The 71,124-nt window shown below is 47.5% G+C and overlaps 4 protein-coding genes, 1 long non-coding RNA gene and 1 pseudogene across 7 annotated transcripts; 4 read left to right on the top strand and 2 right to left on the bottom strand.

Moving 5' to 3' along the window:
• Positions 1-15,922: 15,922 nt before the first annotated feature.
• LOC125510718 (uncharacterized) lies at positions 15,923-26,147 on the top strand (annotated as a pseudogene).
• Positions 16,630-17,750, top strand: LOC147973023 (uncharacterized). Its single transcript, XM_087521822.1, has one exon. It carries the CDS (start codon positions 16,638-16,640, stop codon positions 17,511-17,513), a length of 876 nt encoding a protein of 291 aa, XP_087377948.1. The 5' UTR covers positions 16,630-16,637; the 3' UTR covers positions 17,514-17,750.
• Positions 26,148-27,887: 1,740 nt separating the features above from the next.
• On the top strand, positions 27,888-31,487 carry LOC125510717 (uncharacterized). The gene is made up of 2 exons (XM_048675967.2): positions 27,888-29,486; positions 31,061-31,487. Exons 1-2 carry the CDS (start codon positions 28,064-28,066, stop codon positions 31,072-31,074), a joined length of 1,437 nt encoding a protein of 478 aa, XP_048531924.1. The 5' UTR covers positions 27,888-28,063; the 3' UTR covers positions 31,075-31,487.
• Positions 31,488-33,958: 2,471 nt separating this feature from the next.
• On the bottom strand, positions 33,959-36,181 carry LOC125510715 (cytochrome c oxidase-like protein). The gene is made up of 4 exons (XM_048675966.2): positions 35,973-36,181; positions 35,749-35,855; positions 35,627-35,669; positions 33,959-34,198 (listed from the first exon to the last, which is right to left on the bottom strand). The coding sequence occupies exons 1-4, from the start codon at positions 36,088-36,090 to the stop codon at positions 34,161-34,163; spliced, it is 306 nt and encodes a 101-aa protein (XP_048531923.1). The 5' UTR covers positions 36,091-36,181; the 3' UTR covers positions 33,959-34,160.
• A 70-nt stretch (positions 36,182-36,251) lies between these two features.
• On the top strand, positions 36,252-39,681 carry LOC125510714 (uncharacterized). 2 transcript variants are annotated; one of them, XR_007284725.2, is made up of 5 exons: positions 36,252-36,456; positions 36,530-36,598; positions 37,077-37,247; positions 37,668-37,766; positions 37,856-39,681. It is a non-coding gene; the product is annotated as an uncharacterized LOC125510714 (long non-coding RNA). The 2 variants fall into 2 exon arrangements; XR_007284726.2 differs by having other exon boundaries at positions 36,255-36,456; positions 37,154-37,247.
• A 154-nt stretch (positions 39,682-39,835) lies between these two features.
• Positions 39,836-44,126, bottom strand: LOC125506022 (MLO-like protein 9). Of its 2 annotated transcripts, XM_087521821.1 has the most exons (14): positions 43,696-44,126; positions 43,538-43,595; positions 43,108-43,451; positions 42,906-43,022; positions 42,723-42,783; positions 42,525-42,613; positions 42,358-42,432; positions 42,187-42,275; positions 41,129-41,178; positions 40,999-41,039; positions 40,765-40,866; positions 40,657-40,692; positions 40,497-40,564; positions 39,836-40,405 (listed from the first exon to the last, which is right to left on the bottom strand). In XM_087521821.1, exons 1-14 carry the CDS (start codon positions 43,825-43,827, stop codon positions 40,120-40,122), a joined length of 1,548 nt encoding a protein of 515 aa, XP_087377947.1. In that variant the 5' UTR covers positions 43,828-44,126; the 3' UTR covers positions 39,836-40,119. The 2 variants fall into 2 exon arrangements, with proteins under 2 accessions (XP_087377947.1, XP_048526864.1); XM_048670907.2 differs by having other exon boundaries at positions 40,657-40,866; positions 43,696-44,123.
• Positions 44,127-71,124: the final 26,998 nt, after the last annotated feature.

Raw genomic sequence — 71,124 nt, 5'->3', positions numbered from 1 at the left:
GACTAGTCCGTCTCACGTGATGATCGGACACGGCCTAGTCAACTCGAATCATGTTATACTTAGATGACTGGAGGGATGTCTATCTAAGTGGGAGTTCATTGAATAATTTGATTAGATGAACTTAATTATCATGAACTTAGTCTAAAATCTTTACAATATGTCTTGTAGATCAAATGGCCAACGTTGTCCTCAACTTGAACGCGTTCCTAGAGAAAACCAAGCTGAAAGACGATGGCAGCAACTATACGGACTGGGTCCGGAACCTGAGGATCATCCTCATAGCTGCCAAGAAAGATTATGTCCTAGAAGCACCGCTAGGTGACGCACCCGTCCCACAGAACCAAGATGTTATGAACGCTTGGCAGACACGTGCTGATGATTACTCCCTCGTTCAGTGCGGCATGCTTTACAGCTTAGAACCGGGGCTCCAAAAGCGTTTTGAGCGACACGGAGCATATGAGATGTTCGAAGAGCTGAAAATGGTTTTCCAAGCTCATGCCCGGGTCGAGAGATATGAAGTCTCCGACAAGTTCTTCAACTATAAGATGGAGGAAAATAGTTCTGTCAGTGAGCACATACTCACTATGTATGGGTTACATAACCGCTTGACTCAGCTGGGAGTTAATCTCCCGGATGATGCGGTCATTGACAGAATCCTCCAGTCGCTTCCACCAAGCTACAAGAGCTTTATGATGAACTTCAATATGCAGGAGATGGAAAAGACCATTCTTGAAGTATTTGCAATGCTGAAATCAGCAGAGGTAGAAGTCAAAAAGGACCATCAAGTGTTGATGGTGAATAAAACCACTAAGTTCAAGAAAGGCAAGGGTAAGAAGAACTTCAAAAAGGACGGCAAGGGAGTTGCCGCGCCCGGTAAGCAAGCTGTCGGGAAGAAGCCAAAGAATGGACCCAAGCCCGAGACTGAGTGTTTTTATTGCAAGGGAAGTGGTCACTGGAAGCGGAACTGCCCCAAATACTTAGCGGACAAGAAGGTCGGCAAAACGAAAGGTATATGTGATATACATGTAATTGATGTGTACCTTACCAATACTCGTAGTAGCTCCTGGGTATTTGATACCGGTGCAGTTGCTCACATTTGTAACTCAAAGCAGGAGCTGCGGAATAAGCGGAGATTGGCGAAGGACGAGGTGACGATGCGCGTCGGGAATGGTTCCAAGGTCGATGTGATCGCCGCCGGCACGCTACCTCTACATTTACCTACGGGATTAGTTTTGAACCTAAATAATTGTTATTTAGTGCCAAGTTTGAGCATGAACATTGTATCAGGATCTCGTTTAATACGAGATGGGTACTCATTTAAATCCGAGAATAATGGTTGTTCTATTTATATGAGAGATATGTTTTATGGTCATGCTCCTATGGTGAATGGTTTATTCTTAATGAATCTCGAGCGTAATGCTACACATATTCATAGTGTGAATGCCAAAATATGTAAGGTTGATAATGATAGTCCCACATACTTGTGGCACTGTCGCCTTGGTCACATAGGTGTCAAACGCATGAAGAAGCTCCATACAGATGGAATTTTAGAGTCTCTTGATTACGAATCATTTGACACATGCGAACCATGCCTCATGGGTAAGATGACCAAGACTCCGTTCTCAGGAACAATGGAGCGAGCAACTAACCTATTGGAAATCATACATACTGATGTGTGCGGTCCAATGAGTGTTGAGGCTCGTGGTGGCTATCGTTATGTTCTCACCCTCACTGATGACTTGAGTAGATATGGGTATATCTACTTAATGAAACACAAGTCTGAAACCTTTAAAAAGTTCAAGGAATTTTAGAGTGAGGTTGAGAATCAACGTGACAGAAAAATCAAGTTTTTGCGATCAGATCGTGAAGGAGAATACTTGAGTCACGAATTTGGTACACACTTAAGAAAATGTGGAATAGTTTCACAACTCACGCCGCCTGGAACACCTCGGCGTAATGGTGTATCCGAACGCCGTAATCGCACTCTATTAGATATGGTGCGATCTATGATGTCTCTTACCGATTTACCGCTGTCATTTTGGGGCTATGCTTTAGAGACTACCGCATTCACTTTAAATAGGGCTCCGTCGAAATCCATTGAGACGACACCGTATGAATTATGGTTTGGAAAGAAGCCTAAGCTGTCGTTTCTAAAAGTTTGGGGATGCGATGCTTATGTCAAGAAACTTCAACCTGAAAAGCTCGAACCCAAGTCGGAAAAATGCGTCTTCATAGGATACCCTAAAGAAACTATTGGGTATACCTTCTACCTCAGATCCGAAGGCAAGATCTTTGTTGCCAAGAATGGATCCTTTCCAGAGAAGGAGTTTCTCTCGAAAGAAGTAAGTGGGAGGAAAGTAGAACTTGATGAAGTATTGCCTCTTGAAACGGAAAGTGGCGCAACTCAGGAAGATGTTTCTGTGGTGCCTGCACCAATTAGAGAGGAAGTTAATGATGATGATCAAGATACTTATGATCAAGCTCCTACTGAACTTCGAAGGTCCACAAGGACACGTTCCGCACCAGAGTGGTACGGCAACCCTGTCTTGGAAATCATGTTGTTAGACAATGGTGAACCTTCAAACTATGAAGAAGCGATGGCGGGCCCGGATTCCGACAAATGGCTGGAAGCCATGAAATCCGAGATAGGATCCATGTATGAAAACGAAGTATGGACTTTGACTGACTTGCCCGTTGATCGGCGAGCCATAGAAAATAAATGGATCTTTAAGAACAAGACAAACGCGGATGGTAATGTGACCATCTATAAAGCACGGCTTGTCGCTAAGGGTTATCGACAAGTTCAAGGGGTTGACTACGATGAGACTTTCTCACCCGTAGCGAAGCTGAAGTCCGTCCGAATCATGTTAGAAATTGCCGCATTCTATGATTATGAAATATGGCAAATGGACGTCAAAACGGCATTCCTTAATGGTTTCCTTAAGGAAGAATTGTATATGATGCAACCGGAAGGTTTTGTCGATCCTAAGAATGCTGACAAGGTGTGCAAACTCCAACGCTCGATTTATGGGCTGGTGCAAGCATCTCGGAGTTGGAACATTCGCTTTGATGAGATGATCAAAGCGTTTGGGTTTATGCAGACTTATGGAGAAGACTGCATTTACAAGAAAGTGAGTGGGAGCTCTGTAGCATTTCTCATATTGTATGTGGATGACATATTGTTGATGGGAAATGATATAGAATTCTTGGAAAGCATAAAGGCCTATTTGAACAAGTGTTTTTCAATGAAGGACCTTGGAGAAGCTGCTTATATATTAGGCATCAAGATCTATAGAGATAGATCGAGACGCCTCATTGGTCTTTCACAGAGTACGTACCTTGACAAGATATTGAAGAAGTTCAAAATGGATCAGTCAAAGAAGGAGTTCTTGCCTGTATTGCAAGGTACGAGATTGAGCTTGGATCAATGCCCGACCACGGCAGAAGATAGAGAAAAGATGAGTGTCGTCCCCTATGCCTCGGCCATAGGGTCTATCATGTATGCTATGTTGTGTACCAGACCTGATGTAAACCTTGCCGTGAGTTTGGTAGGAAGGTACCAAAGTAATCCCGGCATGGAACACTGGACAGCGGTCAAAAATATCCTGAAGTACCTGAAAAGGACTAAGGAAATGTTTCTCGTTTATGGAGGTGACGAAGAGCTTGTCGTAAAGGGTTACGTCGATGCTAGCTTCGACACAGATCTGGATGACTCTAAGTCACAAACCGGATACGTGTATATTTTGAATGGTGGGGCAGTAAGCTGGTGCAGTTGCAAGCAAAGCGTTGTGGCGGGATCTACATGTGAAGCGGAGTACATGGCAGCCTCGGAGGCAGCACACGAAGCAGTCTGGGTGAAGGAGTTCATTACCGACCTAGGAGTCATACCCAATGCGTCGGGCCCGATGACTCTCTTCTGTGACAACACTAGAGCTATTGCCCTTGCCAAGGAGCCCAGGTTTCACAGGAAGACCAGGCATATCAAGCGTCGCTTCAACTCCATTCGTGAAAGTGTTCAAAATGGAGACATAGAGATTTGTAAAGTACATACGGACCTGAATGTAGCAGATCTGTTGACTAAACCTCTCCCTAGAGCAAAACATGATCAACACCAGAATTCCATGGGTGTTCGATTCATCACAATGTAACTAGATGATTGACTCTAGTGCAAGTGGGAGACTGTTGGAAATATGCCCTAGAGGCAATAATAAAATGATTATTATATTTCCTTGTTCATGATAATTGTCTATTATTCATGCTATAATTGTATTGTCCGGAAATCATAATACATGTGTGAATACATAGACCATAATGTGTCCCTAGTGAGCCTCTAGTTGACTAGCTCGTTGATCAACAGATAGTCATGGTTTCCTGGCTATGGACATGGGGATGTCATTGATAACGGGATCACATCATTAGGAGAATGATGTGATGGACAAGACCCAAACCTAAGCATAGCACAAAGATCGTGTAGTTCGTTTGCTGTAGCTTTTCTGGATGTCAAGTATCATTTCCTTAGACCATGAGATTGTGCAACTCCCGGATACCGTAGGAGTGCCTTGGGTGTGCCAAACGTCACAACATAACTGGGTGACTATAAAGGTACATTACAGGTATCTCCGAAAGTGTCTGTTGGGTTGGCACGAATCGAGACTGGGATTTTTCACTCCGTATGACGGAGAGGTATCTCTGGGCCCACTCGGTAATGCATCATCATAATGAGCTCAATGTGATCAAGTGGTTGATCATGGGATCATGCATTACGGCACGAGTAAAGTGACTTGCCGGTAACGAGACTGCACAAGGTATTGGGATATCGACGATCGAGTCTCGGGCAAGTAACGTACCGATTGACAAAGGGAATTGAGTACGGGATTGATTAGGTCCTCGACATCGTGGTTCATCCGATGAGATCATCGAGGAGCATGTGGGAGCCAACATGGGTATCCAGATCCCGCTGTTGGTTATTGACCAGAGAGTCGTCTCGGTCATGTGTGCTTGTCTCCCGAACCCGTAGGGTCTACACACTTAAGGTTCGGTGACACTAGGGTTGTATAGATATGAGTATGCAGTAATCCGAAAGTTGTTCGGAGTCCCGGATGAGATCCTGGACATCACGAGGAGTTCCGGAATAATCCGGAGGTAAAGAATTATATATGGGAAGTTGTCATACGGTCACCGGAAAGGTTCGGGGGCATGTCGGTATTGTACCGAGGCCACCGGAGGGGTTCCGGGGGTCCACCGGGAGGGGCCACCTCTCCCGGAGGGCCTTATGGGCTGTATGAGGAAGGGATCCAGCCCAAAGTGGGCTGGGGCGCCACTCCCCCTAGGGCCCATGCGCCTAGGGTTGGGGGAAACCCTAAGGGGGGGCGCTCCCTTGCTTGGGGGGCAAGCCCCCCTCCCCTTGGCCGCCGCCCCCCCTCTAGATCTCATCTAGAGGGGGCCGGCCCCCTTCCTCCTTCCCCTATAAATAGAGGGGTGAGGGGAGGGCTGCAAAGGACATCCAAGGCGCAGCCCCTCCCCTCCCCAACACATCTCCTCCTCCGTCACGAGCTTGGCGAAGCCCTGCTGGAGTACTGCTGCTCCACCACCACCACGCCGTCGTGCTGCTGCTGGAGCCATCTTCCTCAACCTCTCCTTCCCCCTTGCTGGATCAAGAAGGAGGAGACGTCACGCTGACCGTACGTGTGTTGAACGCGGAGGTGCCGTCCGTTCGGCGCTAGGATCTCCGGTGATTTGGATCACGTCGAGTACGACTTCCTCATCCCCGTTCTTTGAACGCTTCCGCGCGTGATCTACAAAGGTATGTAGATGCAATCTGATAACTCGTTGCTAGATGAACTCATAGATGGATCTTGGTGAAACCGTAGGAAATTTTTTGTTTACTGCAACGTTCCCCAACAACAAGCACCTACCAGCATCACTCGGGCCGCAGTGTTCGCTCGCATTCAGGAAGAAGAGTTGGAGAAGCAGCGCACAGCACGTCCGCGCATCACACCAGTGGGGCGACCACCACCAGCCGCCGCCGCTCCAGCTCGCGCCGCACCTGCACCACGGCAAGCGGGCGATGATTATGCACGGGAGCGCCAACTGCGCGAGTTCAGAAGAGCGAACGGCCTCTGTTTTCGCTGCGGGGACAAGTACACCAGAGAGCATCAGTGCAAATGCACCGGCCAGATCCTGATGATCGAGGTCGGCGACTTCGGCGAGATCCTTTTAGATGACACAGTCCACGCCCTGCAACTACTTGATGCACCGGCATTACAAGAACCCGAGTGCTGCTCATTATCCCAGCAAGCGCTCTCTGGGGAGGAAACACCATACACAATTCGTCTTTGAGCTCAAGCGGGTGATCAGATTATGTTGCTCTTGGTTGATTCTGGAAGCACGCACAGTTTCATCAGCGAAGCTTTCCTCTCTCGTCTGACAGTCCAGACAGAACAACTACCTCCAATTTCAGTTCGCGTGGCCAATGGGCAACGACTCCAGTGCACTCAAATCGTGCGAGGATTAGCTTGGGAAGTGCCTGGACACACATTTCACATGGATCTACGCGTCCTTCCACTTGATTCTTATGATGGAGTGTTGGGCATAGAGTGGTTATCGGCTCACAGTCCCATGAACTGTCACTGGCAACACAAAACCATCGACTTCGACACCCAGGGCAAGAGCGTACACTTACAAGGAGTGCGTACCTCAGCCTTGCCTCCAAAAACTTAGCTCGATGCGTATGAACTACACCGAATGGAAGTGGCTAATGATATCTGGACTGCAGCTTTGGTTACGGTGGAAACAATGGAAAAACCTAAACCTGAACCAGTTCCGGCCAATATTCAGAAACTCTTATCTGAATATAAGGACGTGTTCTCTGAACCCAAAACCCTTCCGCCTAAGAGGCAATACGATCATGCCATCAACTTGGAGCCCGACACTGCTCCAATTAACACAAGGCCATAACGCTATTCACCAGCTCAGAAAGACGAGATTGAGAAGCAGGTTCAAGAGATGTTGAAGTCCGGGGTGATAGCACACAGCCTAGGCCCGTACGCAGCGCCGGTGTTGTTGGTCAAGAAAAAGGACGTCAGCTGGCGTTTTTGCGTGGATTTCCGGCGTCTGAACACAGCGACAGTCAAGAACAAGTTTCCGCTTCCAGTGGTCGATGAACTGCTCGACGAACTGGGAGCAGCAGCCTATTTCTCCAAGATAGATCTCCGCGCTGGGTACCATCAGATTCGCATGCGCGAGGAGGACGAAGAGAAAACGACATTCAAAACACACCACGAGCATTATCACTTCAGAGTGATGCCGTTCGGCCTCTGCAAATGCGCCGGCTACATTTCAGTGCCTCATGAACTCGGTGTTCGGCCGCCATGTCTGTAAGTTTCTAATCATATTCCTCGATGACATACTGGTCTTTAGCTTTGATCTCCAGGAACACGAAGAACACCTGCGCATCGTCCTCGACCTGCTCCGCGAACACCAGCTGTATGCGAAGGCTTCCAAGTGCTCGTTCGCGCAACAGAAGATCGAGTACTTGGGGCACTTCATCTCCAAGGACGGCATGGCCACTGACGCGAGCAAGACCAGTGCCATGAGCGCCTGGCCCGTGCCCACCACGCCCACCGAGCTGCGCCGCTTCCTCGGCCTGACCGGCTACTATCGCAAGTTCGTGCCCCATTACGGCATCATCGCGAAGCCGCTCACGCGCCTCCTCACAAAAAAGGGATTTCTCTGGGACGACAAGGCGCAGGCCGCGTTCGATATGCTCAAGCAGGCCATGGTGAGCACGCCCGTGCTCGCTCTCCCTGACTTCAAGTGCCCGTTCGCCATCGAGACGGACGCGTGCGACCCCGGTGTGGGAGCCGTGCTGGTCCAAGATGGGCACCTCGTCGCGTACCTGAGCAAGGCCCTGGGCGTGCGCAACCAGAAGCTGCCAGCCTACGAAAAGGAGTTCCTGGCGGTCATGATGGCCATCGACAAGTGGCGACCGTACCTCCAGCGCGCCCCATTCGAGATCCTCACCGACCACAAGAGCTTGTGTTCGCTGGGAGACCAACAGCTTGTCACTGATCTCCAGCGCAAAGCCATGTCCAAGATGGTGGGATTGCAGTTCACGTTTCACTACAAGAAGGGAACGGACAATGGCACGGCCGATGCGCTCTCCAGGGTGTGGCATCTTCTGTCGCTGGACGCTCTGTCCGTGTGCCAACCTCAATGGCTGCAAGAGGTGGCAAATTCGTATGAAACAAACGCCGACGCGCAAGAACTGCTCACCAAGCTCGCGCTCTGCGACACCGACGACCAGGGCCGCACCCTGCAGCAAGGTGTGATCAGGCAACGGGGACGTCTATGGATCGGCGCCAACACCGCGCTTCAAACGAAGCTCATTGCTGTGCTGCATCACAGCGTCGTCGAGGGTCATTCCGGCGCCACCGCCACCTACCACCGGGTGCGCAAGCTGTTCGCCTGGACCAGCTTGAAACGCGCTGTCGAAGATTTCGTCAGGCAGTGTGGCATCTGCCAGCACGCGAAGCACGAGCAGACGCATCCGGCCGGCAAGCTGCAACCGCTCCCAATTCCACAAGAGCCCTGGCAGGAGATCACCATGGACTTTGTCGAGGGGCTGCCCAAGTCCAATGGCTACGATGCGATCATGGTCGTCGTCGACCGGCTCACCAAGTACGCCCACTTCGTCCCTCTCCGCCACCCCTTCAACGCTGCTCAAGTCGCCAGATCCTTCTGGGACAATGTCATTCGCCTCCACGGCGTGCCGCATTCCATCGTCTCCGACCGGGACAAGGTGTTCACCAGCGCGATGTGGCGCGAGATCCTCAGCGTCGTGGGCACCAAGCTCCTGTACTCCACGGCTTATCACCCCCAGACGGAGCGCGTCAACCAGTGATTGGAGATGTATTTGCGGTGCTCCGTCCACGACACACCCAAGCAATGGCGCCGGTGGCTCTCTGCAGCGGAGTTCTGGTACAACTCATCGCACCACGCCTCCCTCAACTACTCCCCGTTCAAGGCGCTGTACGACCGGGAGCCCAACCTCGGCGGCATGCCAGCGGTCAACTCCAACATGCCCGCGGATGCGCCGCCAGATGAGATCGACTGGGCAACGCACACGGAGCTGCTGCGCGCCCAGCTCGCGCGCACCCAGGCGCGTTTCAAGAAACAAGCAGATCGCCACCGCGCCGAGCGCACCTTCGACGTGGGCGAGCAAGTCCTCCTCAAGCTTCAACCGTACGCCCAGTCATCCGTCGCCAACCGCCCTTGTCGCAAGCTGGCGTACGAGTTCTTCGGACCCTTCACGGTGACGGAGCGCGTTGGCACGTTGGCATATCGCCTGAACTTGCCGGCGGATAGCCGTATCCACCCCGTCTTCCACGTCTCGCAACTCAAGCCATTCGTCCCTGACTACACTCCGGTCTTTGCGGAGCTGCTCAAGATACCGGACCTCACGGCCGCAGACCGCGCTCCGATTGCCATTCTGGACCGCCGCATGATGAAGAAGGGAGACACCCCAGTCATCCAAGTACAGGTGCAGTGGAGCACCATGCCGCCATCGTCTGCGACCTAGGAGGACTACTACGTGCTACGACAACGCTATCCGGACGCGCCCCTTTGGGCAGAGGAAAATCAAGCTGCTCAAGAGGGGGCAAATGTCACGCCTGCAGATCAACCTGCAGCGGACTAACCAATGCAAGTGCAGCTAGCCACTTGCAACGACCAGGTCACCATGGGGCCCGGCGGCCAAGTGTATGCGTGTGTGTTAAGCCAAGTGTTGGCGTGCGTGTGAAGCCAGCGGTGGCTTACTTGTAACCGAACAACTGGTTGGAGACGGCATCGAAACAGTGAATGAATCACTTTCCCCTCGTCTCATCTCTCTCGCTCTCACCTACTCCTCTGTTCTTCCTCACCCCGATCCCCTTCTCCTCTCTCCCCAAATCCTCTTGATCGGGGCGTGACATATTATTTATTGGGCAGGAGTAGGGTTGATCCCTTCCATCCATCGGAGATAGGACTACCTCGCCCTAGAACGTGGACGATGTAGTTTTTTTAGGGGTACGCGTTAAGCGTCAAGCAGTCGGTCTCCCGCACGGACGGGAGGAACCGCCTCGACTGGGCCGGCCCATGGCTTATTGTTGCAGCCAGCTGCTGGCTGTAATTGTCTAAAAAAAAGTTGTCTAAAAAAGCTGCTTGCTGTAGTTTGTCTCAAATAAAAAAAGTTGCTTGCTATTGTGTTTTTCAACAAAAAAACTGCTTGTTGTAGAGGCAGATTCTCAAACAAATAAACTGCTGCAGAGGCGTTTTTTTAGTTTGTTTTGTTGTCATTCAGTTTCGCAAGAAAACATGAAAATAATTTTTTAAGTGTTTTTGGTGATTTTTTTAAGAGAATCTGGAAATTCAACTTTTTAGAAATTTCGATTTTTTAAAAGGGAACATATTTTTGAAATTCCAAACACTTTTGGATAAATATGAAATTTTGAATTGTCTAACAAGTTTGAACATTTTGTGGAAAACACAAACGCATTTTTTAATTTTGAAATTGAGAAACATGATTTTTTTGGAATTCTAAACTATTTCGAAAAAGCAAATCTATTTTTCACAAATCTGGTTTTAACTTTTAGACAGAAAACCCGTAGAAGAGAAAAAAATGGAAAAGGACATGAAGAGAAACAAACGAGGAAGAAAGAAAAGGCAGACTGAAACCTTCAAGCTGTACAGGAAACCTTCCAGAAGGTTCTTAAAACCGGGATTGGTAGAAGCCTTTAATTAGTTGAATTGTCCGGACCAACTCTTCCGTTGTTGTTCCTTGTGCGAAGCTTCGACATTTCAAAGCAACGTGCATCACATAGAATGTGCGTGAAGAGGCGTCATCCACATGAGTCTCAGACTCCATGTGACGGCATGTCACAATTTCGAGCTGTTTTGCAACTGTCGCAATGCTGAGATCGAGAGTTTAGCCTCTTTCTGTTACCTAGAAAAATCATGAAGCTGTTTAGTAATATTAACCGAGACTCGGTATATACGAAGACGACTAGCATGCGGTCGACCACGCGCAGCCGGCTAACGGTGAACGCTATCACCAGCCGTTATGGCATGTACAACAGTTCAGACAACTGCTGTCCATAATATTACTCCATTTCACTAATAGACAAAACCACAAACATCTTCTACACCAGCGGCTCGACAAAAACACTAATGGTACATCAAGTTGCATAGGATGATCATTTCGGTGTGTAAAGTTGAAAAATACATGAAACTAATGCTGAAACATATCTCGCAATGCAAATACGGTGCAAAATTTGTTTGTAGATGAAGCCGGCACCTGGTCCATTGTGTACGACTAGATCATCGCATTTTTGTGAAACCACCCTGGAGTAATACTAAATTTGGTATAAAAAATTCCCAGAACACCATTATGCATCTCTATAACATGGGGTCCCACATGTCGGTAAATTTCTATGCTCCTGCCAACTGCGCTAGCCACTAGGCTAGAGAACATTTTGTGTTGAAACAATATAGAGCTTAATGTCATATATAATTGAACACCCTCGTGGGGCATAAATAGACATTAAAAATGTAAATTATTATCATAGTTCAAAAAAGTTTATGCATTATTTTATAAAATATTCATACCACTACAATAATACAAATGATTCGAGGAACTACTATCCTGTCACACAAGGCTCATACATATTTTTCCATGCAATTTTTTATATTTTTTTGTTTACACCAAAAATATTGTTTTAAAGCATCAACACATACTGTGCATAAATATATTTTAATGAAAACATGAGCATTTTTAAAATTATATGAACATTTATTGAAATATTAAAATTCAAATTTACATTAATATTTTTTTAGATAACTGAAAACTTTTTATACAAATATTTCTATAAATCATTATATTATATTATTTATATGAATATTTTAAAAATAGTACTACATGAATAGTTCCCGAAATTACGTGATCATTTTCTAAAGTAAGTTATTTCATTAGTAGGTATATTAAGTGTTACACACGGATATTATAACTTATTTATATTACTGTTATCACAACACCAACTCCAATGAGGCGACCCATTTCGTTCGCTCGCGTCTGTTTGGGTCGGCGCGGACAAAAGTGATGGCCCAACGCGCCGACCTAAACTCAAATCGTGTCCGTCTGGCGTCCGCGCCGATCCATTTCCGGCTCAAAATTGCGCCTGAAATATGTCATCGCGGACGCGAAGCGAACGCGCCGCGCATCTCCTTGCTGTCTGTCGCGTCCCCACCTGACGGCCACCCAACCGTCACCGGTCGTCTTATTTATGACGACCATCGACAGCGGGCCCACACGTCAGCCAGCGAAAGCGTCCTTTTTTAACCACACGTGTGGCGGGGTCGGCCTCATCCACTTCTCTCGTCCACATCTGGCCCCCCACCACTCCCTTTGCTTCCTCGCCGGCGACCGCAAACCCTAGCGCGCCCATGAGCCTCTTCGACAGCAGCAATGGCAAGGGCAAGGGCAAAGGCAACCCCGGCGCCTCGTCCTCCCGTGCTCCCCTTCCCCCTCCTCCTCCTCCGGCGGCGACGCGTTTCCGCCTTGGTCGCCGGCGGCTGCACATCCCGGTGCACCAAGCACGGTGGCGCTGGTAGTACAGGCGGCCATTGTCGTACCCCAATGTCACGTTGCTGCACCGTTGCCATCTAGATCCGCAGCGGATCCCGGTGCCGGAGCAGCGTCGGCTGCCAGAGTACGCCGCCGACTCCCCCAACTGGGAGGCGTGCTTCGCCCTCGAACACGAGGAGCAATGGCGCTCGGGTGTCGATGCCGTCCTGCCGCCCCCGCAGGTAGAGCCGGAGGACATGGAGGCGGAGGCGGAGTACCAAGCCACCCTCAAGGAGGCCCTGCAGCACGCGCTGAAGGCTAGCCGCCTCGAGGAGAACGCGCACTGGGATGGGCTGGAGCAAGCCCTTGCCCTGTCAGCGGCGGGGGACTCCGCCCACACCCCGCTCTTCGTGCCGCCACCGCCACCGTCGTCGCCCGTCCAGCCCAAGCTGGAGCCGGAGTCGGAGCTGACGCGTAAGCGCTCCCCGCCTCCACCCACTTGGCCGGAAGAGGCCTACTCGTGGACGAGCCAGTACCGCGAGTGGGTGAGCGCGCCTCCCGTCCACTTCGCTGCGACGCCGAAGGAGGAAGCGGCCCACCTCGAGCGATGGAAGGAGCACTGGTTTCACCAGGAGCACGCTGACGGAGAGGAGCATATGTGCTACGAGGCCATGCTCCAACGCGACATGGAGGCGCTCCGACTCGAGGAGGAGGAGGAGCGCGCGCGGCTTGCCGCAATGCCGCCGCCCCAGCAGACGCCGGAGGAGGCTGCCCTCGCAGCGTACCAGGCGGCGTTTGGGTGGGCTGGCCCTGCTTCGGTCTTCATCGACCTCACCGACGACGGCGGCGTCGACGGTAAGGGCAAGAGCAAGGCCGACGACGTCTAGGGCAGCGTGCGGGGCGGCAGCAGGCGGACGCAAACTTTTTTTATATTTTATTTAATGTTTATTTGATGTAGGTGGACTTTGGTTGGCGTTTGACCGGCCACTTTATGTTTATTTCGTGTAATTTGTTATTTTTTTTCACGGCGGCACATTTGGGTCGGCCTGCCGGTTGGGCGGTTAAGCCGACCCATTTTAAAATGCGGACGCGCACGTCCGCCTGACCTACCCAAGTGGACAAAAAAGGGACAAAGCGCGCGTCCGTTTGAGTTGCCCCGTTGGAGTTACTCTAATTTACATATTTTTTGGAACTAATTCGGGGGTTTCTTTCACAAAAATGCGATGCACCGGTCAGTGACAGTGGGCTGGCACGCCGCGTAGGTGCCGGCTACGTTTACAAACGGATTTTGCACGGTGTTTGCCTCCCAAGGCAAGTTTGAGCACTAGTTTTATGTATTTTTCAATTTTAAGCACCAAAGTGAACATCCTATGCAATTTGTTGTACCATCGGTGTATTTGACTTTAAAATAAGAAACACCCAGCGGCTACAAAATTACGTTACCCAACTCAAATCCCGTTGAACCAGCCACGAGGCCCACGACATGCGACGCTCTGGGAGAAAGATCGTCGGCAAGTAGCGATTTGCATGGCAACAGACCGTCGTTTTCCTTTTTGCAAGAAAATTTCTGATATTTTTATTTTCAATCATGGCGGACAACGAATATCAGAAATAATAAAAATTACGTTCAGATCCGTAGACCATTTAGCGACGACTACAAACACTGCAGATGCATTAGTTTGTTCTTCCTATTCTGTTTCTTCCACGTCGTTAATGTTCTTACGTTTCGTATGTTAGTTGACGAAACTTTTTCCGGTGATTACGGCATGCAGCCGGAGTAGATAAGAATTAGCTTCTCGGCATCACCTGTCCAGCAATCAGCTAGCTGGTGTTCGATTGTTGGGCGATTCAATCACGGAGAAAACGATGCAATGCAACACTGAAATTAAACCTGACGGGGGAGGAGGGGAAGCCTGATTGCTGCGTCAGCCAATATCCAAACGCCGCCACACATTGCGTACACGTGTAAGGCTGGTCATAGTGGAGAGTAACTTAGACTGGTGTCATATGCATGACACTAGTCTAAGTTACTATCTCCATAGTGTAAAGTATCTTAATAGTGGTGTTATAGTTTGTTTCATTTATTGTCTTATAGACTCATTTTACCTTGGAAAGCGTTATGTTACAGTAACATATTATGTTAATCCAAGCACCTCTTTCTTTATTAAATACTTGCCACATAAGCAAAATTGTCTTGGAATGTGTTAAGTTACTACCTAATTTACCCCACTATGGTTAGCCTAAGTCAAGAACAACTCACGTCTCTCTGTAATCAACAACTAACAGCCATGATCAACGGAGAAACGCACGTGACACACAGTCACACACACCGCGCGGAATTAGCGAGAAGCAAACGTCATCTCGGGAAATCCATTTCCCACGGGACGCTGGAGCCTGCACTGCCTGACGCCCGGGTCGGGGTGGTTAAAATGCGGTGACAGACTCGCGTCGTACAGTTTATCCATGGACATAAGGGCATTTACAACGCTGACTCTTAAACCGGATATTGCTCTACCCTTCCTCGCTGTGGCGGCGGGGCGCAGAGGAGCTAGCGACATCGTCCTCGATCTCCTTAATGGCGGCTTCTAATTCCGCCTGACGGACACGGCGCCGCCTGTGGTTGTGGCGAATTTCGCAAGCGGTGCGGAAGAATTGGAGCAATGCCTCCCGCTCGCCCACGTCCACATCCAACGTGATGCTCGTGTCGGCGTCTAGTTGTAGGCTTGGTCGGCCTGCACATGCCGCAATGCAATCCGTCGCTCTTCCAACACCATCCCTGTGCATTGAGCATGGGCCTTGCCCATGGTGATCGCAGCATCACCAGCAAGTGATGGTGGCGCCGACTCGTTGTCGATTGCCTCTTCCATTGGGGCATCCACAGTACTGGCCTCCGGTAAGCTCGTCCATCTGCCGGCCATAATGGCTACGATTTGCTTCTTTAGTTCGGACGAGAGGCTGTCCGAGGGGGCTTTGGAGCTCTTGGAGGTCATGGAGAGCGTGGTGCCGAGAGGAGATAAGGATCAGATGAGGTTGGATGCGGCTGTTGCCGGGCCTGGAGTTTATATAGCGGGTGGATGGCAGGGCAGGCGGCAAGGTGATTAACGGTGGGAAGCAGATGGATGAAGGAGTGGCGCCGGAGCAGGTTCCTCGGCAACCGCATATGTTTAATGTATGTAGACAGATGGATGGGCTGTCGTTTGAACGCGGAACAGTGGCCTGCACGTTGAAGCTACGCGGGAGGCGCTCTCGACCTACGTGCCGCTTCAATGTTGCACCGCCGCACCCCAAACCCTAGCACCCCAGCAAGCAAACCAGCGAGCAGCCATGGTGGCAGCGAAGATCTGGTGGGGTGAGCTCGACGAAGATGATTGGGGCGAGCTCAACTTCCTGCTCCTGCCGCGGGTGGTCATCGGGCCCAACGAGAACGGCTTCAAGAAGACGATAGAGTACCACTTCGATGGCGAGGACAACAAGGTCAAGGTCACCACCACCTCCCGCATCCGCAAGCTCGCCCTCGCGCGCCTCTCCAAGGTGGTCGTCGAGCGCCGATCCCATGCTAAGGATGGCAATGGGTAGGGTATGGGGTGAGTAGAACAATACCATACCCATACCCGTGTAGTCAATGGGTACATCATTTTACCCATATCCGTACCCACGGGTATGAAACTTTACCCGTACCCATACCCGGCGGGTACCCATACCCATTGGGTACCCAACAGGTAGATCAAATAGTACACAAGTTATTCAAAATTTCACATTCATGGATATCACATTTGACCCAAAAAATATTTATCTCAACTCAATAACAGATAGATGAGTACATAACAATTATCTCAATTCAAATTAATGATTGGTGACAACTTTAACATAGGTTCACAATCCCATAACACACTTCACAAGTAAGGTACACGTGTCAGTATAAACGGGTAGGGTATGGGTATATCCATGGGTACAAGACAATACCCGTGCTCTACCCATGACTTAACGGATAGGGTATGTGTACTACCCATGGGTATAAAATTATGCCCATGCGCTGCCCATGCGGGTACGGTATCCGCGGATACCGCCCGCCGCCGGCTTCGACTTCGCCTCTGCCCCGCCCTCTGATGACGACACCAACGCCGACTTCCCTGCGGGCACGGACGACGACCTCGCTCCTCCTCCACCCCCTGCCTCCCAAGATGATGGTGGTCGCGTTGCGGAGCTCCCCGGAGGGCTCACCATGTGGGCTTTCCCGGCACCGGCAGTCAAGGCCAAGCCGCTCCTGGAGAAGTCGACCAACGTCCTCATCTACATGCGGCCGGGCTTCTTCGACGTCGTCGTCGTCAGCTCCTCCGGTGATCGCGGCTTCTATCGCCTGCCCATGCAGGAGGTGGCTGCGGCGGCCGGCATGCTCGTCGCCAACTTCGCCACCGCGTCCATCGGTCACCTCACCAAGGTGGCCACAGTGGGGCCTTGTAGAACCCCCATCACCTCCGTGGACGTCATCTGCCGCGACTCTAGGGCTCTGCCGGGCCCTGTGGCCGCTGCGGCCGTCAGCGATCTCGACCTCTCCTGGCCCGCCACCCCTCTGGTGTTGGAGGAAGACAACGAGGTCCATGCTCCCATGGTGCCACTGCCTTCTCCTCCGCCCGCCGCCGACCCTCCGGTGGCCTCCCCCGCCCGCCGCCGGAGCACCTGCCTCGCCGGGATCGAGCCTCCGGAGTACGTCTCCATCATCCTGAAGGCCACTCAGTGCATGCGTGTCTTGAAGGAAGGAAAGATTTCTGCTGGTGGAAAGGCGCTCCTCCCAGTTCAGCTCATCGACATGGCGCCCGAGGTCTCCTCGCCCCTCCCTCGGCAGGACGTGCTGGAGCTTGCCGCTGCCTGTGACGTGCCCGCCTCGGCTCTCCCTGATGACACCGCATGTGTCTAATGTTGCGTCTTCAACTGTCAGCCCCGCATCCCCTCGCGGTCCTTCTCTGCCGTCGTGCTTCGGCTTGCATCAGTCTGTCATCTGTATCCTGTTTTAGTCCTAGCTTTGCTCCGACCATAGGTCTTAGCTCTTCTGAGCTTGGTCGCAACCTCTTCCGTTTGCTACTTTCATGTCTAGTTGCAGTTGTAGGTCTCAACCCGGCTGTACTTGGCCTAGACTTGCTCCATGTATTTGTTTGTAGGTGGCCCTGTCCGGCCATGTTTCGTTATGTTTTCGTTGCCCTTTATGGTTTCCATGAATCGTAAAACTCGTTTCATCTCTTGGAATGTTCGTGGTCTCGGTAGAAACAAAAAATGTACTGATGTCAAAGCTGCTCTCTTCGGCCTCGACCCCTCTTTTATTTGCTTGCAAGAAACAAAGCTTGATGATATCTCTACTTTCAAGGGCAGCTCCTTCTTACCCACTAGGTTGAAATCATTCCATTTCTTGCCTTCAAATGGTTCTGCTGGAGGAATCCTAACAGCCTGGAACGATCAAGACTACTCCTGCACTTCTGTCACTGCTCTTAAGTTCTCCTTAACCTTACACTTCTCGGCCAGAGCTAGCAACGATGATTTCTCGATCTCTAACATTTATGGTCCTTGCGCCAGCTTTGAGAAGCAAGCATTTGTTGACGAACTTCTTCTCTTAGGCTCCTCTGTAACCGGCCCCTGGGCTCTTTTAGGCGATTTCAACTTTACTCTAAAGCCCAACGAGCGCTCGAATGACAACTTTAACCATTCCGAAGCCTTGCTCTTCTCATCTACCTTAAACCGTCTTAATCTTCAGGAGCTTCCCCTTCTTGATAGGCTATTTACTTGGTCTAACAAACAAGACTGCCTGACTTTGGTGCGCTTGGATAGGGCTTTTGTCAACACAGCTTGGAATTTCCTCCTCTCGGACTCCACACTCACGTCCGCTTGCCGGTCAACTTTTGATCATGTGCCGCTTGTTCTCATTGCTGCGTCCAAAGTTCCCACGCCTTCGGTCTTCCGGTTCAACAACGGCCTTCTGCACTTACAACCTTCCATGAACATCATTTTGCAAAATTGGAATAGTGTTGTCCCTTCTACCCACTTGGGCCACTTATGTCTCAAACTTAAGAGAGTGCGCGCAGCTGCTAAGGCCTGGGCCTAGCAAGCTAGATCTCCTCTTGTGATCACTAAAAACTGCCACACGGTCATCACCTTCCTAGACAAAATAGAAGAATTCCGCTCGCTCTCCTCCTTAGAACGCTCTCTTCGCATGCAGGTTTCTCTGTCCCTTCATCGGCACAACGCCCTAGCTACTGTTTACTGGCGGCAACGGGCTAAAATCAAGGACTGTGTGCTCGGTGATGAGAACACGGACTACTTCCACCTTTGCTCTACGATCAGGCTGCGTAAAAACCAAATTAAATCCCTCAACATAGATGGTAGCGAGGTCTCTTCCCACTCTGGCAAGCATCGTGCTCTTCGTGACTACTTTAAACTTGTCATTGGTACCCCTATAGCCTGTTCTATTCCTTCGAATCTAAACGAGCTAGTATCCGGTTCTCGTCTAAGACCCTCTCAGTCTCTCGATTTGACTCGCCCCTTCTCTGTCGAGGAGATTAAAACGGCTCTCTTCCACATGAACGATAATGCTAGCCCCGAACCAGACGGTTTTGGGCCAGCTTTCTACAAGGCCAATTGGGACCTAGTTAAAAATGACCTTCTATCCCTTCTCAACAGTTTCCACTCCTGCTCTGCAGATCTTAGGCGTATCAACAAAGCTTACATTGTCCTCATCCCCAAAAAACCTGGCACAACTGACCCTGACCAGATGCGTCCGATTTCCCTTCAAAACTGCTCGGTCAAACTATGCTCCAAGTGCCTTTCTATTAGAGTTCAGCCGGTTATCCGTGATCTTGTCCATGCGGATCAATCCGGCTTTATCAAAGGCCGGTGTATCTCGGAGAACTTCATTCTCGCAGCTGATATTGTACAAGCTTGCCACAAAAGAAAATGCCCGGCCTTAGTCTTAAAATTGGATTTTAGGAAAGCCTTTGACTCTGTCTCTTGGGAGAGCCTTTATCGTATCCTTCAAGCCAAAGGCTTTTCAGAAACTTGGATTCGTTGGATTATGATGCTGAACGACTCTGGCCAATCGGCTATTCTTGTTAGCGGCGTTCTCGGGAACTGGATTTAATGTAAAAATGGTCTCAGACAAGGCGACCCCATTTCACCTTACCTCTTCATCATTATTGCCGATATCCTCCAACGCATGATCCTAGAGGCCTCAGCTCAGGGGCTGCTGCAGCACCCAATTGTTCCCAACTCGCCATGTCCCGTTCTTCAATACGCGGATGACACTCTAAATATCATAAACGCAGACGAAGATAACCTTGCCTCCCTAAAATCTATCCTGCTCAATTTCTCCCTCGCCACGGGTCTCCACATTAATTTTGCTAAGAGCACTTTTGCTACAATCCATGTTGACCCTTCTGTGGCCGCTCGCATGGCAAGTATGTTGGGTTGCTTGGTCACTACCTTCCCGCAGAACTATCTTGGTCTCCCTTTGTCTACCCACAAACTTCCTCTAATAGATTTCCACCCGTTAATTGCTAAGGTTGACAAAAGGTTAGTTGGTTGGCGAGGACACCTTCTCTCTGCGGCCGGTAGGGCAGTTCTTTTCAACTCTGTAATTCGAGCTCTTCCCACCTATGCGATGACCGTTATGCCGCTTCTTGTTGGTTCTATTCAGGAGATTGACAAGCGGTATCGTGCTTTCTTTTGGGCTGGCGATGACCACGTGAATGGGTGTCAATGCAAAGTTGCTTGGGCAGACGTCTGTGCCCCCACTAAGAAGGGCGTCCTGGGCTTTAGATGCCTTCGTACTCATAATACTAGATCATCGATGGCGCGCGTTGCTGCGCCCGTCTATTTGTAATATTTATTGCATGTTAGCTTGGCACAAATATGTGAAGGCATTATACATGAACAATAAAGCAGTAGTAACACATAAAGGCACCAGCACCATTGTTTCCAACATGACACATAAATAATTCTAAAAAACACGGCACACTATGTATGATAGCAGTAAGTATCAGTATTGCATATTACTGCATTCGTAAATATAAATAATTTTGTTGCCAGTTAGATTTCTGCGCCTTGTAGGTCCAACAAATACACACTTTTCTTCTCAACCCAGCCACTTGATGCTCCATTAATGTTGGATTAGATACTTCAAAGATCATATAGCAGTCGCTAAAAGAAAATCAGGGATAATAATACCAATGTAAGATCACATGTCAAACAGTAGCACATGCATTGTATTGTTACAATGCAGTACATGCTTCTAGATCATACAGCAACCACTATATTCCAACAAATGTGCTAACACTGTTAATGAACATTTACTTATTATTCCATTCTGGCATTTGTTGTCCATAATTTAGATAATTTTTATTACTGTTGTACAGTTGGCTTTTTTAGGACATGTTACAGTATTATCATACAAATTAGAAAACAAGTAGGCATCATCTTCTAGTGACAGAGCAACAAAATACCAATATACAATGATCGAGCCTCAAGATAAAGAGGGTCCTTGGAATTTAACAGGACAGTAAAACATATCGCAATGCATATATACCTTAGATTCTAGGTTTGTCAAGATTGTTGATTTAACTTATGCATTAACACGATCAAGTTGTCTTTGCTCAACTGCAACTAAACATTATGTTTTGGGCAAGTAAGTGAACCATAAACTGATTAGCAATGAAGCCATGGTTAGCAAACTTTCTTAAGGAAAAATACTGACATTAAAATTGTAATGAAAAATTAAGGAAGTGATGGGGGTGCCAGAATTGGGAGAAAGAAAACTTGTTGTCCCCATCTTGTTTATTTTCTGTAAAAAGAAACGTTACAGTTCATGAGTAAATGGCTACACTGAGCAGATACCATTGTAAGTAAAGCATATAATATGATTAGATATATTATCCTACATTTCCTCCAGCATCTGATTATGTAGATGTATACTAACCCTTTGTACACAGAAATGTGGACAGCTCATTCGGCCTGATATGACAAACCGAACTAACATAGAATAAATCAAGAAAAAATTGGGGGGAAGAAGTGTCATGTTGACTTGAGCATGGAGCAGAATTAGAGGCATGATACAATAGACTAAACCAACCTGTAACTCAGCATGTAATAACTTAAAAAGAAAATATGTCACGCTCGGAAGGAAATGGCAGTGTCGCTCACCTATAGAGAGGTGCCATGGCACTGTCGGGAAAAGGCATGTGCGCTGCCAGTCAGCATTCCTGTGAGAGTGGGGAGGGAAGGCAGACTGGGAACCTCGCAATGAGTAGTGGTATGAGAACCATGGCTGCTGGAAAGATGGCAGAGGAAGAAAGGGGAAGTAGCCATTACCCCTGTAGAGAAAATTCATAAATCAGAGAACAGCTTAGATGCTCCTTTTATAGAGTATAATGTCAACAACATACAATATGTAAGGCATGCACTACATAGATCTTGATTCTGAATGCAGCAAAAGAACTCTATTGAGTACCTGCAATAAAACAGTAAATTGTTATGTTCATGCAATAAAACACTAAACTCAAGATGAGTATCTTGGTTCCAACAAATTTTTCGTACACCTTGCTCCTGCAATCAACAGTTGATTGACACTGCACAGGGAGAATCAAACATTTGCATGTCCTTCGAACTGTAATGTCCTGAACAAACCCTGCATTGATTTTGCGTTGACATACTTTGCTGCATGTGGGCCTCCTCTTGACCAATAACTCATGCGATTTTGTTAAACCCTAGGAAAGGGAAACAGACCTCGGACGATGCACAAGTCGGTGAAGCCATCCTCAACATAGATGATCCAGCGCCGCCTAACATGGCACGGACAAAAGCAGATGCACATACAATTTCAACAAGATGAAAGAATCTCAGCGAATACATAGTGACTAATAGAGACCACACCCACACGAGATTATGAAGGACTTTATTAGCTTTGCAGGATACAATTAGATGTAAACACTGCTACTTTTGACTTCAGAAACTGTAGAATCATGAACAACAATTTACTATTTTATTGCAGGTACTCAATAGAGTTGTTTTGCTGAATTCCGAATCAAGATCCATGTAGTATATGCCTTACGTATTATGTTGTTCTCATTATATTCTATCAAAGGACCATCAAAGATGTTCTCTGATTTATCCTGCAAAGCACAGGTCATGTCATGGCAACCTGAACTTTCAGAGCGTGGGTGTGGTAAACTCAAATTTGGTCTAGAGTTATAACCTGAACTTTCAGAGCATGGGTGTGATAAACTCAAATTAGAACATCGGTAAAATAAAGTGAGCACTAAAATATCATGGACATATCAGAATAATGTGTTTCTTCATGTCAAGATTAGCAATGCCTTCTGCCTAATTTCATTATCCCAGTTATAACCGGCTCTCCTGAATCCATTATCTTGCAATACCAGACGGCTACAGAATTTCTACAACTATTATTGGTCTTATACGTACACCACCGAGAACCTCTATATGTAAAGTATACCGAAAAATGCAAACAGATCAAACAAATCTGGATTGGCTATTATTAGTCAATGGAAAAGGATGCTCGTCCAAAAGGAGTTTAGTTACAATCCAAAGGCAAAAATTATACTGGAACTGCTAATCCCAGCTTGCAAGCACACAGGAGCTCGAGTCAGTCAACCTAGATAACTTGCATCATTTTGGGAGGTGAAAGAATAGCATCAATAACGCGGGCAGAGGAATGGAAGAGCACGGAGTGGTAACGGACCTGCAAGTAGTAGCCGCTGAAGAGTGGCATGGTGATTTATTTCCTCAATCACCGGCAAGTGGAGTCCAACCGACAAGCGATGATTCGCTGCCGTTGTCACCGCCCTCTGGCGTCGCCACCGATGCTTGAGGCTCCCAGCCGAAGTTGTGGTGCCGTCCGAAATCTAAGCCAGGTTGTGGGAGGTTGCCGTACCGGCGCCCTTGCGCGGTGGGAAGCAGGATCCCACCGGCGTACAAGAATGGGGATGAGCGCGACAGAGGTTAGATCGGGGAAGAGCCGCCACGCGAGGGGGGTGGGGGAGACGTGCGACCTAGCGAAATGAAACGATCGATGGCTTAGGGAAGGTTTCTACAGGCCCATGAGGCCCAATTTAACCTGAGACAACCAAAAAAGCAACCGGAGCAGCGGCCAGACGGTTCGCGCTCGTTAATAGCGAACGAAGGCTGATTAGGTTCGATTCAAATCAAATCTGACGGCCGAAAATGCTTGAAATTGAAGATCAGACGACCACGGACGCTAATGGCCTGAGAGGGCTGAAAAGTTGCACAGTTTTAATGTATCTAAATTTGCCTGCTTCTAAAATCCCTCAGTAAAATACACCAACCCGGTCTTGGCTCTTGGGACTCTTGGCTTGCCTCCACGTATGGCTGGGATGGCGGGCACTACATTGGTGACACTCATAGACTACACAAAATAGTTTGGAAGGACCTCCTGTCTGGTTTCCCTTTCTTCCGCTCTGTTACCCACGTCAAGATCGGTAACGGTGTCTCAACCGCGTTTTTGTTGGATCTATGGATCGGCAACGATACCTTGGCTGCTCGCTTCCCAAGTCTTTTCTCCCATGTTACAAAACCTAATGTATCTGTTGCGTTTGTTCTTTTGGCGGAGGATCTTCGTCTTTCACTACAACCACGTCTGACCATTGCTGCTACTAACGAGCTTCTTTGTCCGCGTACTGTTTTAGCCACAGTTAACTTGATGCCGCAGGTACCGGATAACCGTTTACGCAGGATCAATGATAAGCCTCTTTCTGTTGCTTCTGCGTATGGAGCTGCTTTCTCATCTCGGCCGGATGATCAGTTCTCTGAATTCATCTGGAGGAAGAACTATGCGACTAATCGGTGTAGGTTATTTATCTGGCTGGCGCATCGAGGAAGACTGTTTACCAACGAGCGTCGCTTCCGGAGGGACCTAACGGACTCCGATACCTGCCCTTTCTGTTCAGAAACGGAGTCTACCTCCCACATGCTAATTCACTGCCATGTTGCCGCTCAAGCTTGGATGACTGTGGACTCACTAAACATCAACCCTTCAGATTGTTCTTCCATCCAAGACCTGCAAGGGCGTTCACCTGCTTGCAAATTTCGCAATACGGTTACTACGTCCATCCTCTGGAGCCTGTGGAATAGAAGGAACGCTAAAGTTTTCAAGCAAGAAGATGAGTCTTTGGGCTGCGTTCTTCGGCGGGCATCGCAAGACCTCTTTCTTTGGGCCCATCGTTGTGGAAAGGAGAATCGCAAACAAATTGTGATCGACTGGGGAATCATGTTGTCCCGGCTAGATGTAGCATAGTAGTTTTTATTTGATGTTTCCCTCTTTTCCTTTGCCCCTCTCTCTGTATATATTCTCTTTTAAACTTTAAAATTAATAAATGAGTTCAGGCTGGCTTTTGCCCGCCGTAGTTTGGTGACGCCGCTAGCGGCGACGATGCCTCCGAGCGCCTCATCATAGTCTCCACCGAGGAGGTCCTCCTTGAGCACCCACGCGCCCCAGCTGGTTCGCCATTCTTCTCTGTATCCCCATCTGAATCTGTGTCGACTCATCTGTTTCGAATCAACTATGAAGACTATGTCAAATCGGGTGAATTTTGTTCGATTGTTCTTATCCCTTAAAGTCAGTTGGTTGTGTTATACTCCCTCCATTTCACAATCTAGTGCATATTTTGTTTTTCAAAAGTCAAAATGTTTCTAGAATAAATTGTCTAACATCTAAAATACTAAATAAATAAAAATATAAAGTACACTTCATGATGAATCTGATGACGCAAATTTTGTATTGCGGATGTCGATAAATTTTTCCTTAAACCTGTCAAACATAAACATGTTTGACTTTTTGAACAAAATATTCACTACGATATATACAACAAATCTAACCTTACATGGTGACACAAATTTTGTATTGTGGGCTTCTGGTGATCCACTGGCATTGGCGAGCAAGGGAGGTGCCGTTCTCATGGTCTGCAGAACCTGTGGCAAGAAGGATGACCACTGGACCTCAAAGTGCCCCTACAAGGATCTCGCTCCACCGACCGATACTCTAGACAGGCCTCTTAGTACTTCCTCCGTTTCAAATTACTTATCGCAGGTATGAACGCATCTAGATGTATTTTAGTTTTAGATACATCTATTTATACGACGAGTAATTTGAAACGGAGGGAGTACATCTGATGGGCCTGCAGCATCGAGCGGTCCTGCGAAGAGCTCATACGTTGCTCCGAGGTTAAGGATTGGCGCTTTTCATACTGATGCTGGACACGACATGAGCGCGCAGGAACAACGAGAACTCCGTCCGTGTTACCAATCTGTCCGAGGACACCCGCGAACCCGACCTTCTCGAGCTATTCCGCGCGTTTGGCCCGGTCAGCGCCGTGTCTATGTTGCGGTGGACCTGAAGACGGGATCAAGTAGGGGCTTTCGCTTTGTCAACTTTGTCCACAGGGAAGATGCTGAGAATGCCATCAGCAAGCTCAATGGGTATGGTTATGATAACCTCATCCTCCATGTTTAGTGGGCAACACCCAGGCCTAGCTAGTTACTGCCCACTATCATTCGGACTTCCTGCAAGTGTCCTTTCAGTATAGTCTTTGAAATAGTATTTTCGTGTCTCTGAACTCGGTGTCTGTGCTTTGCAGGGTTGAGAATAAACCATCACTCTCCCGTTGTTCTCACCAACCGTCCAAATCTGGATGTTGTATGGATTGGATGATAGTTTCGTATTTTTGTCAAGTTCTGTATTGCTTTTGCTTTGTTTGGTTACCACTTAAATTACCCTTGAGCTGGCCACTGGTTCCTAGGTACACAGGCAAGCATACGGGAGAATATCCAGTGACTGAATAATGAGAGAACGGTAGAAGTTATCAGAATCCGGGGCTAGAGTCTTTGGCTGAACATCCACAGACGATTGATTCCCTGCGCTACTAAGTCCCACATGCTCCCATGCTACGATTCAAAGAAAAAAAAACAAATTTAAGTTTCAATTTTTTTAAAAAAAAACGTGAATGTTCACAAGGAAAGTGTCTACAACCCTAAAAATTTCAGGTTCAAATTCAAAATGCACATTGAGAAACAAAGAAGCAAATCCAAATGTGAATAGTGAAAACATTTGCTTGTCTTTTTGTGACACTATCCATATTCATCATTTGTTTCTCAATGTCTATTTCGAATTTCGATCTGATTTTCTTAGGGGTTGTAGTCACATACGTTGTGAACATTCACAAAATACTTGAAACATTTGAATTTGTCATTTCAAAGTAGGTATCATGGGAGAATTTAAAGTGTGGCATCACTTCATACTTTCCCGCAAGCATACACCCCTTGGTCATTCATGATTATTCTTCTGTAGACTGAGTCCGTGTTTTGTCTCCTGCTGATCATTGAGATTCTACAAGATACCCCCTGGCAACAAAAAAAAGTTCTTCTGGGATGCTTAGAGCATCTTCAAAGCGGACCTCAAATCGCCCGTAAACGTTCGAACCATGATGTCTGGATGCAATTTGCCATTCAACATCGCCCGACATGGTCCACGGACCATGTCCGTTTCCTGCAAACCAAAAGCAAACTAGGGCACTTTGCGGGAGTCCAAACCGTCGCCATGTAGGACTATGGCACCCCCGGCCCACTCAAAGTGCACAACTAGAACATTTGTGCTAGTTGAATGCAAGTTTGAATTATTTTATTTGACAACTTATTTGGATTGTAATATTTAAATTAGAACTACCGTTGCATTTGAATATTTTCAACCTTCGCTGATTTGATATGCCACTATTTTGAGCCCACAGATATTTTTGAAAAAGAGGCAAAAAAATTAGGAAACAACGTTGGATGACCTGCTCCCACATCACTGCCCGTGAACTGATCTGGATCAGTCTACAGATAAATACTATATCCGTTTTGAGGGTCAACAATGAAGATCCGCGTCAACAGCGCAGACTCCCCTGGGCGGCTAGGCCCTTCGATGACCCGGTCCTACCAAAGTCGGTATGGCAAAAGCATCATGCCATTGCTTGGTGCTACATTTCGTTTAGCAGTATTTTTAACGCCGGCTCATTCAGTCTAGAGGAAACCAAAACGTAGGAATAAGAGGTATACAAGAATTTGATAGGATGGCACTTGTCATTTTAAGGATTTGTCTTGACTTGATCTTACGCAAAAAAGAGAGCTTTGAGTGGATGTGATGTATGGTTTTCTTCAAAAACACAGAAAATGAATAGTATTTTTAAGAAAGTTCTGCTTTCTGGGTGTTGTGGGTCTTTGGCCCAGCAAGACAACGGCGCAGCTAGTCTTCAGGTGGGGCCTCCAGAGAAGAACTTGGTAGCAGTGTCATCCCCTTGGAACGGAAAAGAAAACCCTAACCCCTACCCACCCCCTTGGCGGCGCCCGATTGAACTGCCGCCGTGAAAGCTCGCCGGAGTCGTCTATGACCGACTCCCAATAAAAACCACCACCAGAATGAAAACCTACCACGGGGTTTCCCCAGGCGGCCGCCGCCGCAGCGGTTCTCAAATCGGCGCGAGCGAGGAGGCCGCCGAAATGGCCGGCGCTAGCCGCAGTCGCCGCCGCTCCCAGATCGCGGTGACCCGCCCCGGTCGCCGTAGCCGCTCCCATATCGGCGCGAGCGAGGAGGACGAGGGGCTGGTCCGCCCCGGTCGCCGCCGCCGCTCCCAAGTCGGGGCGAGCGAGGATCGCCGCCGCCGCCGCCGCCGCCGCACCTCTCCGGAGGCGCCTGTCCCTCTGCCGGGTGACGGCGATACGCCGCGGAACGGCGGCCGCTGTCCTCCGGCCCCGTGCGAGTCGCTGCCGTTGGATATGCTTTGGGAGATCCTTCTCCTTCTGCCACCACAGCCGTCGTCCCGCCTGCTCGCATCCTTGGTCTCCAGGCGCTGGCGAGGCCTCGCCACCGACCCCAACTTCGTCCGCCAGTTCCAAGCCCGCCGCAGGAGCTGGAAGCCGCCCCTACTCGGCTTCTTCGAGCGCCGACGGAAGATCGTGTTCAACCAGGACATCCTGTACCCTCCCGACCGTGTCCCTGCTGAGCGCATCCACATCCCGTTCGGCATGGCCTCCCGCGGCTTTGAAGTTTTGGGGTGCCGTGGCGGTCGCGTGCTCGCCTTACACCGGGTGTTCAGACAGCTTATTGTGTTCGCTCCCATCACCGGCGAGCAGCGGTACTTCGCTGTTCCTGCCGAATTCGGGCAACCGTCCATCCTCTACGGGGCGGTGCTCTGTGCTGCTGGCGAGCAGGACCATGTGCACGGCCACTGTCATTGCAGCCCTTTCAAGGTTGTCTTGGTGTCTCACAAAAGAGATCATCAACCACAGGCTTGTGTTTTTTCCTCGGAGACTGACACATGGAGCAATATCATATCAACAAAGTATCCATGCGAGCTCCATGGTGATAGCGTTCCCGCGACCCTTATTGGCAATGCACTCTATTGGCTGCTTTCGTGCAATGCCATATTTTGGTTTGATTTGGATATGCAGAGCCTAGCTGTCATCATGGGGCCTCCTGGTATGAATGAATCTGGCAACTATAGGATCATCAAGCCAGAGGACGGCGCTGATGGCCTAGCCATAGCCATATTCCTCTTCCCGAACCTTCAGATCTGGCAGAGGGTGGTTAATTCTCAGGGTATTGCCACATGGTTTTTGCGGAAGACTGTTGAAATGCATAGCACTCTTGGGATCCCTCATCAGATTAGGAGAAAGGTGTGGCAAGACAAAGTGCTGGGGTATGATGAAGATAACGATGTGATCATCCTCTATGTGGATGACAGTGCCTACATGCTTGAACTTAAGCAAATGCAATCCAGGAAACTTAACGGAACCCGTTCTATGAAACAATGTCATCCTTTCACGAGTTTCTATCCGCCAGGTAATTCCTCATCCTTAGTATTTATATCATAGAGTAACCCAATCTAGTTATGTTCTGTACATGATTGCTTGAATACAGATATTGTGATTCTGAATTTTTCACCTATAACTTGTATTGAGTAAGCAACTGTCGCTGATAAAACTTATCTAACACCTAATTTGATGTCAAATGAATAAGTCAGTTGGCAAGTGTGAAACCTCAAAGCTGGTTATACTTTTATCTGTTAATATCTGTTCTGATCTTGTTATTTATCGTAATTCCATAAAAAAAAACTTCTGTTGAATCCATACTTTGTGAAATAACTGTGATTTTGTCATTTGTTCATGACCCCTTCTGCTGGTGCGTGTTACATTTGTAGCACATAGGAATAAATTGAATTTCTTGTCTCGGGATCCTTATTATTTAAGACAGAATACTTGACATCTGCTGGTGCCCTTGGTTGGCCGTCGATACCGGCGCTTCTTCGATTCGGACACACTCCTGGAGCTGCGTCTCCTTCCAGCTCCTTGGGCTCGCTGGCGACCCTGCTGTCCGGTCCTGTTGGCCTGGATCTGTGCTCCCCAGCAGATCCTGGCTCGTCTGGGTCTCCAGCCACCGTCACATCCCTCGCCGCTTCTCATTCCGCCCAGCCACCCAACCTCGCCCACCTCCATGCCCCGTCCGTCCTTCCGCCTGCTCCTGAGCTCGCACGTCTAGCGGCGCCCGCTGCCTCCTTTGGCCGGGGGGGGGGGGGGGGGGGGGGGTTCCCTTCCTGCGGTCGCGGTTCCGGCCTATGCCCGACTTCCTCTTCTCTGATTTGTGCTCTGACGGCTTGGGATTGCATCCCTGCATCCTATGCTGGCAGCGGCGACCCGCGGGTGCCGTCCCCTTCTTGCAGGCACTGCCATGGCCTTCATCTGTGGCCCTCTTCTAGCATCAGGGGAAACCCTTGGTCCGGTTATTTCGATCGGACGGCGACGCCATCTCGGTGTCGTTCTCCTTCGTTAAGGCGCTGTCTTGTTTGCTCGCGGCGTCCTCGGTTCTGGATTTGGAGATGTTGGTCATCTAGTTGTTGGTTTGGGTTGCTTCCAAGGGCGGTGAGTTTAGCTGTGCTTTCTCTGTTTGGGCTGAGCATTCCTTGTATCTCTGCTCTGGGCACCATGTTCACGCCTCTTGCGTCCCTGCTCTAACTTCTATCAATGGAATGATATGCAAGCTTTGCGTATTCGCGAAAATAAAAGAATACCTGACATCAATTTTCTGCTAGACTTTATTGTTTTGGCATAGTGTTGTTTGCTTGACATGACAAGGGATGATCTTACATGAAAAAAGTTATAGGACATGTTTTTCTTCTTGGTAGCTAAATTCTCCATCCGAAGGTAGCTAAATATGCTACTTTTATGAATATTCTTTGCATTTTACAACATATGTGGCTTTTCAAAATCTATTGCTGGTACTGTAAAGAGTGAGTTATAACACATATATAATAAAAATGAGTTATATGAGATATTTCTAATTGTCTCATTGTGGCCTTTTGTTCTCCATTTGTCTCTTCATCATAACTGTTGCTAATTGTCTGACTTTTATGCTTCTAGACATAGCCATCTAAGAAGCACTGATATGGAACATGGAGAGTTGGAGACGCAGATATGGATGCAGAGTCGTAGGATATGGCATTTTCCAGGAACAGCCATGCGGGGATGCAGCGAGTATATAAATGAAAAAGTACAGCATGTGATGTAATGAGGGACAATAGTATGCATTTGTAAGATGTAAGATCAAAGTAGTGCCCACTTGTTGTCTGCGGGCCTTTGTTTACCTGTTTGTATGTATTTGTAAGATGTAAGATCAAAGTAGTGCCCATTTGTTGTCTGCGGGCCTTCGTTTACCTGTTTGTATGTGGCTGAGCTTAATGCAGCTGATGCTGCATGTAAGTAAATATTTCAGGAAAAGAAAACACAATGCAGCATGTAGTATGGACATAATTATATCTGTAAGATGTGGGATCAGGTCTTGATTCTACCATGTGGTGGGCAGCTAAAGCACATCTAGATGTGTCATAAGTATTGCACATTCAAGTCCCGTGCCAGCATCTTGAAGGAGAAATCAGATAAATGCAGAAGCAAGAAGAGTGACGCTATAAGAAAGTTGTCGGCAGTTGCTTGATGATGGTGATGATGCTTATTTTGTGGGGGGCAATTCTGTGAGGTTGCGTTTCATATGCCGGCAGTTGGTAGGGTTAGCGTGTTGGGCGTGTTTTCATGTTTGCTCTTGTGGTTTTGTGGGCTCATGATTTGGGAGTAGTCTGCTTGCTTCATGGGGTTGTGGCTTGGTTGCATTCCGTCGTCAAGTTGTAACGGTTTTCGTCTGGTTTTCTGCAATTAACTGGGCAACTCTCTTATTAATTAATGAATGAGGCAAAACTTTTGCCTTTTTTTCAAGAAAAAAAGTCCCGTGCCATTGATCTTACATGGAGATTCGTTGAGTGTTTTCTTTTTTGTTTCCTTTTTCTTTTTGTGCTAATTGAGTCATTTAGATGTGCAATAACTAGGACGTATCTAGATGTGTTCTAAACAAACCCAAATTATATTTGTAAAATGTGAGATCATTTGTATATGACTGAACTCAATGCAGCTGAAAGCCTGAAACGTGGGATGGTGTGACTGGAAAGACAGAGTCAAGATCAATATGTTCTGGGGTTCGAGTTGGATTTCGTCGAGTGTGGCGAGTACGAGGGTCCTCGCCGCGGCATGGACGAGCGCTCCGCCGGGAGGTCTCTCGGACTGTGTCGAGAACGCTGCCTCCCATCGTTTTTTCTCACGCCAAATCGTTCTCGGGAGCATGCTGATAATGTGTTTAGAATTGAAAGTGATTGAAAGAATGAACCAGATTCTTTATAGATGATGATGATGAACTATTTATACATGCCCAAAGGGCACGGACGCCTTTACGAAGAGTCACAATTGAATCAATGCGACTGTTGCCCAATGACGGTTTAGACAAATTAGAGATTATTCCCTAATTATTCTAATTAGTTACTCCCTTCGTCTTATAATATAAAAACGTTTTTCAAGCTATGTTAACTTGAAAAACATTCTTATATTATGAGACAGAGGGAGTAATTCCTAACACTGGCCGCTCCGTTTGGGTTGCCGATTCTGAAGCCTGTCGCGGTTCTTCTGTACGTACAGGCGTACAAGACGAGGTCCCCCGATTTTCTGCTGCTCTCGTCTGGCCTATGAATCCTATGTGGACACAACATTAGATGAGAAGGTTTCTTCAACATTGTTCATCGCACCGGGGCAGCAAACAAACCGGCTTGACAACTCATGGCAATGTCGCCCACCAAGATGCTGCAGAGACGACGTTCTTGCAGACTACATTGCTTTCTTTCTCTTCTCTCCTACCAAGGTACTGTATTAGATTAGCTGGTCACAATGGGTAAGAACATAGTTTAGTAACTTACACACTTCCCTAGACTATGTTACTACCTCCACAGTGGGTAGGAACATCTATGAGAGTGTTTGGATACTCTCTAGTCATGTGACTAGTAGTAGTCAGACTAAAAGTTTTTAGTCAGGCCCTGTTTAGGCCCTGTTTAGAAGGTGACTACTACTAGTCAGCATTAAATGTCTCAGTATTAAATTCTTCTCTCTCCCTTCCATTTATCTCTCGTCTCTCTCTTGTGCCCGCAACAGGATGGGCCTGCCAATTAATTAGAGGAGAGACTTTAGTCACTTTTAGTTGGGGGTGGGGTGACTAGGGACTACACTAGTTTTAGTCACCCATTAGTCAGGGGTGTTTGGAGGTTTACTGACTAAAAGTGACTACTACTAATCTCTAGTCACTAGTGATCCAAACACCCTCTATGTAGTGTCATGCAACAATGTATTTATTAGGTTATAGACTCATTGTTTCTTGAAGTGTGTGATGTTCCGGTAACTTAGCTAGTTACCACAAGCACCTCTCTCTTCATTAAATATGTGACACATAAGCAAAGTTGTATTGGAGTGTGATGTTACTCCTAAGTTTCTCCCCTTTGTGACCATCCTTATGTATTGCCCCAAAGCCATGTTTACTTCACGAGATACAATAGATTCTCTTTAACTACCTTTGAGCATTTGGTTAGCTAGCAGCAATACTATACAAGAACCAAAAGCTGGTTGCAAATTCAATAATTTACTAGTACTCCCACCGTAGTAGTGATCTAAATGATCTTATAGCAAACATCACAGTATTTGATTTGCAGCAATAGTTTATAATAACCAAAGCAAGTTTTGTGTGGTCTTAAAACTGCTTTAATGGCCGTCTTATCTCGTGTCACCTTACTCGCTACATAAGCAACCATAATCCACTTCTAAAACAACGGAAACAAAATTTAAAAAAAATATCGCAAGAATTAGGAGGTGAATATGATGTATTGGGACAGAATTTCATCCAGATAGCTGAGCTATCACTGGAGTATTATAATGACCGGTGTGTGAGACTGGGCAAGACAAGTAAATCGGCTCACATATATCATTGATGTGAAAACAGGGTAGACACAATTCAGCCAATTCCGGATTGTCAACACAAGAGTTTGTCTTTCTTATTTCTTGCCACAAATAGATCGCAATGAAAATAAAAAAACCACTGGAACAACCAGAGAATTTTACTGAAGCATTCACCGACTTCTTATGATGCACTATTCAGTACTCAATGGTCGTGCTTGACCTCAAACAGGCCATTGGGTCCTGCAACGTGGAATTTTAAGACATGTGAGAATAAGAAATATGCAAAACATAATCGATAGCATAAACTGGTACTAAGTGCAAGTGTGCAATCAATACGATAACCCCCTGCTTAACATTTAGCAGGCACAAAAGTATAACAGTCATGCAAACTATTTATAGCCTAACTTCTTTATGTTGTAAAAGACCTGATTAAATTAACCTAGTAACAGTCTTTGTTTTGATGGGAAAAAAAGTCCAACCAATATACTTGAGTAGTTGAGTGAATAGATCACACAAACACAGTAAGTAGTTGAGCACACAGAAATGGCACTAATAAGCAACACTCAGCTCAACAAAAAAAAAAGCAACACACTGGATTAGGTTAATTGTTTACAAGACTGAAGAAATACATCCCACAAAACAAGAGGCTGTAGCAGAAGTTTGTAACTTTGTACAGTTCAATGAACATCTAAAGCATGATGCAAGTATAATCTGTATTCATCAAGCTCTATCACAGAGTACAGTAAATTTGTGGTCAGACAGTCGGAGCATGTACAAAGCACGTGTTGAAATGATTTGCATCAAAAGGTGCAAGGAGAGTTTTCCAGTTAATATTCTAAGAACTTGTCTATCTAAGAAGAGCTTTGCACTTTGTTTCTAAAGAAGTTCTATGGTCCAACATGGAACTCTGCATTGACCATATGCCTTTCTTAAACTTCATACCCAAATGCTAAAAAGTGTAAGCATGAAAATCCATTAAATAGGTTAAGGTGAGAAAGAGACTCGCAAACATTCAGGGAACCCAGCTAAGCGAAAATCCTTCCGTACAGAAGTCATTCATGAAGTCACAAATAAACTGCTTGATGTGGCATAGAGCAGAAATTAAGGTAATGATTCTTTTTTTCGGGGAATTAAGGTAATGATTCAATGGGTCAGTAAAATTTATACTGCTCTTTGAGGACTTCCAGGATAGAAAAACGACATCACTTGGATAGATCACAATAATGACCTAAACACCACCGCACCCCCCAAAAACACTTATTACAGTATACACTGAAACAATTCTTCTAAATTGGTACAACAGGATAACTGCTCATAGCTAATTTCAAATTAGCTATATGCGAATCATTAACATTATCCCTCCCGCAAAAAAGAATAATCATTAACATTATTCAGTACTTCAGTGAGCTATGCACAGCTGAGTCCAACTAATAAATGATACACACCATCTACCTAGAAGGAAATGTGAAACCCATCACACGAAATGGCGCCATACATTAGAACAATCAGCATACAAATATTACCCATTTTAAGCCAAAGCACACGGCATCCAATCAAACAAGGTCACTTTTCATAAAAATCACATCGCAGACAGTCAAATCAAGGAGGAAACTACAAAAGTACGAGTTGAAATGGGCACAGGAAGAAAGGGGGGTAGAAAACCCATACCCCAGGGGAACTCCTTGTTGCGGATGTGCAGGTATGGGTAGGCCTGCAACACGAGAAAACAAATCAGACTCAGGCCACGGCCACCACAGAAGCCGAAATACACGAGAGGCAAGAGATCTGACCGGCGGCTCGTCGAAGTGGGGGTGGCCCTTGGAGAGGTTCCAGGCCGCCAGGAGGGTGCAGGTGACGGCCCCCATGATGGTGATCTTCTCCCACTTGGCCGTCTCATCTGCGAGGCATCACCATCAATCAAACGAGAAAAACCCGCAAATCCGCGTCAAACGGCCGATCGAATCGGGGCGCACGGGCAAAAGAGAGGGAGGTAGGGTTCGCGAGGTGTACGGACAGGCGTCGTCGTGGGCGGAGGAGGACATGCGGCGTCCGCCCGTGGCCGGGGCCGGGGCCGGGGCCCTGGCGCGCGCCGCCAGCGAGCGGAGGCCGGATCTCGCCGCCAGGGAAGCCATGGGTGGGTGGTGGTGCCGCTGCTTTCGGGGAACGGGGGTCGATTTGGCTGGCTCGCTCGCGTTCGGTGTCTGACCTGACCTGGTCCGTGCGCGTGCTGTTTTTATTCCGCTAGTTTTTGGTGGGCCGCTGCTGTGTTTCGGGCTTGCGAATGGGCCGCGTAGCCCGTTCACCACCGAAAAGAGAAGACGTCTCTCCAGTTTTCCTCTGCCTCAGGCGACAGCGGCGGGCGGCGGCGTGCTTCTCTCCGACCACTTGGAGGAGACGACCCCGAGGTGAAGTGGAGCGGCTGCGCGAGCTCAGGTGACTTGCAGTGACCTCAACGACTCGTCGCCGACGTCCCTCTCCCCCCTCTCCTCCTCTCAGCGGTTAGTGTGCAGTAGTTCGTACTAGTTCTTGATTTTTCTTCATCATCAGTACTGAGATCTGGTCGTCCAATAGTGCTAGGCCGCGTGATCTGAGCGGAGCAGGGCGGGGGCAAGGAGGAGGAGGGAGTGACGGGAAGAGGGGGTTAGTGCTCTTGAACTTCTGTTTTCTTTCCCCGTGGCATTGATCCTGGTTCGATTGCTTGGAATGCTGCGATGATTTGTCGTCAGGAACCAAGATTTTTCTTGGTTTGTCTGGCTGACTGGCTCCTGCTTGGCTTAGTTAGTTATGATTTCTCTGCCCTCTGTGTGGTGTATACTGACTTAAGTTACACCGCGCCCTGATTTGATTGTATAATAGTTGGACGCTGGTTATATAACAAAACGTGAGTGCAATGGACTGATGAATATGTTTCTCATTCTGTGTTGTGGCTATTTAATTGCCCCGTCTCACACTCTGCGACGAATGTCCATGCTATCTGTTGCACATTTCTCTAATGTCTTCCAAAATAAAAGTAGCTAAGAGAGTGGTGCCAATCATTTGCACTGTAACATACCCTTGTTATCATTGCCCTCCTCATTTTCGCATGGATCGACCGAAGCTAATTGCCTTCTTTCGGCAGAGAAATAAAGCTAGATGGTTGATGACAATGGCGCTGCATCGCAAATTTTGATGTCTCACCACCTATCTGCTCTGCAGAAACATACTTGTCGTGTCTCGGGTTAAAGAAAGATTACAGCCAGAAGAATCTTTGATCGGTGATCCATTTTGCCTCGCGAGAAGAGGCGAAAAGGTAATTACAATTATATTTTTGCCTTGCTTGCTTTTCGGCTAGTAATGGATCAAACAAAATTGTAGTTATGCTTTGCTTGCTTGTTTTTCTGTACTATATTGTCTGCAATTGCTGCAGGCCAACTTCTGTTAGTGGGCATATTATTTTGCATTGTTCTGTAGTCGTCTTGTTATTTTAGTTGTGATGCAATCACCATGTACCTTGTTTCCCAAGTATTCTATGGGGAAGAGAAGTAATTTTTTTTTGAGCCAGCTGATAAATCTGTGATTTTTTGTTTCGATGTTGGTCTAACATTCATTGCTCTGGACAACACACTCTGCATTGAAATTTGTACTTGGAATGTTCTCTTATGTTCTGGAGCTGCCATGTAGTTATGACAATTCGAAACAATGCTTTAACAGAAAATATTGTTTGTTGCAGGAACTCAAGGCACAGTCCTATCCATCCTGCCATGACACTTGAAGAAGACCTGCCATGATCTGAAACTCTCTCCAAGATCTTCCTTAGGACCAAGAACAGGTAAAAATATGATGTTGAAACATGACGAATTTAAGGCGTTCCTCGATTTCGCTCTTGCTGGTTCTTGACAAACACATGTTATTTTGCAGGCTACCTTCGTCGATTCACAGTCACTAGTTCTGTGCCCTTTAATGCTCTTGAGTCTGGAGGTCGATGAATTTATAATTTTGCAGGAATTCATGATTTTGTGGTACATAGCTCCCTTCCTGTATGTAAAGTTTGTGTCAGCCAACTCATAGTCATGAATCTCAATTTAGACCTTTGTTGCAACATACGCAGGACACCTCCGAAAATATCACTGTATTTGTCAGAAAGGGACACCATGGTTGTTCCTCCCGCATCCGTCCGCGGGCGCAGATTCCAACGCTGCCCTCATACATTTCAATCCGCATTTGAACTAACCGGGTGAAATTCATGCAAACATGCCGATATTTATCAAAGTTCAGATAGAAAATAGCACAAATCATTCATACATAGAATGCAAATTAAGTTTAGTACAACAATATCTTAAATTCGACTAGATTAACCAGATGTCCAACTAGTTTTTCATCAATGGATCATGCCCTCTCACACGTACTCCCCTTCAACTTCATCCAACAGTGTGTGCATGTAAATGGCTGCCCTCTGTCCTATGGTAGATCATGGCAGCGCATGCGGACTACATAATGTGTAGACCAACATTGAGTGAACGAATCAATCAACAAGCTGAGCAAGAGGAACCAAAACTTATGATCTCGTCCTCTCCCACGTGAAATGGCCACCTTGCCTTCAGCTGATGAACCATGCTACAAAACTAGGTGATGCTGGTCTGGATAGCGTATCAGCTATATGATAACTATCTCACATTGCGTTGTTGAATGATGTACATGTCGTAGGGCTCAATGTGCTTTCATGCGTGAAAAGATTCATGCACTTGCTGCCAGATATACCTGGTCATGGGATACTCAGCCCGGTCTTGCCCACGGGCCAAGCCTAGGCCTGAGATCTAGGCCCGATGGTCGGGCCAGGCTTGGACTTGCAATATTTGCGTTTTATGAAAGGGGCCCAGCCTGAGCCCCGACGGGCTTTTTTACTGATGGGAAGGGCTTGAGCATGAGATCTAGGCCCGACGGTCGGGCCTGGCCCGGGCCTAGGTTTTCTGCTACGGCTTTTGTTAGGCCCGGCCCGACATATAGGCAGGTATACTGTCAGTAGGCCTCCCATCTGCTCTTGCATACGAAATCCGCGGATACGGCCAACCATGCATCGCATAACAACTCATCCTTCATGGTCGAGCAGCTCACCATTTTTCGTACTCTAAAAAACAACACACTATTCGAAAATAAGCTCGATGGCATATGCCCGAACACATGCGGAGCAAGGTGTCTGCCATATTGGAGGACGTCGACGGGGGACGGAGTGTACCTGGGTACAAATGGCTGCATGGTGGGCAGTGCCATCGTAGAGGCAAGCGGACGCGTCGGTGCTGGTTGTGGGCGTCCGACAATGGCTTTGTGGCAGTCAGAGGTGTACATCAGTGACGGCGGAGATGGATGGCGCGGATGCAAAGTAAGAGGAAGAAGGGGCGGAGTGGAAGAAAAAGGGACCGGAAGGGAGAGTTGGGTGGGCCGGGGTGTCGGAGTGATACGTGTTTGCTGTCCGAACTCCCGCAAAGCTCCCCACATTTTGACTCCAATTTATGAGAGAAAACGCGTCCGGACCGTGCCGCGGACCGATGCAGTCCCGCGTTGGATGGCTTCTGCCGTCCGGACATCGCGGTCCGGACGTATGCGGGCGGTTTGCGGGTCCGCCTTGAAGATGCCCTAATATACAGAGCGAAAACCGATGAATAACAAGTGAAAAATATCTTTCAAAGGTTTGAAAAAAACACACAGTATCCTGGAGAAGTGACGTTCTACAGACATGTCAATTAAACTTCAGTTGGGAGCTAGAAAAAACCAAATTCGACAATCAATTTGAAGTTGTGAACGCATGCATTTGAGCTCGAGTGGAAACGAAAATGAAAATGAAAACATAAGCAAACGAAAGGAGTACAATAACCGAAGTGCTGACAACGTCATTCATACCTGTTTGAACTGCAATCACACCTTTCAAGTTAGCAAATGATTAGTCGACATGAATACAACAACACCGGCCCTAGTTAAATTAAATTGTAGAAGTGATAATAACAAGAAAAAAGATGCAACTCCTCCCTTCCTGCGTGTCCTACGTAAACTATGCACAGATGCATATACATATACACTGACACACATGTATAGACGTGTTTGCTTGCTGCTACGTACTGGTACAAAGAATCAAACAGTGTACTCGAATGGATCATGGGTCATGGATCCTGGGGCGCGTGCATATGATATCATGGCGCGCCGTCGTCGCCCTGGCCTTGCTTCTGCGTGAGCGCGATGCCGGCGGTGCTGCCTTCGTCGCCGGCCTTGGGGCTGCCGGCGCGCGGGCTCCCCGAGGGCGACCCGGAGCCGTGCTTGGAGTTGGCCGCCGGCTTCTTCTTGACGCCGGCGCGCCAGCTCTTGAGCGCCTTGGAGGTCTGGTCGTCGAAGATGGACTGCTTCATGGTGGTCCCCATCTGCGACACCAGCGCGTAGAGCGGCAGCGTCACGTAGCTGCACAGCACCTGCACCACCGCCCTGCATGCATACACCGCCGGACAAGATCGTATCAGTCCCATGGATGGATGGATCGATCGATGCGAGCCAGAGATCTGGCTGGTCGGCTTACCCGAGGCAGAGCCGCGCGAAGACGAGCTTCTTGGAGTCGTTGAAGCAGGAATCCATCCCGTACTCGTACTGCACGCATCAAATCAAACCAAACGAAATCAAATCGAGCCGTTAAATTGATCGTCGACGAGATGGATGGTGGGACGGAGGAGGGAATTTACCAGGATCCAGAGGAAGTAGATGATCTGGAAGCCGTTCTGGAAGAGGGTGAAGTGGATGAGGAAGAGGACGAAGGTGGGGCGGCTGAACCAGAAGTAGCTGTCGCTGACCTGCACCAGCGGGATCCCCTGGATCACCGCGTGCCGCTCCGTGATGTCGATCGCCATCCGGCAGATGATCCCCTGCAGCTTCGTGCCCACCAGCAGGATGATCTGCCACCGTCCACGCACATCAAAACCATCCACCAATTTGTAGTATGTTGTAAATGTTATACTCCATCAATCATTGATGGTAATGCATGACGACGCATGATTAATCAGGCCGAGAGAGAGAGATCGACTTACCACCAGCGGCATGATGGATATCCAGAGCATGCTGTGCAGCCCTGAAATCATTCGGTGTCGATCGAGAGGGAATCAATACCATGGAGTGGTTCGTTCAATGAGTGTACTAGTTAGATGATGATTCACTCACCGTTGATGTTGATGAGCAGGAAGGTGAGTGCAGACGCCCACAGAATAGGGCTGCCAAAAAAAAAACCACAACGATAAGAGATTCAGTTTTTTGCTTTTTTTACTAGTAGTTGTGTATGTGCAATGCACTGCCAGGCAAGATATTGATTTTATTGCACATTAATATCAGGCAAAATATTACTCGCACGTTGATATTAGGCAGGATAAAATATTAAAATTATTAGGTACGAGCGGGCTGCGGCCCCGTTCTTGGAGCACCTCCCCACCACTGGCAAGACCGTCCGACAATGCCGGAAAAAGCCCCGTGAGTCCCATGCCGACGATGAGTCCATTTTCTCCCTACCCTGGATACCCTTGCAGTGATTTGGGGTGAGGACCGCAACCTAACCCTAGCCCGATGTGTCGTTGCCGGTTTGTTTTCCTCAGCCGCCATTGGTTGGTCACCAACCAGGGCTTGGTGGTCGAGGCCAAAGGGGAATGTGGCCATCTCGTCTAGTGCATGGTCGGGAGCGCCGTCCCAGGTCCATTTCTTGCACATGATTGGGGTAGGGCCGGTGTCGTCGACCTAGGTTGGGTTTGTCATGACAGGCGAACTATGACGCTCTAGTGCGCTCGTGGGATGGGTTTCTCAATTGAAAGGCCCTTTCTCAGCCAGATCTGAGCGTGGATGGGTGGGGTTGCCGATGATCTCAACCCCAGCCAGATCAGACGATGCTGCGGGCTAGTGCCATTCTGGGGCTTCAGAAAGGGTGTGGTGGGTTCCTTTGGTGGACATGGACATGAATGGCAGAGTGCACAGTTAGCTCTCTAGTGAGCAATGCAACAACGGTACTAGTAGTTTCCTTTGGCCGCGTGGATGGCGGTAGGGGTCGTGCCGAGATCTCGACATTTAGGCCCCGGCCATGGTGGGCTTTAACTTGCAACCAGGGGGGAGCGGGGTGTCGCGTCCATCCTTTTACATGTGACTTTGTACCATTCGACAATGTGGCTTTATCTATAAAGTGGAACAAAAGCCTATTTTCCCCCATAAAATTGGTGAAATGAGTTCTTTCCGTCCACCTGATTCCGACGATGACCTTGAAATCATCCTCGAGAGACCTCTTGATGTACTTCTGGAAATCAAACTTGCTGCCAGGAGCCAAATGAACCTGCAACAGCAAGACCATAATTACTCCACCATTCAGCAGCAAGATGAAGGATTTCTAGCCGACATGCTGCCTTAGTACTTACGTTGACGAAGCTGTGGCGCAACGCGCAGTAGTCAGCCCTCCGGACCGATCTAAAGAACTGCCTGAAGAAGTTGCTCTGCGCTCAAGGGTTGCATCCATGGGTCAGTAAAACGATGCAAGCATTTTGCTCTACCTGAAGGAAACATTTCGCTAGTCAATATAGCTTACGATGTAAAACGACGCCGGGGTCTTGTTGAGGACGTTCATGTGCTGCCTGACGAACGATGTCTCGTGCGTAAACCTGAACTGCGACGGATCTGCGGCAGCAATCGCGGCGCCGTTAGCTCAGAGGAAATTAAAACGTCAACGTGTGTGCTTGTGTTTTATAGCTCTGAAGAGTGAGTGAGAGAGAGTAAAATGATGTACCGTTAGTGACTTCTTCATCTTGGCCGGCCGCTTCTTTTTCCCACTCTTTCCATCCTCGTATCTGCAATCAGTTAATGATGAAATCATCACGCGTCCCTCGCGGCCTCGCACCGCCAATGAGGCGATGATCGAGTTAATGGTTAAGAAGAGAACGGCGATCAATTATGGGATTCCTAGAGAAACCTTGGCCCTGCCGAGTGCCATGGTGGTGGCACTGTAGCAGACATGGAACACGGCCAGGAAGAAGATGAAGATGTGCAGCTGGTGCAGAGCGTTTATCGATATGAGGGACACCTTCCCCTGCAATTTACGAAACGGTTTCAGGAATGGAATTCGTTCGTCTTACTGCCGGATGCAAAGATTAGATGAGATTGGTGCTGCTGACCGGGGGGCATTTGGTGTTCATGTTGGCCTCACTGAGCATCCTGTGGGGGACGCTGAAGGAGGTGGCCTCGCTGAGCATCCTGTGGGGGACGCTGAAGGAGGTGGCGGTGAAGGGATTGGTGCCGAGGCTGAAATGCTCCTCCGGCTGCTTAGCGCCGTGCTCCTCCTTGGCGCCGCCCGCGGGGGCGCCGTGGCCGCCGTCCTTGGCGATCTCGACCTCGACGGTGGCCTTCTTGAGGCGGCATGGGAGCATGGTGTCGGCGGCAGCCTCGGAGATGCAAATCTTGATGATGTAGCTCTGCCCGAACACCAGCAGCAGCGAGATGAACCCCAGCACCATCAGTTCTGCACCACATCATCAGCATCCATGTCGTTACGTGTCAGTAAATTCATAGACCATCGATGGCAACCCATGGTGCCTTCTTCCTCACCTGCCTTGACCTTCTCAAGGGCTTCCACCATGGCCTTCTTCTTCCTGTGCGCGAACCACTGAAACAACGAACCAACACCATGCGTTTGCATACATGTGAGCAGAGCAAACAAAAGCAGATTGCTTGGCAGGGCGACATGGATGGTCTGACTGACGGACCTCTCCGACTTTGTGGAGGCCCATCTCGAGGAGGATGGAGATGAGGACGATGACGCCGCAGACGGAGGCGACGGCCCATGTCGGCGTCTGGTCGAGCTCCCTCGAGTTGCCGCCCCCTCCTCCCCCGCTCATGTTTGCTCTGCTGCCGACCCGCGCTAGCTAGCTAGCCTGGTCGTCGGCCGCCGGCCGTTGCGTTCCGGCTTGAGGCGGCCGGCCGTTGCGTTCTGGCTTGAGACGGCCGGGATGAGAGGCGGGCAAAGGAGGGAGACGGGCGAGAGGGTGGCGCAGATAAACTGGAGACGGGGTCAAGGAGGAGGAAGAGGGCGTCAATGGCCGATCGAGTCGGAGATTCGCCGTTCTTCTTGCTCCGCGTGCGTGCATGCGTGGTGAGCGGAGGAGAAAGCGCTAGCTGCTCATTTGCAGACAGAGGCTGCGCGCGAACCACGCACGCTCCGTCAATAATTCTCTTCTCTTTATTTCCTGCTATATATATCCAGTCCGCGACACGTGGACACTAATTGCAACCATCCCGGCTCCAGCCGCTCCGAGTAACAGAGGCTCACATCGGAAATTAAGACCTCCTAATGCAAAGGTGCTTAGATGAGGTGCTAAGCATATTAAGGCATGTTTAATGCATGGGCGCTTGCATAGACATTTAAGGAAATAAAAGAAATAAATAATCTCATAGCAGCGGTGTTAGCATCCTGGCCTGCATCGCTAATGACAAGGCACAGGCGCTTATACGATGCAGTTTTGAGTGCTGGCATGGAAGAAAAAAAGGTATAGCGCCCGGTGCAAGAAGTGGAGTCGATGCCAGGACACATCCTGGGCTTAGCTGGGAATTAGAAAAAACGGCTGGGAAATTGGGTGTAACGACCAGGGATTTGATCCTAGCGCCTAGGCTAAGCGCCCCTATTGTAGGTGCCCTTAAATGCCTTAGCAACTCAATGTTGGAAATATGCCCTAGAGGCAATAATAAAATGGTTATTATTATATTTCCTTATTCATGATAATTGTCTATTGTTCATGCTATAATTGTGTTATTCGGAAATCGTAATACATGTGTGAATACATAGACCACAACACGTCCCTAGTGAGTCTCTAGTTGACTAGCTCGTTGATCAAAAGATAGTCATGGTTTCCTGACTATGGACATTGGATGTCATTGATAACGGGATCACATCATTAGGAGAATGATGTGATGGACAAGACCCAATCCTAAGCATAGCTCAAAGATCGTGTAGTTCGTTTGCTATAGCTTTTCCGAATGTCAAGTATCATCTCCTTAGACCATGAGATTGTGCAACTCCCGGATACCGTAGGAGTGATTTGGGTGTGCCAAACGTCACAACGTAACTGGATGACTATAAAGGTGCACTATGGGTATCTCCGAAAGTGTCTGTTGGGTTGGCACGAATCGAGACTGGGATTTGTCACTCCGTATGACGGAGAGGTATCTCTGGGCCCACTCGGTAATGCATCATCATAATGAGCTCAATGTGACCAAGTGGTTGATCATGGGATCATGCATTACGGTACGAGTAAAGTGACTTGCCGGTAACGAGATTGAACGAGGTATTGGGATACCGACGATCGAGTCTCGGGGAAGTAACGTACCGATTGACAAAGGGAATTGTATACGGGATTGATTGAATCCTCGATATCGTGGTTCATCCGATGAGATCATCGAGGAGCATGTGGGAGCCAACATGGGTATCCAAATCCCGCTGTTGGTTATTGACCGGAGAGTCGTCTCGGTCATGTCTGCGTGTCTCCCGAACCCGTAGGGTCTACACACTTAAGGTTCGGTGACGCTAGGGTTGTTGAGATGTTAGTATGCGGTAACCCAAAAGTTGTTCGGAGTCCCGGATGAGATCCCGGACGTCACAAGGAGTTCCGGAATGGTCCGGAGGTGAATAATTATATATAGGAAGTCCAGTTTCGGCCATCGGGAAAGTTTCGGGGGTCACCGGTATTGTACCGGGACCACCGGGTGGGGCCACCTATCCCGGAGGGCCCCATGGGCTGAAGTGGGGAAGGGAACCAGCCCTTGGTGGGCTGGTGCGCCCCCCTTGGGCCTCCCCCTGCACCTAGGGTTGGAAACCCTAGGGGTGGGGGGCGCCCCACTTGGCTTGGGGGGCAAGCCACCCCCCTTGGCCACCGCCCCCCTTGAGATTCAATCTCTAGGGCCGGCGCTCCCCTAGGGGCCCTATATATAGTGGGGGGGAGGGAGGGCAGCCGCACCCTAGCCCCTGGCGCCTCCCTCTCCCTCCCGTGACACCTCTCCCTCTCGTTGAGCTTGGCGAAGCCCTGCCGAGATCATCGCTGTTTCCACCACCACGCCGTCGTGCTGCTGGATCTCCATCAACCTCTCCTTCCCCCTTGCTGGATCAAGAAGGAGGAGACGTCTTCCCAACCGTACGTGTGTTGAACGCGGAGGTGCCGTCCGTTCGGCGCTAGGTCATCGGTGATTTGGATCACGACGAGTACGACTCCATCAACCCCATTCTCTTGAACGCTTCCGCTCGCGATCTACAAGGGTATGTAGATGCACTCCCCTTTCCCTCGTTGCTAGATAACTCCATAGATTGATCTTGGTGATGCGTAGAAAATTTTAAATTCTGCTACGTTCCCCAACAGTGGCATCATGAGCTAGGTCTATGCGTAGTTTCTATGCACGAGTAGAACACAAGTTGTTGTGGGCGTCGATTTTGTCAATTTGCTTGCCGTTACTAGTCTTATCTTGATTCGGTGGCATCGTGGGATGAAGCGGCCCGGACCGACCTTACACGTACGCTTACGTGAGACTGGTTCCACCGACTGACATGCACTAGTTGCATAAGGTGGCTAGCGGGTGTCTGTCTCTCCCACTTTAGTCGGATCGGATTCGATGAAAAGGGTCCTTATGAAGAGTAAATAGAAATTGGCATATCACGTTGTGGTTTTGGCGTAGGTAAGAAACGTTTTTGCTAGAAACCTATAGCAGCCACGTAAAAACTTGCAACAACAATTAGAGGACGTCTAACTTGTTTTTGCAGCATGTGCCGTGTGATGTGATATGGCCAAAAGGATGTGATGTATGAGATTGATCATGTTCTTGTAATAGGAATCACGACTTGCATGTCGATGAGTATGACAACCGGCAGGAGCCATAGGAGTTGTCTTAATTTATTTATGACCTGCGTGTCAACATAAACGTCATGTAATTACTTTACTTTATTGCTAAAGCGTTAGCCATAGTAGTAGAAGGAATAGATGACGAGACAACTTCAAGAAGACACGATGATGGAGATCATGGTGTCATGCCGGTGACAACGATGATCATGGAGCCCCGAAGATGGAGATCAAAAGGAGCAAATGATATTGGCCATATCATGTCACTATTTGATTGCATGTGATGTTTATCATGTTTTACATCTTATTTTCTTAGAACGACGGTAGCTTAAATAAGATGATCCCTCGTAATAATTTCAAGAAAGTGTTTCCCCTAACTATGCACCGTTGCGAAGGTTCGTTGTTTCGAAGCACCACGTGATGATCGGGTGTGATAGATTCTAATGTTCGAATACAACGGGTGTAAGCTAGATTTACACACGCAATACACTTAGGTTGACTTGACGAGCCTAGCATCTACAGACATGGCCTCGGAACACGGAAGACCGAAAGGTCGAGCATGAGTCGTATAGAAGATACGATCAACATGAAGATGTTCACCGATGTTAACTAGTCCGTCTCACGTGATGATCGGACACGGCCTAGTTGACTCAGATCATGTTTCACTTAGATGACTAGAGGGATGTCTATCTGAGTGGGAGTTCATTGAATAATTTGATTAGATGAACTTAATTATCATGAACTTAGTCTAAAATCTTTACAATATGTCTTGTAGATCAAATGGCCCACGTTGTCCTCAACTTCAATGCGTTCCTAGAGAAAACCAAGCTGAAAGATGATGGCAGCAACTATACGGACTGGGTCCGGAACCTGAGGATCATCCTCATAGCTGCCAAGAAAGATTATGTCCTAGAAGTACCGCTAGGTGACGCACCCATCCCAGAGAACCAAGACGTTATGAATGCTTGGCAGTCACGTGCTGATGATTACTCCCTCGTTCAGTGCAGCATGCTTTATAGTTTAGAACTGGGGCTCCAAAAGCGTTTTGAGCAACACGAAGCATATGAGATGTTCGAAGAGCTGAAAATGGTTTTCCAAGCTCATGCCCGGGTCGAGAGATATGAAGTCTCCAACAAGTTCTTCAGTTGTAAAATGGAGGAAAATAGTTCTGTCAGTGAGCACATACTCAAAATGTCTGGGTTGCATAAGCGCTTGACTCAGCTGGGAGTTAATCTCCCGGATGACGCGGTCATTGACAGAATCCTTCAGTCGCTTCCACCGAGCTACAAGAGTTTTGTGATGAACTTCAATATGCAGGGGATGGAAAAGACCATTCCTGGGGTATATTCAATGCTGAAATCAGCGGAGGTGGAGATCAAAAAGGAACATCAAGTGTTGATGGTTAATAAAACCACTAAGTTTAAGAAAGGCAAGGGTAAGAAGAACTTCAAGAAGTACGGCAAGGGGGTTGCCGCGCCCGGTAAGCAAGCTGTCGGGAAGAAGCCAAAGAATGGACCTAAGCCCGAGACTGAGTGTTTTTATTGCAAGGGAAGTGGTCACTGGAAGCGGAACTGCCCCAAATACTTAGCGGACAAGAAGGCCGACAACACTAAAGGTATATGTGATATACATGTAATTGATGTGTACCTTACCAGTACTCGTAGTAGCTCCTGGGTATTTGATACCGGTGCGGTTGCTCACATTTGTAACTAAAGCAGGAGCTGCGGAATAAGCGGAGACTGGCGAAGGACGAGGTGACGATGCGCGTCGGAAATGGTTCCAAGGTCGATGTGATCGCCGTCGGCACGCTGCCTCTACATTTACCTACGGGATTAGTTTTAAACCTCAATAATTGTTATTTAGTTCCAGCTCTGAGCATGAACATTGTATCAGGATCTCGTTTAATTCGAGATGGCTACTCATTTAAATCCGAGAATAATGGTTGTTCTATTTATATGAGAGATATGTTTTATGGTCATGCCCCGCTGGTGAATGGTTTATTCTTAATGAATCTCGAGCGTAATGTTACACATATTCATAGTGTGAATACCAAAAGATGTAGGGTTGATAATGATAGTCCCACATACTTGTGGCACTGCCGCCTTGGTCACATAGGTGTCAAACACATGAAGAAGCTCCATGCGGATGGACTTTTGGAGTCTCTTGATTACGAATCATTTGACACGTGCGAACCATGCCTCATGGGTGAAATGACCAAGACTCCGTTCTCAGGAACAATGGAGCGAGCAACCAACTTATTAGAAATCATACATACTGATGTGTGCGGTCCAGTGAGCGTTGAGGCTCGCGGTGGCTATCGTTATGTTCTCACCCTCACTGATGACTTGAGTAGATATGGGTATGTCTACTTAATGAAACACAAGTCTGAGACCTTTGAAAAGTTCAAGGAATTTTAGAGTGAGGTTGAGAATCAACGTGACAGAAAAATCAAATTCTTGCGATCAGATCGTGGGGGAGAATACTTGAGTCACGAATTTGGCACACACTTAAGGAAATGTGGAATAGTTTCACAACTCACGCCACCTGGAACACCTCAGCGTAATGGTGTGTCCGAACATCGTAATCGCACTCTATTGGATATGGTGCGATCTATGATGTCCTTACCGATCTACCGCTGTCATTTTGGGGCTATACTTTAGAGACTGCCGCATTCACTTTAAATAGGGCTCCGTCGAAATCCGTTGAGACGACACCGTATGAATTATGGTTTGGGAAGAAACCTAAGCTGTAGTTTCTAAAAGTTTGGGGATGCGATGCTTATGTCAAGAAACTTCAACCTGAAAAGCTCGAACCCAAGTCGGAAAAATGCGTCTTCATAGGATACCCTAAAGAAACTATTGGGTATACCTTCTACCTCAGATCCGAAGGCAAGATCTTTGTTGCTAAGAATGGATCCTTTCTAGAGAAATAGTTTCTCTCGAAAGAAGTAAGTGGGAGGAAAGTAGAACTAGATGAAGTGTTGCCTCTTGAACCGGAGAGTGGCGCAGCTCAAGAAAATGTTCCTGAGGTGCCTGCACCGACTAGAGAGGAAGTTAATGATGATGATCATGAAACTTCAGATCAAGTTGCTACTGAACTTCGTAGGTCCACAAGGACACGTTCCGCACCAGAATGGTACGGCAACCCTGTCTTGGAAATCATGTTGTTAGACAATGGTGAACCTTCGAACTATGAAGAAGCGATGGCGGGCCCAGATTCCGACAAATGGCTGGAAGCCATGAAATCCGAGATAGGATCCATGTATGAAAACGAAGTATGGACTTTGACTGACTTGCCCGATGATCGGCGAGCCATAGAAAATAAATGGATCTTTAAGAAGAAGACAGACGCAGATGGTAATGTGACCATCTATAAAGCTCGGCTTGTCGCTAAGGGTTATCGACAAGTTCAAGGGGTTGACTATGATGAGACTTTCTCACCCGTAGCGAAGCTGAAGTCCATCCGAATCATGTTAGCAATTGCCGCATTCTATGATTATGAGATATGGCAAATGGACGTCAAAACAGCATTCCTTAATGGTTTCCTTAAGGAAGAATTGTATATGATGCAGCCGGAAGGTTTTGTCGATCCTAAGAATGCTGACAAGGTATGCAAGCTCCAACGCTCGATCTATGGGCTGGTGCAAGCATCTCGGAGTTGGAACATTCGTTTTGATGAGATGATCAAAGCGTTTGGGTTTACGCAGACTTATGGAGAAGTCTGCATTTACAAGAAAGTGAGTGGGAGCTCTGTAGCATTTCTCATATTGTATGTGGATGACATACTATTGATGGGAAATGATATAGAATTCTTGGAAAGCATAAAGGCCTACTTGAACAAGTGTTTTTCAATGAAGGATCTTGGAGAAGCTGCTTACATATTAGGCATCAAGATCTATAGAGATAGATCGAGACGCCTCATTGGTCTTTCACAGAGTACGTACCTTGACAAGATGTTGAAGAAGTTCAATATGGATCAGTCAAAGAAGGGGTTCTTGCCTGTATTGCAAGGTACGAGATTGAGCACGGCTCAATGCCCGACCACGGCAGAAGATAGAGAAAAGATGAGTGTCGTACCCTATGCCTCGGCCATAGGGTCTATCATGTATGCTATGCTGTGTACCAGACCTGATGTAAACCTTGCCGTAAGTTTGGTAGGAAGGTACCAAAGTAATCCCGGCATGGAACACTGGACAGGGGTCAAGAATATCCTGAAGTACCTGAAGAGGACTAAGGATATGTTTCTCGTTTATGGAGGTGACGAAGAGCTCGTCGTAAAGGGTTACGTCGATGCTAGCTTCAACACAGATCTGGATGACTCTAAGTCACAAACCGGATACGTGTATATTTTGAATGGTGGGGCAGTAAGCTGGTGCAGTTGCAAGCAAAGCGTTGTGGCGGGATCTACATGTGAAGCGGAGTACATGGCAGCCTCGGAGGCAGCACAAGAAGCAATCTGGGTGAAGGAGTTCATTACCGACTTAGGAGTCATTCCCAATGCGTCGGGCCCGATGACTCTCTTCTGTGACAACACTGGAGCTATTTCCCTTGCCAAGGAGCCCAGGTTTCACAAGAAGACCAGGCATATCAAGCGTCGCTTCAACTCCATTCATGAAAGTGTTCAAAATGGAGACATTGATATTTGTAAAGTACATATGGACCTGAATGTGGCAGATCCGTTGACTAAACCTCTCCCTAGAGCAAAACATGATCAACACCAGGACTCTATGGGTGTTCGATTCATCACAATGTAACTAGACTATTGACTCTAGTGCAAGTGGGAGACTGTTGGAAATATGCCCTAGAGGCAATAATAAAATGGTTATTATTATATTTCCTTGTTCATGATAATTGTCTATTGTTCATGCTATAATTGTGTTATCCGGAAATCGTAATACATGTGTGAATACATAGACGACAACACGCCCCTAGTGAGCCTCTAGTTGACTAGCTCGTTGATCAAAAGATAGTCATGGTTTCCTGACTATGGACATTGGATGTCATTGATAACGGGATCACATCATTAGGAGAATGATGTGATGGACAAGACCCAATCCTAAGCATAGCTCAAAGATCGTGTAGTTCGTTTGCTATAGCTTTTCCGAATGTCAAGTGTCATCTCCTTAGACCATGAGATTGTGCAACTCCCGGATACCGTAGGAGTGCTTTGGGTGTGCCAAACGTCACAACGTAACTGCGTGACTATAAAGGTGCACTACGGGTATCTCCGAAAGTGTCTGTTGGGTTGGCACGAATCGAGACTGGGATTTGTCACTTCGTATGACGGAGAGGTATCTCTGGGCCCACTCGGTAATGCATCATCATAATGAGCTCAATGTGACCAAGTGGTTGATCACGGGATCATGCATTACGGTACGAGTAAAGTGACTTCCCGTAACGAGATTGAACGAGGTATTGGGATACCGACGATCGAGTCTCGGGCAAGTAACGTACCGATTGACAAAGGGAATTGTATACGGGATTGATTGAATCCTCAACATCGTGGTTCATCCGATGAGATCATCGAGGAGCATGTGGGAGCCAACATGGGTATCCAGATCCCGCTGTTGGTTATTGACCGGAGAGTCGTCTTGGTCATGTCTGCGTGTCTCCCGAACACGTAGGGTCTACACACTTAAGGTTCGGTGACGCTAGGGTTGTTGAGATGTTAGTATGCGGTAACCCTAAATTTGTTTCGGAGTCCCGGATGAGATCCCGGACGTCACGAGGAGTTCCGGAATGGTCCGGAGGTGAAGAATTATATATAGGATGTCCAGTTTCGGCCATCAGGAAAGTTTCGGGGTCACCGGTATTGTATCGGGACCACCGGAAGGGCCCCGGGGGTCCACCGGGTGGGGCCACCTATCCCGGAGGGCCCCATGGGCTGAAGTGGGGAAGGGAACCAGCCCCTGGTGGGCTGGTGCGCCCCCCTTGGGCCTCCCCCTGCGCCTAGGGTTGGAAACCCTAGGGGTGGGGGGCGCCCCACTTGGCTTGGGGGGCAAGCCACCCCCCTTGCCGCCGCCCCCCCCCCTTGAGATTCAATATCTAGGGCTGGCGCCCCATAGGGGCCCTATATATAGTGGGGGGATGGAGGGCAGCCGCACCCTAGCCCCTGGCGCCTCCCTCTCCCTCCCGTGACACCTCTCCCTCTCGCTGAGCTTGGCGAAGCCGTGCCGAGATCACCGCTGTTTCCATCACCACGCCGTCGTGCTGCTGGATCTCCATCAACCTATCCTCCCCCTTGCTGGATCATGAAGGAGGAGACGTCTTCCCAACCGTATGTGTGTTGAACGCGGAGGTGCCGACCGTTCGGCGCTAGGTCATCGGTGATTTGGATCACGACGAGTACGACTCCATCAACCCCGTTCTCTTGAACGCTTCCGCTCGCGATCTACAAGGGTATGTAGATGCACTCCCCTTTTTCCCTCGTTGCTAGATAACTCCATAGATTGATCTTGGTGATGCGTAGAAAATTTTAAATTCTGCTACGTTCCCCAACACTCAAGTCCACAATGCAAATGTGTTAAGCTTTTGAGTGCTAAGGGCATCTACAACGCGGGCGCTTAGCCCAGGCGCCAGGTTCTGTTTCCCGGCCGATTGGCTCGATTCCTGGTCGATCCCAGGAATTCGCTTGGCGTCGATGCCGCTCCTGTCATCGGGCGCTTGAGCCTTTTTTTCCTGCATGCATCTGTTTTGACGAGAGTCGGGTCCTAGAACGTGTGCTAAAAATATTATCTAAGCGCTCAACCTGGCGCTCCTGCGTTGGAAAGGGAGACTCCTCCACTGATGCTTTTTGATTAATCTTTTTCTTAAATGATGCAAGCGCCCAAATAAGCGTCTATGCATTGAAAATGCCCTGAGCTTTGTGCATTTAATTCATTGCAGACTCAGAATTGTGCTTCCACCTAGGTACACGTGCTTAGCACCGTTTCTTCCTGGGGTCACCAGACTACTCTCTCTTCTTAACTAGCATGCCACAACATATTTTTTACTTAGTTGGCAACCTTAGCACCTGTACAAGGTGAAGCATTGGGAGGGGCCTAAGGGCATCTCTCCTAACGCAGGCATGTATCAGTCCCTAGGACGGTCTAGACACATTTTCTTTCAGACTAGTCACAATGGGAGTAACTTAACTAGTAACATCACACATTTCAATACAAGATTGCTTATGTGGCAGCTAATTAGTGAGGAGAGAGGGATTTGTGGTAACTTAGATAGTTACTATAACATCACATATTTCAAGGCATAATGAGTCTATAGCCTAATAAATGAACTCTTTCATGATACCACTCATATGTTACTACCCACTATGGAGGTAGTAACATAGACTAGTAACATCGGCAAGTTACTACTCTATGTTACTCCCAACTATGAGCAGTCTCATACACCAGAAATAAACGTGAAGACTTTGCGGGTCTCCACATAGCTGCTACGCCCCCGTTTGATCATGGTGGCTCATAAAAAAATCAACCCACCTCTTCCGTGCTTTCCATCAAACGCTCACACTTTGCTGCGTCGCATTCATGCCGGCTCAGAGCATGTAATGGCCAACATTGATGCCGCGATGAACGGATGGGAGGGCGGCGCAGACGGACATGACCTTTCACTGCCGATCGAGAGAGCGCCGCCCGGCTGAACACACCTCTTCGCCACATTCTAACGGCCACAGATTGCTTGTCTTTCTCCATTAAATACGCGTGTGCATTGAGAAACCAACTCCGGCCACATGTCCGTTCACGAGCCGCCGGCTATTAAACACAACGCCGATTGGCTCCGACCGTCCGCCCTCTATTTAAATGGTGCCTGCCGCCGAGCAAAAATCGCATCACACTCCGCTCTGAAAGGATCGATATAGTTGACTAGATGGGGGGGGGAATAGGAAACTAACATTTTTTAGCTTTTCTTTACCAACTTAAACTTTACATCAAAGTAGGTTGTTTAGATATGCAACTAGGTGAGCAACCTATATGATGCAACAACAACAAGCACACAAGCAAGCAAGGGATACATCACAATATAAGTTTGCACAAGTAAATGTAAGAGATAACGAAATGTGGAGCCGGAGGAGACGAGGATGTGTTACCGAAGTTCCTTCCCTTTGAGAGGAAGTACTTCTCCTCGGAGCGGTGTGGAGGCACAATGCTCCCTAAGAAGCCACTAGGGCCATCATATTCTCCTCATGCCCTCACACAATGCAAGATGTCGTGATTCCACTATTGGTGCCCTTGGAGGCGGCGACCGAACCATTACAAACAAGGTTGGGGCTATCTCCACAACTCAATTGGAGGCTCCCAACAATACCACGAAGCTTCACCACAATGGAATGTGGCTCCAAGGTGACCTCAACCGTCTAGGGTGCTCAAACACCCAAGAGTAACAAGATCCGTGAGGGATTAGTGGGGGAATCAAATTTCTCTTGGTGGAAGTGTAGATCCGGGCCTTCTCAACCAATCCCTAAAGAATCAACAAGTTTGATTGGCTAGGGAGAGAGATCGGGCAAAAATGAGTTTTGGAGCAAAAAGGAGCTTGGGGGAAAAGAGGTAGGTCAACTTGGAGAAGAAGACATCCTTTTATAATGGGGGAATCAATCCAACCGTTACCCCCCCCCTCTTCAGCCCGCACAGAGCGGTATTACTGCTCAGTGGGGCGGTACTACCGCGGTGACTGAGAATAGAGCCATCAGAGGAGGAATGAAAGAGAGAGGGGGTGTTTGGGCGGCACTAATAGCGGTGGTAGCCGCGGTACTACCGCTGCTACTGCCGCTACTAGTGCCGCTTAACCCGACACGATGAGAGCACCCTTGAATCGAGGCGGTAGCAGTGCCAACCAAGGATGGTACTGCCGCTTGAGGTCCATGGGCGGTACTACCGCGAGCACCTCACAACCTCCACTCTCGATGAACCGACAAACTCCAAGGAGGGGAAAGGAGCTGGGGGTGCAAAGATGAAGTGTACATGTTGATTCCATCCTAGCATTTCCAATGCGAACCCCCTCTTGATAGTACGGTGTCTCCTACGACTCAAGTCCACCAGAACCGAAACAAAAGAGACTACACCGTCCTCACATAAAGCTCCGAGGGGAAAGAGTCATCCCGTGCCAATGAATGAATCTCTGAAATACTCAATGCACACGATTAGTCCGCAAAAGCATTGTCATCAATCACCAAAACTACTTAGAGAGAGACATGCCCTAACACGCTCCCATCTTCTCCTTGCACCATTTTCTTCACAATCTCCATGGCATCCAAGGAGCAGGAAGAGGAGTTCTTCGGCATAACAGCCAGCTGGGTGGCCCGTCGAGACTGCCGAATATGAGCAAGGCAACGCTCTGCTCCACCACCCTCGACGATACAGGCGGATACATCCCAACTCAACGATGCAGAATTTCCAAACCGGTACGTCGTAACAACTCGCCACTCCAAGCCAGCTTGCCGAGGAGCGGCTAGTTGCACCAGGCCGACACGTGGGGGAGCACGGCGGCACGAGCATCGTGGCTTCCATGGACGACGTTGTTCGTACCGCTACTCTCGTGCTCGGGACTGTGCCATACCTCGTCAACGTACGCGTCACTGCACCCTACCGGCGAGGAAAGAAGTCGGCTTTGCAGAGATCGAAGAAACGATGGCCAGCACGTCTGCGGCTGCCGTCATCATCGAGGAGAAGTAGAACACGGGAGGCCGCTGAAGGAAATATGCCCTAGAGGCAATAATAAAGTTGTTATTTATATTTTCTTATATCATGATAAATGTTTATTATTCATGCTAGAATTGTATTAACCGGAAACTTAGTACATGTGTGACTACATATACAAACAAAGTGTCACTAGTTTGCCTCTACTTAACTAGCTCGTTGAATCAATGATGGTTATGTTTCCTAACCATAGACATGAGTTGTCATTTGATTAGTGAGGAAGCTAATGATGATGATCATGTAACTTCAGATCAAGTTACTACCGAACCTCGTAGGTCAACTAGAGTGAGATCCGCACCAGAGTGGTACGGTAATCCTGTTCTGGAGGTCATGTTAATTGACCATGACGAACCTACGAACTATGAGGAAGCGATGATGAGCCCAGATTCCACGAAATGGCTTGAGGCCATGAAATCTGAGATAGGATCCATGTATGAGAACAAAGTATGGACTTTGGTTGACTTGCCCGATGATCGGCAAGCCATAGAAAATAAATGGATCTTGAAGAGGAAGACAGACGCTCATAGTAGTGTTACTATCTACAAAGCTAGACTTGTCGAAAAAGGTTTTTGACAAAGTTTAAGGTGTTGACTATGGTGAGATTTTCTCACTTGTAGCGATGCTTAAGTCTGTCTGAATCATGTTAGCAAATTGCCGCATTTTATGAAATCTGGTAAATGGATAAACAAAACTGCATTCCTCAAAGGATTTATTAAAGAAAGAGTTGTATATGATGCAACCAGAAGGTTTTGTCAATCCTAATGGTGCTAAAAAATATGCAAGCTCCAGCGATCCATCTATAGACTGGTGCAAGCATCTCGGAGTTGGAATATACGCTTTGATAAGTTGATCAAAGCATATAGTTTTATACAGACTTGCGGTGAAACATGTATTTACAAGAAAGTGAGTGGGAGCACTACAGCATTTCTGATAAGTATATGTAAATGACATATTGTTGATCGGAGATAATGTAGAATTATTCTGTAAAGCATAAAGGAGTGTTTAAAAGGAGTTTTTCAAAGAAAGACCTCGGTGAAGCTGCTTACATATTGAGCATCAAGATCTATAGAGATAGATCAAGACGCTTGATAAGTTTTTTCAATGAGTACATACCTTGACAAGATTTTGAAGTAGTTTAAAATGGAACAGTCAAAGAAAGAGTTCTTGCCTGTGTTACAAGGTATGAAATTGAGTAAGACTTAAAGCCCGACCACGGCAGAAGATAGAAAGAGAATGAAAATCATTCCCTATGCCTCAGCCATAGGTTCTATAAAGTATGCCATACTGTGTACCAGATCTATTGTGTACCCTACACTATTTTTTTGGTAAGGGAGTACAATAGTGATCTAGGAGTATATCACTGGACAGCGGTCAAAATTATCCTTAGTGGAATAGGGATATGTTTCTCGATTATGGAGGTGAAAAAAAGGTTTGTCATAAAGGATTACGTCGATGCAAATTTTGACACTGATCCAGATGACTCTAAATCTCAATCTGGATACATATTGAAAGTGGGAGCAATTAGCTAGAGTAGCTCCATGCAGAGCATTATTGACATAGAAATTTGCAAAATACTTACGGATCTCAATGTGGCAGACCCGTTGACTAAACTTCTCTCATAAGCAAAACATGATCACACCTTAGTACTCTTTGGGTGTTAATCACATAGCGATGTGAACTAGATTATTAACTCTAGTAAACCCTTTGGGTTTTGGTCACATGTCGATGTGAACTATGGGTGTTAACCACATAAAGATATGAACTATTGATGTTAAATCACATGGCGATGTGATCTAGATTATTGACTCTAGTGCAAGTGGGAGACTGAAGGAAATATGCCCTAGAGGCAATAATAAAGTTATTATTTATTTCCTTATATCATGATAAATTTTTATTATTCATGCTAGAATTGTATTAACCGGAAACATGATACATGTGTGAATACATAGACAAATAGAGTGTCACTAGTATGCCTCTACTTGACTAGCTCGTTGATCAAAGATGGTTATGTTTCCTAGCCATAGACAAAGAGTTGTCATTTGATTAACGGGATCACATCATTAGGAGAATGATGTGATTGACTTGACCCATTCCGTTAGCTTAGCACTTGATCGTTTAGTTTGTTGCTATTGCTTTCTTCATGACTTATACATGTTCCTATGACTATGAGATTATGCAACTCCCGTTTACCGGAGGAACACTTTGTGTGCCACCAAACGTCACAACGTAACTGGGTGATTATAAAGGTGCTCTACAGGTGTCTCCGAAGGTACTTGTTGGGTTGGCGTATTTCGAGATTAGGATTTGTCACTCCGATTGTCGGAGAGGTATCTCTAGGCCCACTCAGTAATGCACATCACTATAAGCCTTGCAAGCATTGCAACTAATGAGTTAGTTGCGGGATGATGTATTACGGAACGAGTAAAGAGACTTGCCGGTAACGAGATTGAACTAGGTATTGAGATACCGACGATCGAATCTCGGGCAAGTAACATACCGATGACAAAGGGAACAATGTATGTTGTTATGCGGTTTGACCGATAAAGATCTTCGTAGAATATGTAGGAGCCAATATGAGCATCCAGGTTCCGCTATTGGTTATTGACCGGAGACGTGTCTCGGTCATGTCTACATAGTTCTCGAACCCGTAGGGTCCGCACGCTTAACGTTTCGATGACAGTTATCTTATGAGTTTATGAGTTTTGATGTACCGAAGGTTGTTCGGAGTCCCAGATGTGATCATGGACATGACGAGGAGTCTCGAAATGGTCGAGACATGAAGATTGATATATTGGACGACTATATTCGGACACCGGAATGGTTCCGGGGGTTATCGGATATATACCGGAGTACCGGGGGGTTACCGGAACCCCCCTGGGGGTTATTGGGCCTCATGGGCCCAAAGTGGTGAAAGAGCAGAGGCAGAAGGAGGTGGCGCATGGCCCCCCTTGCCCCAATCCGAATTGGGAAAGGGGAGGGGGCGCGGCCCCCCTTCTCCTTCCTTCTCTCCACCTCCCCCTTCCCCCTTCTCCTAGTTGGAATAGGAAAGGGGGGCAAAACCTACTTGGAGTAGGATTGCCCCCCCCCCTTGGGCGCGCCTCCTCCTCTTGGCCGGCCCCCTCCTCCTCCCCCCCTTTATATACGGAGGAGGGGGCACCCCATAGACACAACAATTGATCAAGTTGATCTTTTAGCCGTGTGCGGTGCCCCCCTCCACCATAGTCCACCTCGACAATACTATAGCAGTGCTTAGGAGAAGCCCTGCGTTGGTAGAACATCAACATCGTCACCACGCCGTCGTGCTGACGAAACTCTCCCTCAACACTCGGCTGGATCGGAGTTCGAGGGACGTCATCGGGTTGAACGTGTGCTGAACTCAGAGATGTCGTACGTTCGGTACTTGATCGGTCGGATCATGAGGACGTACGACTACATCAACCGCGTTGTGCTAACGCTTCCGCTTTCGGTCTACGAGGGTACGTGGACAACACTCTCCCCTCTCGTTGCTATCCATCACCATGATCTTGCGTGTGCGTAGGAATTTTTTTGAAATTACTATGTTCCCCAACAGGAACCAATATGAACATCCAGGTTCCGTTATTGGTTATTGACCGAAGACATGTCTCGGTCATGTCCACATAGTTCTCGAACCCGTAGGGTCCGCACGCTTAACGTTCGGTGACGATCGGTATTACGAGTTTATGTGTTTTGATGTAATGAAGGTATTTCGGAGTCCCGGAATTGATCACGGACATGACGAGGAGTCTTGAAATAGTCGAGACATAAAAATTGATATATTGGAAGCCTACGTTTGGACATCGAAATGGTTCCGGATGAGTTCGGGCATGTTCCGGAGTACGAGGAGGTTACCGGAACCCCCCGGGGAGTATATGGGCCTTATTGGCCCTTAGTGGAAAAGAGGAGAGGAAGTAAAAGGTGGGAAGCGCGCCCCCTAGCCCAATCCGAATTGGGAGGGGGCTGGGCCCCCCTTTCCTTTCTCCTCTCCTCCCCTTCCTTCTCTCCTACTCCTACTACATGGAAGGGGGAATCCTACTCCCGGTGGGAGTAGGACTCCCCTAGGGCGCGCCATTGATAACCCACAAGTATAGGGGATCAATTGTAGCCTCTTTCGATAAGTAAGAGTGTCGAACCCAACGAGGAGCTAAAGGTAGAACAAATATTCCCTCAAGTTCTATCGACCACCGATACAACTCTACGCACGCTTGACGTTCGCTTTACCGGAAACAAGTATGAAACTAGAATTACTTTGTAGGTGTTTTTTTGGGTAAGCTTACAAGAAAGTAAAGAGTGAGAAAATAAAAGCTAGGGGCTGTTTAGATGAAGACACAACTAAATTAGTTTTAGTAAAGAGCTTTTGTCAGCAAGAAAGTTATTTGTCCCTAGGCAATCGATAACTAGACCGGTAATCATTATTGCAATTTTATTTGAGGGAGAGGCATAAGCTAACATACTTTCTCTACTTGGATCATATGCACTTATGATTGGAACTCTAGCAAGCATCCGCAACTACTAAATATTCATTAAGGTAAAACCCAACCATAGCATTAAAGTATCAAGTCCCCTTTATCCCATACGCAAACAACCTACTTACTCGGGTCTGTGCTTCTGTCACTCACGCCACCCACCATAAGCAAATCATAAGCATATTGCAAACCCTACAGCGGGAATCCCTCACGTTTGCGCGACACGGAGAGCACCATAGGACAGCACCAATAATAAAACATACAACTCAAACCAATCTTGATCATCAAGTAGCCATTAGGACAAAACAGATCTACTCAAACATCATAGGATAGCCATACATCATTGGGAAATAATATATAGTGTTGAGCACCATTTTTAAGTAGAGATTACATCGCGTAAGAGAGAGGTTACACCGCTGCATAGAGGGGGGAAGAGTTGGTGATGATGGCGGTGAAGTTGTTGGTGAAGATGGTGGTGATGATGATGGCCCCGGCAGCGCTCCGGCGCCACCGGAAGCAAGGGGGAGAGGGCCCCCTTCTTCTTCTTCTTCCTTGACCTCCTCCCTAGATGGGAGAAGGGTTTCCCCTCTGGTCCTTGGCTCCCATGGCGTGGGAGGGGCGAGAGCCCCTCCGAGATTGGATCTATCTCTCTGTCTCTCTCTGTTTATGTGTTCTGTCCTCGCTCTGTTTCACCGTTTCGTGTATATATGGAGATCCGTAACTCCGATTGGCCTGAAACCTTCGCCATGATTTTTTTTCCGAATATTAGCTTTCTTACGGCAAAAGAAGAGCGTCAACCGCCTTACGGTGGACTCACGAGGGTAGGGGGCGCGCCCAGGGGGGCAGGCGCGCCCCCCTGCCTCGTGACCACCTCGGGCACTGGTTCGCGTTGATTTTCCTTCCAAATTTTCCATATTTTCCAAAAATAAGCTCCGTCCGTTTTTATCCCGTTTGGACTCCGTTTGATATGGATATTCTGCGAAACCAAAAACATGCAACAGACAGGAACTGGCACTGGGCACTGGATCAATATGTTAGTCCCAAAAATAATATAAAAAGTTGCCAAAAAGTATATGAAAGTTGAATAATATTGGCATGGAACAATCAAAAATTATAGATACGACGGAGACGTATCAGCCACAGAGAGGGCCGGCCCCTCCCCTCCTCCACTCCTTTATATACGGGGGAAGGGGGCACCCCATAAATACACAAGTTGATCATTGATCTTTTAGCCGTGTGCGGTGCCCCCCTCCGCCATAATCCACCTTGGTAATATCGTAGTGGTGCTTAGGCGAAGCCCTGTTCCGGTAGCAATATCATCACTGTCATCACGCCGTCGTGCTGAAGAAGCTCTCCCTCGAAGCTCTACTAGATCGTGAGTTTGCGGGACGTCACCGAGCCGAACGTGTGCAGATCGCAGAGGTGTCGTACCTTCGGTGCTAGATCAGTCGATCGTGAAGACGTACGAATACATCAACCGCTTTGTCATAACGCTTCCTCTTATGGTCTATGAGGGTACGTAGACAATACTCTCCCCTCTCGTTGCTATGCATCACCATGATCTTGCGTGTGCGTATGATTTTTTTGAAATTACTGTGTTTCCCAACAGCCGCCGCCGCTTGGGTCCCATGAAGGCCACCAACGTGGCGACGCCGGCGTACACAGCCAGCGTCTTGCCCGGTAGTAGGCCATCATAGTCCCCTTCCCCTCCGGCGGAAGCACATTGTGCGGGTTCCACTCGGATGAGCGGTGCTGTCGAACATGGGGAAGCGATCCACCCGTTGCGCTGAAGCATATACTCTAGGGCTCACGACAGTCCGGCAGCGGGCTGCCGGACATGGGGAAGACAATGGAGATCCTCCGGCGACAGCCGTAGACTAGTCAAGGGTATCTGTGTCGTGCACATGGATATCCGTTGTAGACTAGTTTTACCTTACTTGGGTATAGTTTTAGTTCAAAAATGCCCAAAATGTAATGAATGTCGTTCGGTTTATATGAAATCCATCGTGCTTACATGAATTTCGTCCACTTGGTTCAAAAAGTTGTTGAAATGTATGCGGACAGTGTTGGATGGTTGTCTCCCTCATCCGTGTCTGCAAACTGGGCCCCTTGTCTATGGACGGATGCAGGGGAGGGGGGATTTTGCGTTTCGCCGCTGGAGATGCCCTAACAGTGCCAATGGGCTCATCAGATGAGCTATAATTTTTTCTTTTTCCACTAGGCAATTGGCCCTGCGTTGCAAAGGATACAAATATTCTAGTATTTTAGCTCGTGGTTTACTAGTTCATATTAATATGATTGTGTAGATAAATATTGACAAAGTCCTGCCTATGATTTATCTACCCATATCGTAAAACTTTATTTTGTATTCACTTAGTGGCTTATCAAAGAGAACGCAAGTTTATTCGGTAAGCTAATAAAGGTGAGACAGTTAAGGCATTGCAATACGTTAGCTTGAGATTTACTTGCTCATATTAGGCCTCATTTGGCCGCAAGGGCAAAGTATCCCAGGGTAGTAATCCCACGGTGGGGATTTAACTGGTCATAGTAGATCCTCTCCCACCACGTGAAGACCCCCACGTGAATTTGGAGATAAGCGGGAGGGGAGGGAATCTCGTTCAGAAAAATGTCAGGTAAGATCCAGAATATAGCATCACAGCATCTGGGGGAGAGGAGGTGGAAGAGGAGGCGGAGGGAACTAACCTTGGCCGAAGGAGGAGGAAGACAAACGTCGGGTTGTCCTAGTCGTCGGACGAGACAGAGATTTGGGGAGAGTGGATCTTGGTGGAAGCAGAAGTACGGCCGCCGGGTCACTGCTGTCGTTGTCGCCGGAAGGCAGAGGAACTTGTAGGTGTAGCGTTTGGCGAGTCGTCACCGGAGGGAGGCAAAGGCGCTGTTCCAGATCGCCGGAGAAGCTTGAGCAGCGTCACCGCCTCTCGGTCGCGAGAGCGAGCCGAGGTTTTCCTTCCCGGCCTATTTCGTCATGGAATTCTCACCCAGGAAAAGGCCGTGGAAAGGGCCGCGGTGCCTCCCACACGTGGGCGTCCAAATGTCACGCTCGGTTTGTTGGAAATATGCCCTAGAGGCAATAATAAACTAGTTATTATTATATTTCCTTGTTCATGATAATCGTTTATTATCCATGCTAGAATTGTATTGATAGGAAACTCAGATACATGTGTGGATACATAGACAACACCATGTCCCTAGTAAGCCTCTAGTTGACTAGCTCGTTGATCAATAGATGGTTATGGTTTCCTGACCATGGACATTGGATGTCATTGATAACGGGATCACATCATTAGAAGAATGATGTGATGGACAAGACCCAATCCTAAGCCTAGCACAAGATCATGTAGTTTGTATGCTAAAGCTTTTCTAATGTCAAGTATCATTTCCTTAGACCATGAGATTGTGCAACTCCCGGATACCGTAGGAGTGCTTTGGGTGTGCCAAACGTCACAACGTAACTGGGTGGCTATAAAGGTACACTACAGGTATCTCCGAAAGTGTCTGTTGGGTTGGCATGAATCGAGACTGGGATTTGTCACTCCGTGTAAACGGAGCGGTATCTCTGGGCCCACTCGGTAGGACATCATCATAATGTGCACAATGTGATCAAGGAGTTGATCACGGGATGATGTGTTACGGAACGAGTAAAGAGACTTGCCGGTAACGAGATTGAACAAGGTATCGGGATACCGACGATCGAATCTCGGGCAAGTATCGTACCGCTAGACAAAGGGAATTGAATACGGGATTGATTAAGCCCTTGACATCGTGGTTCATCCGATGAGATCATCGTGGAACATGTGGGAGCCAACATGGGTATCCAGATCCCGCTGTTGGTTATTGACCGGAGAGTCAGCTCGGTCATGTCTGCATGTCTCCCGAACCCGTAGGGTCTACACACTTAAGGTTCGGTGACGCTAGGGTTATAGAGATATTAGTATGCGGTAACCCGAAAGTTGTTCGGAGTCCCGTATGTGATCCCGGACGTCACGAGGAGTTCCGGAATGGTCCGGAGGTAAAGATTTATATATGGGAAGTCTTGTTTCGGCCATCAGGACAAGTTTCGGGGTCACCGGTATTGTACCGGGACCACCGGAAGGGTCCCGGGGGGTCCACCGGGTGGGGCCACCTACCCCGGGGGGGCCACATGGGCTGTAGGGGGTGCGCCTTGGCCTATATGGGCCAAGGGCACCAGCCCCTATAGGCCCATGCGCCAAAGGGACAAGAGGAGGGGAGAGTCCTAAAGGGGGAAGGCACCTCCGAGGTGCCTTGGGGAGGATGGACTCCTCCCCCCCTTGGCCGCACCCTTCCTTGGAGGAAGGGGCAAGGCTGCGCCCTCCCCCTCTCCCTTGGCCCTATATATAGTGGGGGGAAGGGAGGGCAACCATACCTAAGCCCTGGCGCCTCCCTCTCCCTCCCATGGCACATCTCCCTCCTCCCGCAGCGCTTGGCGAAGCGCTGTTGGAATCCCGCTACTTCCACCACCACGCCGTCGTGCTGCTGGATCTCTATCAACCTCTCCTCCCCCCTTGCTGGATCAAGAAGGAGGAGACGTTGCTGCTCCGTACGTGTGTTGAACGCGGAGGTGCCGTCCGTTCGGCGCTAGGATCATCGGTGATTTGGATCACGACGAGTACGACTCCATCAACCTCGTTCTCTTGAACGCTTCCGCGCGCGATATACAAGGGTATGTAGATCCACTCCTCCCTCGTTGCTAGATGACTCCATAGATTGATCTTGGTGACACGTAGGAAAATTTTGAATTATTGCTACGTTCCCCAACAGTGGCATCATGAGCTAGGTTTATGCGTAGTTTCTATGCACGAGTAGAACACAAAGTAGTTGTGGGCGTTGATTTTGTTCAATATGCTTACCGTTACTAGTCCAATCTTGATTCGGTGGCATTGTGGGATGAAGCGGCCCGGACCGACCTTACACGTACTCTTACGTGAGACTGGTTCCACCGACTGACATGCACTAGTTGCATAAGGTGGCTAGCGGGTGTCTGTCTCTCCCACTTTAGTCGGATCGGATTCGATGAAAAGGGTCCGTATGAAGGGTAAATAGCAATTGGCATATCATGTTGTGGTTTTTGCGTAGGTAAGAAATGTTCTTGCTAGAAACCCATAGCAGCCACGTAAAACATGCAAACAACAATTAGAGGACGTCTAACTTGTTTTTGCAGGGTATGCTATGTGATGTGATATGGCCAAAAGGATGTGATGAATGATATATGTGATGTATGAGATTGATCATGTTCTTGTAATAGGAATCACGACTTGCATGTCGATGAGTATGACAACCGGCATGAGCCATAGGAGTTGTCTTTATTTATTTATGACCTGCGTGTCAACATAAACGTCATGTAATTACTTTACTTTATTGCTAACTGTTAGCTGTAGTAGTAGAAGTAATAGTTGGCGAGACAACTTCATAAAGACACGATGATGGAGATCATGATGATGGAGATCATGGTGTCATGCCAGTGACGATGATGATCATGGAGCCCCGAAGATGGAGATCAAAAGGAGCAATATGATATTGGCCATATCATGTCACTATTTGATTGCATGTGATGTTTATCATGTTTATACATCTTATTTGCTTAGAACTACGGTAGTAAATAAGATGATCCCTCATTATAATTTCAAGAAAGTGTTCCCCCTAACTGTGCATCGTTGCGACAGTTCGTTGTTTCAAAGCACCACGTGATGATCGGGTGTTAGATTCTAACGTTCACATACAACGGGTGTAAGACAGATTTACACACGCGAAACACTTAGGTTGACTTGACAAGCCTAGCATGTACAGACATGGCCTCGGAACACAAGAGACCGAAAGGTCGAGCATGAGTCGTATGGCAGATACGATCAACATGAAGATGTTCACCGATGATGACTAGTCCGTCTCACGTGATGATCGGACATGGCCTAGTTGACTCGGATCATGTAATCACTTAGATGACTAGAGGGATGTCTATCTGAGTGGGAGTTCACAAGATGAACTTAATTATCTTGAACATAGTCAAAAGGTCTTCGGAAATTATGCCGTAGCTCGCGCTTCAGTTCTACTGTTTAGATATGTTCCTAGAGAAAAATGTAGTTGAAAGTTGATAGTAGCAATTATGCGGACTAGGTCCGTAAACTGAGGATTGTCCTCATTGCTTCATAGAAGGCTTATGTCCTTAATGCACCGCTCAGTGTGCTGAACCTCGAACGTCGTCTGTGGATGTTGCGAACATCTGACATACACATTTTGATGACTACATGATAGTTCAGTGCGTAATGGTAAATGGTTTAGAATTGAGGCACCAAAGATGTTTTTGAAACATCGCAGAACATATGAGATGTTCCAAGGACTGAAATTGGGATTTCAGGCTCGTGCCCACGTCAAGAGGTATAAGACCTCCGACGATTTTCTTAGCCTACAAACTAAGGGAGAAAAGCTCAATTGTTGAGCTTGTGCTCAGATTGTCTGAGTACAACAATCGCTTGAATCAAGTGGAAGTTGATCTTCCAGATGAAATAGTGATGGTTCTTCGAAGTCATTACCACCAAGCTGCTTGAGCTTCGTGATGAACTATAATATATCAGGGACATATATGATGATCCTTGAGATATTCGCGATGTTTGACACCACAAAAGTAGAAATCAAGAAGGAGCATCAATTGTTGATGGTTGGTGAAACCACTAGTTTCAAGAAGGGCAAGGGAACAAAGGGATACTTCATGAAACGGCAATTCAGCTGCTGCTCTAGTGAAGAAACCCAAGGTTGAACCCAAACCTGAGACTGAGTGCTTCTGTAATAAGGGGAACAGCCACTGGAGCAGAATTACCCTAGATACTTGGTAGATGAGAAGGCTGGCAAGGTCGATAGAAGTATATTGGATATACATTGTGTTGATGTGTACTTTACTAGTACTCCTAGTAGCACCAGGGTATTAGATACCGGTTTGGTTGCTAAGTGTTAGTAACTCGAAACAAAAGGCTACGGAATAAACGGAGACTAGCTAAAGGTGAGCTGACGATATGTGTTGGAAGTGTTTCCAGGGTTGATATGATCAAGCATCGCACGCTCCCTCTACCATCGAGATTGGTATTAAAACCTAAATAATTGTTATTTGGTGTTTGCGTTGAGCATAGACATGATTGGATTATGTCTATCGCAATACGGTTATTCATTTAAAGAGAATAATGGTTACTCTATTTATTTGAATAATACCTTCAAAATGGTCTTACACCTGAAATGAATGGTTTATTGAATCTCGATCGTAGTGATACACATGTTCATGCCAAAAGATAGTAATGATAGTACCACCTACTTGTGGCACTGCCACTTAAGTCATATCGGTATAAAACGCATGAAGAAGCTCCATGTTGATGGATCTTTGGACTCACTCATTTTTGAAAGTTTGAGACATGCGAACCATGTCTATTGGTGTATATGCATGAAGAAACTCCATGCAAATGGACCGTTTGGACTCACTTTATTTTGAATCACTTGAGACATGCAAATCATACCACATGGGCAAGATGACTGAAAGCCTCGTTTTCAGTAAAATGGAACTAGAAAGCAACTTGTTGGAAGTAATACATTTTGATGTGTGCAGTCCAATGAGTGCTGAGGCATGTAGTGGATATCGTTATGTTCTTACTTCACAGATGATTTGAGTAGATGTTGAGTATATTTACTTGATGAATCATGAGTCTGAATTATTGAAAGGTTCAAGTAATTTCAGGGTGAAGTTGAAAGATCGTCGTGACAAGAGGATAAAAGATCTATGATATGATCATAGAGATGAATATCTGAATTACGAGTTTGGCACAGAATTAAGACATTGTGGAAATTGTTTCACAACTAATACAGCCTGGAACACCATAGTGTGATGGTATGTCCGAACATCATAACTGCACCCTATTGGATATGATGCATACCATGATGTCTCTTATCAAATTACCACGATAGTTTATGGGTTAGGCATTAGAGACAACCACATTCACTTTAAAAGGGGCACCACGTAATTCCGATGAGATGACACCATACGAACTATGGTTTAGAGAAACCTAAGCTATCATTTCTTAAAAGTTTGGGGCTATGACGCTTATGTGAAAAAGTTTCAGGCTGATAAGCTCGAACCCAAAGCGGATAAATGCATCTTCATAGGACACCCAAAACAGTTGGGTATACCTCCTGTCTCAGATCCGAAAGCAATAAGGGATTGTTTCTAGAATCGGGTCCTTTCTCGAGGAAAAGTTTCTCTCGAAAGAATTGAGTGGGAGGATGGTGAAGACTTGATGAGGTTATTGAACCGTCACTTCAACTAGTGTATAGCAGGGCACAAAGAGTTGTTCCTGTGGCACCTACACCAATTGAAGTGGAAGCTTATGATAGTGATCATGAAACTTCAGATCAAGTCACTACCAAACCTCGTGGGATGACAAGGATGCATACTACTTCAGAGTGGTACGTAATCCTGTCTTGGAAGTCATGTTGCTAGACAACAATGAACCTACGAGCTATGGAGAAGCGATGGTGGGCCCGGATTCCGATAAATGGCTCGAGGCCATAAAATCCGAGAAAGGATCCATGTATGAAAACAAAGTGTAGACTTTGGCAGAACAACTCGATGGTCGTAAGGCTGTTGAGTGCAGATGGATTTTAAAAGGAAGACGGACAATGATGGTAAAGGTCACCATTAAGAAAGCTCGACTTTTCGTTAAGATGTTTTCCGACAAGTTCAAGGAGTTGACTACGATGAGACTTTCTCACTCGTAGCGATGCTAAGAGTCTGTTGGAATTATATTAGTGATTACTGCATTATTTATGAAATCTTGCAGATAGGATGTCAAAACATTGTTTCCTCGACGATTTTATTGAGGAAAGGTTGTATGTGATACAACCGGAAGGTTTTGTCAATCCTGAAAGATGCTAATAAGTATGCAAAGCTCCAGCTATCCTTCTAAGGACTGGAGTAAGCATCTCGGAGTTGGAATGTATGCTTTGATGAGATGATCAAAGATTTTGGGTGTATACAAAGTTTATGAGAAACTTGTATTTCCAAAGAAGTAAGTGGGAGCACTATAGAATTTCTGATGTGTATATGTTGTTGACATATTGTTGATCAGAAATGACGTAGAATTTCTGGAAAGCATATAGGGTTATTTGGAAAGTGTTTTCAATGGAAAGCCTGGATTAAGCTGCTTGAGCATTGAGCATCAAGATCTATAAGGATAGATCAAAACGCTTAATGGAACTTTTAAATGAGCACATACCTTGACATGATCTTGAAGGTGTTCAAGATGGATTAGTCAAAGAAGGAGTTCTTGCCTGAGTTGTAAGGTGTGAAGTTAAGACTTAAAGCTCGACCATGGCAGAATAGAGAGAAAGGACGAAGGTCGTCCCCTATGCTTAAGACGTAGGCTCTACAGTATGCTATGCTGTGTACCGCACCTGAAGTGTGCCTTGCCATGAGTCAGTCAAGGGGTACAAGAGTGATCCAAGAATGGATCACAGGACAGCGGTCAAAGTTATCCTTAGTAACTAGTGGACTAAGGAATTTTCTCGATTATGGAGGTGGTAAAAGAGTTCGTCGTAAAGGGTTACGTCGATGCAAGCTTAACACCTATCCGGATAGCTCTGAGTAGAGATGCCGGATACGTATAATGGAGCAACAATTTGGAATAGCTCCAAGTAGAACAGTTATTTGAAATGGCTCCAAATGTAGCGTAGTAGTTGCATCTACAAGATGACATAGAAATTTGCGAAGTACATACGGATCTGAATGTTGCAGACCCGTTGACTAAAACCTCTCTCACAAGCAACATGATCAAACCTAGAACTCATTGAGTGTTAATCAGATAGTGATGTGAACTAGACTACTGACTCTAGTAAACTCTTGGGTGTTAGTCACATGGCGATGTGACCTGTGAGTGTTAATCACATGGCGATGTGAACTAGATTATTGACTCTAGTGCAAGTGGGAGACTGTTGGAAATATGCCCTAGAGGCAATAATAAATTAGTTATTATTATATTTCCTTGTTCATGATAATCGTTTATTATCCATGCTAGAATTGTATTGATAGGAAACTCAGATACATGTGTGGATACATAGACAACACCATGTCCCTAG

Source organism: Triticum urartu, chromosome 5A (assembly GCF_056163025.1).
Source record: "Triticum urartu cultivar PI428250 chromosome 5A, HENAU_Tu73, whole genome shotgun sequence".
Classification (NCBI taxonomy): Eukaryota; Viridiplantae; Streptophyta; class Magnoliopsida; order Poales; family Poaceae; genus Triticum; species Triticum urartu.
The sequence above is the reverse complement of the archived record's forward strand: the minus strand, read 5'-3'. Positions and strand labels throughout refer to the sequence as shown.

Bases quoted from the DNA above. Each gene is read 5' to 3' on its own strand.
- LOC147973023 (XM_087521822.1), top strand. From the start codon at position 16,638: ATGCGGGTACGGTATCCGCGGATACCGCCCGCCGCCGGCTTCGACTTC.
- LOC125510717 (XM_048675967.2), top strand. From the start codon at position 28,064: ATGAAAACCTACCACGGGGTTTCCCCAGGCGGCCGCCGCCGCAGCGGT.
- LOC125510715 (XM_048675966.2), bottom strand. From the start codon at position 36,090: ATGGCTTCCCTGGCGGCGAGATCCGGCCTCCGCTCGCTGGCGGCGCGC. The intron at 35,670-35,748 runs GTCAGATCTCTT...CTCGTGTTGCAG, and splicing joins CCCACTTCGACGAGCCGCCG to GCCTACCCATACCTGCACAT. The intron at 34,199-35,626 runs GTATGGGTTTTC...TCCACGTTGCAG, and splicing joins CAACAAGGAGTTCCCCTGGG to GACCCAATGGCCTGTTTGAG.
- LOC125506022 (XM_048670907.2), bottom strand. From the start codon at position 43,827: ATGAGCGGGGGAGGAGGGGGCGGCAACTCGAGGGAGCTCGACCAGACG. The intron at 42,433-42,524 runs GTAAGCTATATT...CCTTGAGCGCAG, and splicing joins CCCCGGCGTCGTTTTACATC to AGCAACTTCTTCAGGCAGTT. The intron at 41,040-41,128 runs GTGAGTGAATCA...GAATGATTTCAG, and splicing joins CCTGCTCATCAACATCAACG to GGCTGCACAGCATGCTCTGG.